Raw genomic sequence first — 71,023 nt, 5'->3', positions numbered from 1 at the left:
CTCAGCATTCCTCTCCTTTAGTGCCAACAATCTCCTATCACAAAAGCCTTAAATTAATCACACCTGTAAAATCCCTGTTACCATATAAGGTAATAATCACAGTCTCCAGGGATAACTTGGAGGGGAGTCTTTATTCAACCTACCACACTATAGAACAGGAAACACAGAATGCATGGACATCTCACTGCTTGAGAGGTCCAGAAGCAAAGCAAGGACATTTGCTCTTCCGCCTACCCAGGGGAGGCAGAGCTGCTGTAGATAGGAAACAAGGAATGGAAGATCAAACTTACAGTATGATGACTACAGTTAGTAATACTGTATTGCAAACTTGAAATTTGCTAAGAGAGTAGATCTTAAAGTAAAAACTAAAGGTAACTATGAGAAATATGAGTATGTTAATTAGCTTGATTATGATAATCAGTTCCATGATGTGTGTGTGTACATACACACACACAAACACACACACACACACACACACACACACACACATATATATATATATATATATATATATATATATATATATATATATATAAATATCACACTGTAATACTTATACAGTTTTTTTTTTCAATAAATCTTGAGGGGGCAGTGGACAAAGCAAAAATAAAAACAATTTAACATGTGTGCATAGGATTAGGTCATCAAGGAAGAAAAAATAAAACAGGGGCTGTGAGTAACTCAGTGATAGAGCACTTGCCTAGCATGTGTGAAACCTGGGTTTAATCCCCAGCACTGCAAAAAAACAAAAAAAAAAGTGAAGAAATGGGTCATGGTGACCAAAAGCCCCAGCCTTGGTTCCTACCAAGGCCTATATGCCTGTTCACCAGGTGCATGATACACTAAGTTTGTTGGGGTTTTTTTTTTTGCGGGGGTGGGGGGGAGGCGGGGGAGGCAGTTCTAGAGGATTGAACTCAGGGACACGCAACCACTGAGCCATATCCCCAGCCCAATTTTTTGTATTTTATTTATAGACAGGGTCTCACTGAGTTGCTTATTGCCTTGCAGTTGCTGAGGCTGACTTTGAACTCCAAATGCTCCAGCCTTAGCCTCCTGAGCCACTGGGATTATAGGTGTGCACCACCATGCCCGGCTGACACACTGATCTAACTCTGTATTTTTTATTAAAACAGCACCATGATATAGACCCCAGTCATTTTGTTACTAGAATCAAAAGTTTTGCTACATGCTGCTCAAAGAAAGTTAGAGAAGCAGAAGTTGATACAGGAAAACATGTTTATTCAAAGCCAGATTTGAGGAAGATAGAGATCTTTTCTGTCTCAAATCTCCAAGGAAAGGTGGGGAGGTCAGTGAGGGAACCGCATTTATTTATTTTTTGATTAATTTTATTAATTCTACTCCATTTGTGTACAATGAATTGAAGAACTTTCTGCTGTCATGTATAACTGATCAGTGGAGTAGAATTTTTCACTTCTCTGGTTGTATGTGAAAGAGAGTCACACCATTTGTGCAATCATGGTACTTAGGGTAATAATGTTCATTTCATTCCACCATCTTTCCTACCCCCATGCCTCCTCCCCGCTCCCTCATCCAAATTTCCTCCACTCATCCATGCACCCCCACCCATTATGAATTAGCATCTACTTATCAGAGAAAACATTTGGCCCCTGGTTTTTTGAGATTGGCATATTTCACTTAGCGTAACATTCTCCAACTCCATCCATTTACCTGCAAATGCCATAATTTTATTCTCTTTTAATGCTGAGTATTATGCCATTGTGTACATATACCACAGTTTTTTTTTATCCATTCATCTATTAAAAGGCATCTAGGTTGGTTCCACAGTTTAGTTATTGGAAATTCTGCTGCTATAATCGTTGATATGGCTGCGTCACTATAGTATATTTATTTTTAAGTCCTTTGGGAATAGAACGAGGAATGGGATAGCTGGGTCAAATGGTGGTTCCATTCCAAGTTTTCTAAGGAATCTCCATTCTGCTTTCCAGATTGGTTGCACCAATGTACAGTCTGACAAGCAATGTGTGAGTGTGCCTTTTCCCCCACATCCTCATCAACACTTACTGTTGCTTGTATTCTTGATAACTGCCATTCTGACTATAGTGAGATGAAATCTTCAAGTAGTTTTGATTTGCATTTCTCTAATTACTAGAGACATTGAACATTTTTTCATATATTTGTTGATCGATTCTATATCTTCCTCTGAGAAGTGTCTGTTCAGATCCTTAGACCATTTATTGATTAGATTTTTGTTATTTTGTTGTTAATTTTTTCTGAGTTCTTTACATATCCTGGATATTAGTGCCCTAACTGATGTGTGTGGTAAAAATTTGCTCCCCAAATGTAGGCTCTCTCTTCACCTCATTGTTTCTTTTGCTAAGAAGAAGTTTTTTAGTTTGAATCCACCCCATTATTAAAACTGAATCAGGAGGACATACACAATTTAAACAGATCGATTTCAAGCAAGGAAATAGAAGATGCCACCAAAAGCCTACCAATCAAGCAAAGTCTGGGACCAGATAGATTCTCAGCCAAGTTCTGTAAGACCTACAAATAAGAATTAACACCAATACTCCTCAAATTATTCCATGAAATAGAAAAGGAGAGGACCCTTCCAAACTCATTCTATGAGGCTAGTATCATTGTGATACCAAAACTAGACAGAGACACATCAAGGAAATAAAATTTCAGACCACTATCCCTGATGAACATAGATGCAAAAAGTCTCAATAAAATTTTGGCAAATCGCATACAAAAAAAATATTTTAAAAAATAGTGCACCGTGATCAAGCAGAGTTCATTCCAGGGATGCAAGTTTGGTTCAACGTATGGAAATCAATAAAGGTAATTCATCACATCAGTAGATTTAAAGATACAATCATATGATATAATTGATGCACAGAAAGCATTTGACAAAATACAGCACCCTTTCATGTTCAAAACACTAAAAAAACTAGGAATAGTAGGAACATACCTCAACATTTTAAAAGCTATCTATGCTAAGCCCCAGGCCAACATCATTCTAAATGAATAAAAATTGGAACAAGACAGGGCTGCCCTCTTTTACCACTTCTATTCAACATAGTCCATGAAACTGTAGCCAGAGCAATTAGAAAGATAAAAGAAATTAAAGGGATACTAATAGGAAAAGAAGAATTCAAGGGCTGGGGATGTGGCTCAAGTGGTAGCATGCTCGCCTGGCATGCGTGCGGCCCGGGTTCAATCCTTAGCACCACATACAAACAAAGATGTTGTGTCTGCCGATAACTGAAAAATAAATATTAAAAAATTCTCTCTCTCTCTCTCTCAAAAAAAAAACCTTTTAAAAGAAAAGAAAAGAAAAGAAGAACTCAAACAATCATTATTTGCCAACAACATGATTCTATACTTAAGGATCCAAAAAATTCCACCAGATAACTTCTAGAATTAATAAATGAATTCAGCAAAGTAGTAAGTTATAAAATCAATACCCATAAATCAAATGCATTTCTATACATCAGTGATGAATCCTCTGAAAGAGAAATTAGGAAAACTACCCATTCACAATAGCCTCAAAAAAAAATAATAACTGGGAATCAATTTAACAAAAGAGGTGAAAACTACAGAACACTAAAGAAAGAAATTGAAGAAGACCTTAGAAGATGGAAAGATCCTCCATGCTCTTGAATAGTCAGAATTAATATTGTCAAAATGGCCATACTACCCAAAGCACTATACAGAGTCAATGAGATTCCAATTAAAATCCCAATGTCATTTATTTTTAAAAAATATTTTTTAATTGTTGATATATCTTTATTTTTTATTTATTTATATGTGGTGCTGAGGATCAAACCCAGTGCCTCACACATGCGAGGCAAGTGCTCTGCCACTGAGCCATGATCCCAGCCCCCCAATGTTATTTCTTATAGAAATAAAAATAAAATAATCATGAAATTCATTTGGAAAAATAAAGAAACCCAGAATAGCCAAAGCAATCCTTAGCAAGAAGAGTGAAACAGGAGGCATTACAATACCAGAACTTAAACTATAGTACAAAGCTATAGTAACAAATGGCATGGTATTGGCACCAAAATAGACGTGTAGACCAATGGTACAGAATAGAAGACATAGAGACAAACCCACATAAATACAGTTATCTCATATTAAACAAAGGAGCCAAAAAACATACATTGGAGAAAAGATAACCTCCTCAACAAATGCTGCTGGGAAAAAATGGAAATCCATATGTAGCAAAATGAAATTAAACCCCATCTCTCACCTTGCACAAAACTCAACTCAAAGTGGATCAAGGACCTAGGAATTAGACTAGAGACCTTATGCCTATTAGAAGAAAAAGTAGGCCCAAATCTTCATTGTGTCAGATTAGGTCCTGACTTCCTTAACAAGACTCCTAAAGTGTAAGAAATAAAATCAAGAATCAATAAATGGGAACAGCATTTATGAGGGAAGAAAAGGAGATACAATGGGACAAAAGGCAAGAAATCCCTGTGCTGGGTAGAGGTTGCCTACTTCTAAGAGTGTCATGTCTTTTAGCCTCTGTTCCCTCTTCATCACATCAAAGGGAACCTCCTGGAACCCTTTTCCAAAGAGGAGAGGGTATTACAGAGGGCTCTATTTGTGTGTGTGTGTGTGTGTGTGTGTGTGTGTGTGTGTGTTGCTGGGGATTGAACCCAGGGCCTTGTACATGAAAGGCAAGCACTCTACCAACTGAGCTATAGCCCCAGCCTAAGGGCTCTATATAGAATTTAGAATAATATGTAAAAAAGAAAGGTTATTAAAGATTTGAGAAAAGAGGGCTGTGGCTGTGGCTCAGCGGTAGCGCACTTACCTGGCATGTGTGAGGTACTGGGTTTGATTCTCAGCACCACATATGAAAAAAATAAAGGCCTATAACAACTAAAAATATATTTTAAAAAATGATCTGGAAGAGATCAGGGGAAGAGGGAGGTTGGGAGGGAAGGAGGAAGAAATAGCCTTTTAAATCATATTCCTGAGGGAATTTGAGAAAATAATTCTGTTAAAAAAATGAACTGCTCTCTTATAATTTTACATTCAAGCTGACCCAAGCTGATGTCAACCATTCATTCAACTACCCCTCCACCATGACCCCTCTCTGACCCCCATGAAGTTTCTCCAGCTCTGAGGAGGTAGTTCTTCTTTTCTCTGCTTACAAAAAGGCAGCAAGATCTAGGGAGAGAATCCAGGCACCACCCCACCTCTTTCTAGTACTGTCTTTTTGTAAGCAGTGGCAGCAAGACCACTTGAATTCTAGCAATTTGGGTTAGAAAAGAGAGACAAGAAGGATTAAAACAAAGGTAACTTCATCTTGGCTGGAACATACCTGATTTGTCTTAAGATAATATCAAAGAGTTATATGCACCCCTTTTTAACACAGCTGGGGCGTTCTGGGAAACTGAGGCAGTGTGAAGACCCCCCTCCCAAACCCAGATTCTTGCAATCAAGTCAGAAAAGTTTTCAGAGTAACAAGAATGAGTTTATTGAAGGGATAGGAAAGGGAAAGAGGACACTCTCAAGGGAGAAAATGGGTCCTCTCAGAGAGGAGAGAGACAACTTGTCTCTCCTGCATTCCAATTTTATTTGGGGGGGTCTCAGGGAAGTTTCCAGAGTCCTGCACAAGTCCGCCTCTTGACTTTTGACTGACAAAGCAGGGTGACAACAGACTTTCAAGTACTTATTGCCATGACAATGCTAGGTTCTCTTGGTCCATGCTGAGCAGTTCTAATTAGATTTTTTCTTAATCATTTTTTACAGGTTTTGTGATTAGGAGGAATTATCCTTATCTTCCAGAATCTGGTCTGTGAAAAGGGTCACAAATCTTTCTCCCTTCAAAGTACCTTTCTGAGTTCCTCTTATCAATGTTATTTCCTGCCTGCATTTTTTTGTAGATAACAGGAAGTTTTGTGACATACCCTGTCCATGTAGGCTGGCAGGGCAGCAGATAAATTGCTTTTTTGGCAAAGAAAGCATGTGGGGTGAAGAAAGTATGTGAAGGTCAGCACAGTGGTTCCATTTTATAGAATTATTATCTTAATCTCACTTTCCCACCATCCTCATCTGTTTGTCCCCTAACACTGGAGCCAGAGTCTGGTTGTAAACCCCTACATAGGACTCTTAATGGTTCTATCTATCTATCTTCCTTCAGGAAAACCAATAGAGTTACTGAAAAGCAATCATGGATTATGAATCAAAGTGGCTGCAGTCAAGAGAAACTGAATCATAACAACTCAGCCTCAGTTACCTCATCTGTAAGATGAAGCCAATCATACCATCCTCTTAAATTCATTGTGAAGATTGTGATAGTGAATAAAAAGCAGAGCAGTGGGGGTTCTATCATTCTATCAAAGGCACGAGCTATCATTCAAAAATTAGCACTTGTGATTTTTGTCACTTCCATTTATGCCTTCTTTTCCCCCCACTTCAACAAATGCAGAAAATAAGTGCTCACTATGAGCCAAGCGTGACTTAAGGGGAAACAGTAGATGTATTACCCACTGTTTACCCCAGGGGTACAAATGCCCCAAACATACTGATTACCAATCCCAAAGAAGGAACTTGGAGGACTCAACAGAGAGGTTTTGGACATTAGATTATTCAAGGTCTCCTTGATGGCTGTAGGCTAGAGGGCCTACACACCTCCATGGGGTGCCACCCCACACCTCAAGCAAGAGTATATGGGATAGGTTGCATGCTTACTGAACAGATGGATTTCTTTAGATGTTTCTTTTCTTTTCTTTTCTTTTCTTTTTTTTTTTTGAGAGGGGGATATAGTGGGGAATAAACTCAGGGCCACTTGACCACTGAGTCACATCCCCAGCTCTATTTTGTGTATTATTTAGAGACAGGGTCTCACTGAGTTGCTTAGTACCTCTTCATTGCTGAAGCTCTTCAGATGTTTTACGAGTACACTGAGTACACTGTTTTACTTTATAACCAAAGTCACTCTGCTTTGTTCCTCACCTAAAGATTGGAGACCAGGGAAATAGGCAGCTCCCCAGTTCATTTCCTTCATTATCACATTCATTCATGTTTATTTTACTGCCCAGAGGAGGAGCCTTCTCAGGTAAGGACTAGTGTTTACTCAAACACCCACTCTCATAGAGGCCACAATCTTTGCAGAGAGCACAGGACACTGTTAAGGCCTCTCTGAAGGTTGTCAGACTGGAATCAGTAGGGAGGGCTTCCTGAAGGAAAAGGACACTTGAGCTGTAAAGAGAAGGATGAAAAGAAATTGACTTAGGCAAGAGAGGGAGGAAAGTTCTTGAGATAGAAGGAATAGTATGTTCAAAGGGCTTGGATGGAGTTTGGTATGGCCAGAACATCACAAAGAGGTAGTAAACAGCCTACCTCTACAGTGGAGATGTGTCTGACTTCTTCCATATGTTTAAACATGGGCACTGACTGTGTGCCCAGTGCTGTTCTTGACAAAAAGTAAGAGATTATAATGTCCTTGAGTAGCTGAGATTGCTGGGGAGAGCCTGGCCATTAACAAGATAAACAAAGTGCATTTTGTAGATAGGATTGTAGTTCTCTGAAGAAAAAATAATGCAGAGATGGGAGGATAAGTATTCAATATTCAATGGAGTAGGCAAGAAAGCCCTCACTGAGAAGGTGACATGCAAGTAAAAATTCTGCTTAATTAGGTAAGGGAATGAGCCATGGATATTTCTGAGAAAAAAAATGTGAATTTTCTTTTTTTACTTTTTTGGGTGAACCCTCATGCCTGCTAAGCATATGCTCTACCCTTGAGCTATACCTTCAGCCCAGTGCAGTGACTTTTAAAAAAGATACAGCATTATTTTAATAGCTGGAGTCAAGACTGGCTGCTAAATAGATTTCATCTCTAGAAACACTGAATGGTTGAATTGAGGCTTCTGGAGACATGGTACAGAGTAACCTTGAGGCAGCATTTGAATTTCAGAACAGATGGACTAGCAATATCTGCTGTGGGAAAAGAAGAAAGCAGGGAGTGGAGATCAAGATGCCACCAACTTGAGCTGGGGATATAGCTCACTGGTGGAGCCCCTGCCTAGTATGAGAGATGTCCTGGGTTTAATCCCCAGCACTGTTTTAAAAAATAATAAACCACCAACTTGGCAAGATGGCTCAAGAAAATAATGATGGATGGACTTGATCAAATTTCTCTGGAGAATGTTTAAATAAATTAAGGTTCCTAACAACCAGGATTTTAAAAACCATGTTCTTTTAAATTGTGAGATGATCATTACTTACAGAGATGACTGTAAGATCTGAATAACTAGACCATGAATGAGATGCTGAGAACTTTCTATGAGTAAAGTCCATGAGCTTTAATGCATGAACTTTAGTTTAAGTTTAATTGATCGACTGCTTAAGCTATTTGGATGCTTTTTATTGTGATAAAATACATAACAAAAATTTTAGGTATATAGTTAACGTGGCATTAAATACATTCACGTTATTGGATAACCATCATCACCATCCATTTCTAGAATATTTTCATCTTCTTAATCTGAAACTCTATACCCACTAAATATAACTCCCCATTCCATTCCCCCATCCTTTCTTTTTTTAACTGAAATTTCCAGTTTTGCATTTTTGGGGTGTGAGTATGTATGTATGTGCTTTGCTGAGAATTTAACTGCAGGCCTCATGCTGGCTAGACAAGCACTCTACTACTAAGCTGCCCTTAAAATTCACAGTTTTTAATCTTGCTGACAGAATATTTTTTGGGTAGGTTTCTACCCTTCACTTCATCCTGTTACAAACCTCATACAGGTCCCAGCTGTGTGTGTGAACTTGAGACCATTTTTGTGTTTCTACAGGGACCCATTCACTTCACTACCACTACCTAACCCTGTCAGAGCCAGGTCCAGGCCTCCCCAAGTTTCTGGCTGTGGGCTATGTGGACGACCAGCCCTTCATCCGGTATGACAGTCGCAGAGGGAAGGCTGAGCCTCAGGCCCCATGGATGGCACTAGTGGATTCCCAGTACTGGGAGACAGAAACCCAGAAACAGAGGGCCTGGGAGAAGGTGCAGCAGGTGGAGATGTGGACAGTGATGGGCTACCACAATCAGAGTGGCGGTATGTGGATAACCCTAGCTGCTCATGGGAATTCTCTGGATAGCTTTTTTTTTTTTAATGCCAATGCCCACCCCACCATTTGGAGGGCCCATAGGTGGCAGGCTTCTCCCTGGCTCTCTACTCTGGCCTTATGGCCTTCAATAACCAGGGCCTTTTGGCCTGCATATACAGGTATACACAGTGCTCAGCGCATGTTTGGCTGTGAGATCCAGGAAGATGGCAGGTCCAGCAGCTTCTGGCAATTTGGCTTCGATGGACAGGACCACCTGTCTCTGGACCTAGAGACACTGAGCTGGGTGTCAGCAGAGCCAGTGGCTGTGCGGACCAAGCGCTGGTGGGAGATGGAGCGCTGCTATGCAGAGTATGACAAGGCCTACCTGGAAAACCTCTGCCTCATCTCCCTGCACAGGTATCTGGAGCTGGGAAGCCAGAGCCTCACGCGGATAGGTAAGACCCAGTCAGCAGCAGCCATGCAAAGAGTGAGCCATATACTCCCATTCACAAGAGCTGTCCCATTTGACAGAGAAGCCTGGGAGAGAAGAAGGGATAAGCTGTGTCCTCTTGGAAGAGCTCACCAAGAGGACACAGTTTATCTCTCCCTCCAAAGGGAGGACCAATTAGCCAACAGTTTCCTCACATAAAACTGAACCTTGATCCCTTGCTCCAGGTGTGATAGAGTAAGGAATTCTGGGCTCTCTGCTGACCCACAGCATTGTCTTGAGCAATGAACACCCTGTCTGTAGGCATACCTAATCCAATTCAGTTCTGATACTGTCTACTTTGAAATAGTGCCAGATCACAGATTGAGGGCTCAGTCCCCAGGTCTACTTTCCCCACCCCTATTTTAAATGCCAGTCACAAATCCTATGTTGTTTTACTGTGCTTCTGACTGACCAACCAGCTATAAATTGAGTTTCTCACAACCCACTCCTTGGGTTTCATTAATTTGCTTTGGTGGTTCACAGAACTCAGGGAAACATTTATGTTTATGGGTTTATTATAAAGGATGTTACAAAGGGTACAGATAAAGATATGTTTAGAATGTGGAAAGAGAGAAGAGGTGTGGAGCTTCCATGCTGTCTCTGGGCCTGCCATTCTCCAGGAATCTCTATGTGTTCAGCAATGTGGAATCCCTCCAAACCCTATCCTTTAGGTTTGTATGGAGACTCCATTACATAGGCACTAATGATAATAGACTGGGTGGGGAAACCCCCTATGGCCTGCCTGCTGCAGCATTTTTCTGGCCTCTCTGTACAGCATTCTTCCCTCCAGGATATGGGGAAGGCCTCTTCTGGAATGAGGATGGTCTTATCTATTGGACAAAGATAGGTCAGAGAATTTCTTTATGGTCAGCTTCAATACAGATGGAGAAAGATTAGAGCTTCTATAACCAGCCATGGGGAAAAGAAATTCTAGCACACAATCCAGGATGGGACCATGCTAGGATATTGGACCTTGGGCTCCTACCCATGAGACATCTCATTACAATCGTGGCTAGAAGAGCTGGCCCTGGAGGCTGAGCACATGGAGAAATGCCCCAGTGGAGATGTCTTGGGAAGGGAGTTATGAGCCAGGACATGCTTTATTTCAGAATAGCATAGTAATAATGATGCCCACTTTCCAAAACTCCATAATATGGTATGTTACACAATGATTGTTAAATTCTCACTTAGCACAAGACATGGTCTACATCCTTTACCAAGATCATCTTATTTTTAACAACCCTGAAAAAAAAAAGAATGATTAATTCCCCAATTAAGCTTTGAGAAAATGAAGAGTTAAAGGGCCTCCCTCAGGTTACCAAGCTGGAAAGAAGTTATGCGGGGCTTCAAACTCCTCCCCATCCTAGTTTTAAGGTGAGGAAAGTATTATCATCCTTGCCTTCCTTTAACAACCACTTGTTAGGTACCTACTATGTGCTCGAAGTCAAAGAGTAGGTATATAAAATCTCTAGGGAAAAAAAAATCCTAGGATCTGTGAGTGGAAAAGTGGTGGGTATGGCCACATAGGACCCTACTCAGAGGTTGGGAATAGGAAATCACATCCCCTTTGGAAATTTTCAGGGCACTGCCCCTTTGGGATGATTAATAATGGGTCAGCTATGCCTACAAAGTTCCAACATGAGTGCCTCCCCTAGAGAGATCCTGTCCCTACCTTCTTCCTGTCCTCCACACTTGGAAGATCTCCATGGAGATAAAGCATGAGGAATGAATGAGCAGAGTAGGTGCTCACCAGCATTGTTCTCTCCTTTTCCTGCAGAGCCTCCCATGGTGCAGGTGACAAAGCACACCACCCAGGATGGAACCATGCTGAGATGCTGGGCCTTGGGCTTCTACCCACCAGACATCTCACTGAGTTGGTGGCTGGATAGGAAGGAGCTGGTCCTGGAGACTGAGCATGTGGAGACACGCCCCAGTGGGGATGGCACTTATCAGACATGGACATCAGTTCGGGTGCCATCTGGGAAGGAGGCCTGGTATACCTGCCACGTGCAACACCCTGGCCTGAAGCAGAGACTCACTGTGGCATGGGGTGAGGAGCTAACCTTGAGGAGGAGTCAAGATGGGGAAGAGGGGGGTGCCAGGACACCTGTAGACAACCCCATGGTCTTGGACTCTTTTCTCTGCCTTCCTTAGACTCATCCTCTATTGGCAATGGCAATGGCAATGGCATACTACTTGGTGGGATCATGGTCCTGGTCTTTGTTGGGCCGGTAGCTGTAATTGTGATACTGAAAAAGAAGTATCTTCAAGGTAAGTGAGGAAGAAACAAAGGTGTGAGAGTCCTCCTGGCTGATGCAGCCCTATAAGGAAAAATGAGACCATTTAGTCTGATCTTGGAAAGGGCCCAGAAAGAGAGGCAGAGGGCAAAGGTGGGAATTCAGGACTACTTTGCTTCCCCTCTCCCACCCCTGCCCACCACCCACCTCATCTGTTTTGTGTTCTTTTTTCCCCACACCAGAGAGAAGTTTTACAGGAAAGCTCCAGTTTATTTGTAGGCTGGGTGGGTTATATGTGGAAAGGAAGCCCCAATACATGGCTAAGATGCCTTAGAACCAAAGATGGTAGAGGCATTGGGACAGGCACTTCCTCTCTCTAGCCCTGGCCTCAGCCCCTGATCCCTCCCACTATCTTAGACCATCCCTGGCAGGAGCCAGCAATTCCAAGCATTGGTAGGGAGAAAACAATCTGTCATTTCCCTCCTTCCTCCCTGCAGGTGGAGAAGATAATCTTAACTCCCAAAGCCCAAGAAGGACAGAAGCTGCTCAGACTCTCTGCTGATTAAAATTCCCCATTACAAAATCAAGGAAGTATTTTGTAGGGGCATTTTGGGTCTCCTAGAGAAACCCTAAACTAACTGGCTGATAGCTGTGATCTGACCACAAAGAGTCCATCCTATCTTCTTATTTCTACCAGCCTCCTTATGCATGATATCTGCAACTGATATGGTTTTTCCATTCCTGAAGTCCTTCTAAAAAAATCTAATCATTTCAGGGCTCAGGATGTAGTTTAATTGTAGAACATTTGCCTAGCATATATAAGACTATGGGCTCCATCCCTCAGCACTGCAAAAAAATAATAGCAAACAAAAAATCTAAACATTTCCTGTTGGGGGCGGATAGAAGGGCAGTAATAACAGTTCCTCAGATCTGTTTCCCACTGACAATTTGCAGAATGATTTCATGTTATATATATATATATTACACTTGAGCCTCATGGGCATCCTGTGGATTTGGCTATATTATTCTTATCCCCACTTCCCTAACTTGGAAACTGAGGCTCCAATCAGTTAAGGGAAAACTGGAACAACAGTTAGGAGGAATTATAGGGACAATGTCTTGGCATCCATCTGTTAGTACTGAGAAGAAATTTATGAATATGTGCCTATTTTTAGAAATATGTTCTTGTATGTATACATGACCCCCTTTTGTAAAGAAAATAGAGTGGTCAAGGTGAGAGTGTCTTGTTTATGTGGAAAACTCAAAAGGACAGATGCCCAGGAGCCTATTATTTACCTGCAGGCAGCTGGAGGATGGGAAACAACACACAGTCCTATTTTATTTCCTGTCCTTTTGAATGGTTTGAGTTTTGACAGTGAACGCAAGTTACTTTCTACAATAAGGGAAATATCTGTTTTTGCTGTGTCAAATGGAAATGTTTAAGTGTGAAACTCAGGAAAGCCTCTCAGCCTCACCTACCAATAGGGCAAAACCCTCATGTCTCCTTTGATTATGCAACAATAGCTGGCTGTGAGAGCACACACCTGTCATTCCAGCTACTGGTAATGCCAACTACTCAGGAGGCTGAGATAGGAAGATCATAATTTCAAGTTCAGACTATATACCTTAGTGAGATCTTGTCTCAAAATAATTTTTAAGAAGGGCTGAGGATATAGCTCAGTGGTAGAGCACTTGCGTAGTGTGCACAAGGCCCTGGGTTCAATCTCAAGTTCCAAGAAAACAAAAATAGTTATCGTCTCATAGGCTATGTGATATGCAAGGGGCTGGTGAGTTGGAATGGAGAGGAAGCCAGGGACCCGGGCAAGTAAGTGTTCCACTGTTGTGGGGTTGTTGGATTTCAGTGAATAATGGACTCATGGAGGAGCCTCCTCTACCTCTTCATCATGTTCGTCCTCTAGCTAGGAGCCTACCGGATCCACAGGACCCATGACAGAGCCTTCTTACAGGAACTTCTGAAACTTCTGTGTTCTACTTCTCTGGGAAACCAAAGCCCGAGAATGTGAAAGACTTTGATACTACAAAAAATTTTCCAGCCTGTGCTGTGGCCTGCAGGGCCTCAACAGTGAGCTAGTAATTTAGATCTTATTGAAGGATGGCACTTAAATATCTGTCTCAGTGACACCAAGGTTTTCTATGTGTATTATCCAGCAAGGTTCTAAGCACTTTACTTTCATTAAGCTGTTTAATCCTCCTAACATGCGTATGTGGAAGAATAATCCTGTGCTGTGGGTGAAAAACCTGAGGTCCAGAGAGGGTGAGCCATAGGCAGAGCTGTAATGAGACCAGGCAGTCTGACTGCCATCTGTGTGATTCATCACTGCACCAAGTCTCAACGACAACTATGCTGTTCTGTAAATGTGCAGTTAAGTACAGATCTCCAATCCTTTACCTGCAATTCTAAAATGCAAAAACATCCAAAAGCCAAGGGTTTTTTCCTAATTTGGGCATCAAACCTGACCCGAACTGAAGTGAGATCATTTATACCCTTAATTTCTTCTAGTGTGCCTTTTTGCAATTCTCTACAGAAATGCTAGTACATTCAACATCTGCCAGATAGAATCCTTTCTAATATGCAAGGAATTGTAAATACATCTGACCCAAAGGTTTCAGTTAAGGGATTATGGACCTGTATTAATAAAGTTTTACAGTAATAAACATGTTTTATTTTCACTGATAAAAACAGAGTTCTCTTGGCTGGATGGTTGGAGTGGAGTCTAACTGAAAGGTGAGTCTGGGCATGAGTGCCTAGGTACACCCAACCCTTCTTCCCTGAGTAGAAGGGGTGGCGGAAACAGGTTGAAGGAAGCTGCTGGCTGTCCAGTCTTATTTCACATTGATACAGCTGTTTCACCTTTCTGTGCCTCTCTCCCAAGACTTTAGACTCCTCTGGATCCCCAGATCTACAGCTGATTTAATCTACCCAAAAACCCTACCCCCTCAAAGTTAGATCCTTTATGGGTAAGGATAGGACTTAGGCTGGTGTCTTACATGGTTTCTTTCAGTACAGGGGGTTTATAGAAGGTCAGGGAGCTTTTAGACTGAGGTGGGCCTGTCCCCCTAGGATTGGTTTACATAAGTGAGAGCCCTGGGAATAAGGACATGGAAGTTCCTATCTAGATCTGTACTTTTCTATGTCCTGGACCCTAAATGCCTCTAGTGCTGAGGGCTTATAGGACCTTCTCTTCCAATGAGGAAAAAGGGCAGAGAGGCCATGGGCTGTACAGTCCCATGATAGCCTCCAGAGGACAGCAGCAGACCTCAGGCTGTGTACCACTATAAGGATAAGGTCACTTCAGTCTTCCTAATGGCCTTATTGGCTACTTATTTTAAAAACTGCCTGAACACATCTACAACTATCCTGGATATTTATCAGCAACCCTTGCTTTGGTACCTCACTGCCTTTTTATGCTGACTTTCCCCACTTTGGTGGTCAGTGCAGGCCCCTCGGCTCACGTGGCCTTCTCACCTAGGCATGACACCTGCATGGAAGCCACAGGACCTTAAGGGCAGGAGGATGGTGGACAGAAGAGCTCTGACTAGAAGGAGAGTCAATAGCTACTGTAGTGGCCTCCTGGCCTAAAGGACTTTCTTCCACTTAATCTTCAGTCTTATCCTCCCACTTCTGGAGCATCCCTCATCCTAACTTCTTGTTCTCAAGAGTCCTCCAAGGCACCCCAGACAACATCTGCCAGATAGAATCCACCATTCCTGTGCTAAGGGAACTGCTGTCCTGAGCTTCAGGCAGTGTCTACTACTTAACTGGATTATGAGACCCTTGGCAACTGGACATGACTTTGACTATTTTTTTAATTGTATTTTACTTAGAGGTTAGTTCAGTGTTTTACCCATGGACCTATAAATACATTTTGGAATTTGAGGGATCCTAAAGCATCTCTATAAGCTTCTGATAACTTTGCACACTGATCCCCCACAACTTTTGCCCAATTATCATGCTGCCTCCCTCCCATAGATTTTGCAGCTTTTCTCTTTGTTTTAATCAGCTTTCCCTCACTGGGAAAATACTTGAGAAAGACAACCTAAAAGGAGGATTTGTTTGGGGCTTGTGGTTCCAGAGGTATCAGCCATAGTCACTTGGCCCCATTGTTTTGAGACCTATGGCATAGCAGAATATCACAGTGGAGGAAACCTCATGGCAGCCAGGAGGCAAAAAAGAGGAAAGGACTGGGGTCCTAATGCCCCCCGAGGTGCACACACCCAGTCACCTAACTTCTTTCCACTAGGCCTCACATCCTAAACTTCCACCACTTTCCAGCAACACCATAGACTGGCTACTACACTTTCAAAACATAGGTTTTTGAGGGACAGCCTCAAAAACCATAACATTATGTAAACATGTCCCTGCAGGGATGTTCTAAGACCCTAGCTTGAACATTAGCTTGCTGGGGGAACACCTGCTGCTCACCTGGTCACAGAACGTTCAAGGTACTCTGTGACTTTTGGTCAGGGCGTGGAAAGAAAGTGGAGAAAACTACTAGAGGACACTGCAGGACCCCCAAAATATATATAATTTTAGGAATGGGAGGTGAAGGGCAAGTGAGGAGGGCTCTGAGCACCTTTGGAAGCAGAGAAAAGGCCTGCAAATCTGGCAAGGTCATGATGAAAGCTTTGCAGTTTCTTCCCCCAGATCACAGACCCCTAAGAAACATAGCCTTCCCACCCAGTAGGGCACATTGATTTAAGTGTCCTGAGGGTACCACCACTGACCACTGCTGGTACTGCTTCCCTCCCTGTGCCCAGACTGGACTGGCCTTGGGATCTCACTGTAGGAAAACAGGGGTTCTCCCCAACTAGTGGAGTGCCAAGTTCTTGGACAGCCCTGAGATCTACCCCCTATTGGTACAAATCTCTCCTGCTAACCACTTGGAAGTTTAGTTTCAAAACAGCAACCGTTTGTGCCATCAGTATTCAGAGAAGTTTCTGGCTGCTCTGGTAGCTGGATGCTTTGTGATTATGTGAATGAATAATTGAATTTATTTTTTAAATTTTTTATTCTTTTTAGTTATATATGACAGTAGACTGTATAACTTCCCATTTCTATGGCTGTACATGATATGGAGTTACACTGGTTGTGTATTCATATATGAACATAGGAAAATGTCTGATTTATTCTATTGTCAATGACTTTATTCATTACTGTCTTAATGAATTTATTCATAAACAATAGTGAAGGCTAGACATTCAATGGATAATATCAAAATCCATATACACCAAATGGAAGCCTTTCTTATATCCCTACTGTTCCCTGACTTGGAACAAACACCTGTCCACCCTGTGGACTTCTGGAATTCTCCAAGTCAGTTTCTTGCTCTTCCAAGATTCTCATGTGGTCTTTCTGGATATCCCTACTGTGAGATTCTCCATTGTCCACAAGCACGTCTTCCATGGGGCCATCATGAACCTATCACCCAAGTCAGACAATGAAAGCAGGGCCTGGGCCAAGCAGAGAGACAAGCACAAAGGCCAGCAGAATTCCTAAGCTTGTCTTTTTTTTCTCCTCTTAACTTCTTAGAAAAGCTCCAAGACCATGGTGAAAATGGAAGAGTAACTGAGGATGCAGGCTGTCTCACCTGTGTCTTTTTATTCTCTTTGCTACTGTACCAGCCCAACACCAAATACAATTGGCCCTCAATAATCACAAGTTCCACATCCATGGATTCAACCCACCACAGATCTAATATTCAGGAGGGAAATGCATTGGTGCTGAATATGTACAGATTTTTTCTGGTCTTTAATCCCTAAACAATATAGTAAAACAATTATTTGCCTAACATTTATAATGTATTAGGTATTTACAGCAATGTAGAGTTGATTTAAATTATCTGAAAGCATATACTTAAGTTATATGCAAATGCTATGCCATTTCATATAGAGGACTTGAGCATCTAACAATTTTGGTATAAGTGAGTGGTCCTGGAACCAATTCCCCATGGATACAGAGGGATGACTGTAGTAAGATCCAGAACAGAGCTCCAGAGCCTCACCTCAAGGTAAACAGCTGGAGAGAAGGAAGTCAGCTTTCCAGCTGCCCACACTTAAGGTTGAACTCCCTAGCCAGGTCTCTTTCGATCCTCTTCCTCCACAATAATGGAACTACATATTACAGCCTGTGCATTTCCCACAGTTTGTCCCTAGTAATGTGCATAATTATCAACTGAAAATTGATCTACACCCTCTCTCTCCCTCTCTCTCTCTCTCTCTCTCTCTCTCTCACACACACACACACACACACACACACACACACACACACACACACACACACGACGGTGATTCTGAAACCAAACCAACCACTGACCAAGTCTGAGCATCAGGCACAAACACTTTCCAGCCTTCCTTTCTCTCCATGCCTCCAACTCCAGGTGCCCCAGGATCTAGTGGGGTAACTATACTACCAGAGTATCTTAAGTCTTCTCTTTGAAGGATGGACGCGCACACACACACACACAGAGTGACACTTATGTGAGAAGTGTGCCATCCCCACATATCTTGTCAACTTCTGTTTTCTAGCTGTTCTATCCATAGCCTGCCAAATAAGAAGTCCTCAAACCTAACACCTAAGGGAGTTTTAAGGGTCTTACCAAAGGGAAGCACATTAGAAAAACAACTAAGATGAGGAATGGACCTTTCTTCTAGGCAGTTCCCTAAACCCACAACTAAAGATATAGAAAAAACAGATAGCCAGTACCATTCTTTGGAAGAGAAACTAAACATCATCTTCATATCCTCCTCCTCATCCCAGCAACTAGGATAAAAGTCCTCCTATTTTTATTTTCTTCCAGCCCTCCTTCCTCTCAGTGCCTCCAACTCCATGCTGGGGATTGAACCTAGGGCCTTGTACATTCTAGGCAAGCACTTAACCACTGAGCTATATCCCAGCCCCTAGCCCTTCTCATTGTGAGCTGTCTTGCATTGAGCAAACATGACAAGAAAAGCTAATGCTTATATAGTACTAGCATGTGAAACTGTAAAAAGTTCTTTTCATATTAACTCATCTCACATTCACAACAACTTGGTAAATATATTCTTATTCCTATTTTAGGATGAGGCAACTACAAGAGAGAGTTGCCATAGGGCTGGGTGTGTAGCTCAATGGTAGAGTGCTGTCCTAGCATAAACAAAACCCTGGATTTGATTCCCAGCACTGCCGAGAGAGAGAGAGGAGGGAGAGAGAGACACATAGAAAGAGACATAAGCACATGCCCAAAGTCCCACAGCTAGGGAGCATCAAGGCAGACAGCTAAGGTTGCTCCCCAGTGTCTCAGAACCTTGGTAGAAAACATTAGGTGCTCAAAACATGATAGCCAAGATATATAAATAATATAGATGAGAGGAAGAAACAGAAATAAATGGGTGAGTTGATGTCTACATATTTAAATACTTAAAGGTCCCAAAGCATCTATGTAACCTCTCAGGGTTCAGATCCCAGTTCTGTCACCTATCTGATTTTGTGACTAACCATTTTGTTTCTCAGTTTCTGTATCTGTAAGATGGAGTAATAATATTATAAAGTTATGTAAGGATTATATGCCTTAATACCCATATGCAAAAGTGCCTAAAAGTTTTTTACACATAGCAAGGGCTATATGAATATGTAATTTAAAAATACATTTTATCATTGGAAATAAAGTTATATAGAGAGGTTTTTCTACTAGGAATAAAATGTGGTGGGTGACCTGAGCACTGTGGCACATGCATGTAATCCCCGTGGCTTGGGAGGCTAAGGTAGGAGGATCGTGAGTTCAAAGCCAGCCTCAGCAACTTAGTGAGCCCCTTAGCAAATCGGCAAGACTCTGTCTCTAATAAAATTTTAAAAAGAAAAAAAAAAAGGTCTGGGGATGTGGCTCAGTGGTTAAGCACTTCTGGGTTCAATCCCCAGAACCAAAAAAGAAAAAAAATGTGGTGGGTGAACTACCACTTTCAGCCAAGATGAACCAACAGATAAGATTTACTTTCCCACTTGAAAAGAACAAAAAACTTTTGGTTTTAAAGATATTTGGCATCAAGCAAGGAAAACTGATCTGAGACAGGAAACAAGGCAAGCTCTATAATTGCCTCAACTTAGTGCCTCAAATAAGTGCAGGAAGAGGAAACCCAGGCAGAATCAGGTAGGCCCCTGAGTTGAGATGTAGCTCAGATTTCAGGCTGACCAAGACAGCTGGAGTTCATAGGACAGGGTAACAGGAAAAGGCTGTAGGATTCAGGGAATCTGCAGAGGGCACTGAACTTTAGTCCTGAATGCATCTCACTGCTGTTTCTTTCCCAGTGCCTCTTGGATAGTGGGCACATGTGGCCCTAAGTGTGCCAGATGTACTTTAAGGGCCTGCTCCAAGAGCACCCTCAGCAGAGCTCCCAGCTGGGTTCAGGAGAAGGCTAACAGTCCTCCTGTGAATAGGACAGCTGCCTGATTGAAGAGATGGCAAGGTTGTGAGAGAATTGAAAAATAAGCCCCCCTTCGACCCTGGAAAATATCTCCCAAATTTGTGAGGGAATCTAAATGAAATCCCTCTTAAGCTGCCACTCAGATCTGGGCAGCGGGTGGGGGTCTTAGTTCTTTTTCTATAACAAAATAGTTGGTATGAGGTAATTTATAAAGAAAATATTTTGATTGGTTCATGGCTCTGGAGGCTGGAAAGTTCACAAGCACATGCCAGCATCTGCTCAGCATCTGGTGAGGAAGGCTTTCTTGCTGTATCATAAATGGTGGAAGCCATCACACAAACAAGGAGCAAGAAAGCCAAAGAAAGCTCACTTTTTTCCTATTGGTGCATTATAATTTAGAAAATAGTGGGATTCATTATGCCATATTCATATATACACATAATTTGCTCAGTCTCCCTCACCAGTACTTTCCTTTCCCTCCCCTTTTCCCTTGCCCTGATCTACTTGCTCTGCTGCTCCCAAGATAACCCATTAACCATTAATCAATGAATGGGGTTCATCTAGAGCCCTCATAGCCCAATCACCTCCCAAAATCTTCCCACAAATCAATATTGCTATATTGAGGACCATGTTTCCAATAAATGCACTTTTGGGGGGGACACATTTGAACCATAGGAGGTAGTAATTTCCAAGTGAAAGCAAGATGAAAAATGTATGCACTAAACTTTACAGATGCTCATTTGCCTAGGTATTCTTGAGAATGAATGTTTAAGTTCCATTTAGGCCCCTCTATCTTCTATTCTTATGCTTTCTCTATCCATCTTCTTCAAGTCCACCTTCTTGCTCTTTCCTTCAGTTATCCTTCTTCCTTCCTGAGCTCAGCACCTGTCTCTTCCCTCAGTCTTCTCCCTAACTCCTTCTCCCACTTCACTAACCTCACTCTTTTTGTGAAAAGCAGAAGTTGAATTAAGGTATAGGTGTAGAATTCTAATTTGTTTTTTTTTAATCCTGGCGACTGAACCCAGGTTACTTTACCACTGAGATACATTCCCAAAATCTTTTATTTTGAAACAGGGTCTTGCTAAGCTGTTTAGGGATTGCTAAATTGCCGAGGCTGGCCTCAAACTTGCAATCCTCCTACCTCAGGCTCCCAAATTGCTGAGATTATAGGCATGCTCCACCACACCTTGCTCAATTTCAATTCTTGTTGTTCAGGTATCCCCCCACTTCACCTCATGGCTACTTGGGCTCAATCCTGATCTCCAGGAAGGCTCCCAGATTACATAATAGAAATTAAAAATAAAACAACATGAATAGGTGTTCCATTTTAGGCAGGTCAAGCCTGAGTTTTAATTCCTTTCTCTCCAGATATAAGGCCCTCAGAACCACTAAAATGACATGTGGTGAGTTATATATTACCATAATTTCCTTATCACTCCACTCTATTCTAAGTGGGAGTCTCTGAAGCCAATTTGTTACAGAAAAAGAAGACAGCTAGGTCATGAGAATATAGAGGTAAGTCCTGAGGGCACTTTTCTACTTTATAGATGTCAATTAATCCTACTGCACAACAACCCATGAGGTGTGTGCTACAATCATCTTTTATTTGACACATAGGAAAACTACAGCACAGAGATGTTAAGAAATTAAGCCAAAGTCACGCATAGAGCAAGTGATAGAGTTAAGATCTGAACACAGCCTGGTACCAGCCTCAGGAAGAGTCTCCTTTAGGAGTCTATGTCTGGGCAGAGCTGAAGAATAATTAGCAATATCCAGGTAAAGTAGTGAGACAAGAGTCTTCTAGATGGGAGAATGTTATAGTTTGGATCTTAAATGCCCCCCACTGAAGTCCTCTGAATTGAAGGCTTATTCTCCAACCCATGATACCATAGGGAGGTGGTAAAATGTTTAGGAGGTAGGGCCTAGTGACAGGAATTTAGGCTCTTGGGAGCATGCCCATGAAGGGATATTGGGACCCCCCTTTCCTGCTTCTTTTTTGCCTCCCAGTCACCATAAGATGAGCAGCTTTGCTTTACTGACTACTCCCTGCCATGATGTTCTGCTTCAACAAAGTAGTGACACCAGAGTGGGCACTGTCAGTGATAAAGGAGAGGGACAAGTTCCCTGGTAGTCGATGATAGACATGGAGGTTTGCTACTCTGATCTTCCTTCAAAAATTTGCCATTCACATTCAGGGGACTGAGGTAAGCCATTGGGATCAGCTCAGGGATTGCAGGATTTCGAGTAGAGCCGATATTCTTCCCACGTAGCTCTCAGCCAAAGACTAAGATTTTTATACTTTTGAGTCCTTTTGTTCCAACAAAATCTCAGACAGAGCCTATTTTATAATGCAGATAAAGCTGTTCTGATTGAAGTAAGAGTGGAAGACCCAGGATTCAACTTCCTATGTTCACAGCACTCCAAGGTTATTCAAGGCAAAGCTGGGGAAATGATTGCGAGCCACTGAAGGAATTTTTTTAAAGACTCTGAAGTAGTCAGACTTTAAGGTGAATGGTTCTGCTGCCTACAGAATGGACTTACATGAGAAGACGTGACTTTAGGAAATTTTTTGTGCAGTCTGAAACTCATGAAGTCAAACCTAGAATGACGAGAAGAAAACTGTAGCTCAATTTTATTTAGAGATGGGGTCTCACTGAGTTGCTTAGCGCCTTGCTTTTGCTGAGGCTGGCTTTGAACTCACAGCCTCCAAAGCCATTGGGATTACAATGGTACCACCACACCCAGCTGCTTGGCTCAGGCCCAGAGATAGAGAGGAAGGGTTTCAGGGTGTGTTAAACAGTTCATTTGGGCAGGTAGCATTCTTTAACCCAAACAGTGATCAATTAGTGAGGGAAGCAATCAATCTAACTGGTCTAAATAGCATTTTACTGAAATCAAATGGAAAATTTCAGAAGACTTAGATGCCTAAGGGGGGGGGGTTTCAGGAATTTTATTTCTGTTTATGTGTTTACTGAATTAATATATGTTGGGTACAGAGCAGGCTGAACTGTGTTGTCTGCAGGACAGGCTGAACAGATGTAGGCTGCAAGATAGCCCACGCACTCAAACCCCCCTCTATGTGGTCTTTTATCAGCTGTTTGTGTCAAGTCCCGCTCAAGGCTGAACACTCAACCCCCCTTGGGCCAACAAGGCAGCTTGCAGACCCAGAGGCCCCATTAGATTTGGGCTATAAAAACTCCCTCCTGCCAGGCCCCCCTCTCTCTTGCTCTCTTTCTCTTGCTCTTTCTCTTTCTCTCTCTCTTGCTCTCTTTATCTTTCTTGCGCGCACTCTCTGTCTCTTGCTCTTGCTCTCTCCCTGTTCATCTCTTCTTTCTCTCTCTCTCCTTCCTTCCTTCTTTTCTCTTTGTTGCACTGCTGCAATAAAGATCTTTTGGTCACTCCAAGTGTTGTGGTCACTTTCCTTTCAATATATAAAATACATTTCTTACTGAGATAAGAAGTAAAGGGAAGTGAAAAAACAAAGGGAAAAATCTTGTAAAACTTTGGGTGAAGGATGATCCTTAAAGTGACAAACCATGTTTCAACTCATTTTTGTGTTTCTATTCTCTGGAGAGGTAAAAGTGGATGAATAAGTGGATGGACAGGTTCTGCTGATATGCTCGAGTTCGAGACCCCCAAAAGACCACCAGAGACCAAGATCGGTGTAAGCAGCAAAGAGGCATTTATTGTGAGCTAACTCAGTCCTCTGTACACACACCAACTTGTGACGCTGAGAGGCCCGGAGCCCAGGGTTTGCAGCAGTTTTATACACTCTTTGGGGAAGGCAGGGACTTCACATACATCACCGAATCTCTTAGCAAATCATCACACACCGCAGGAAAATCATAAAACAATTCTAAAACATGATTACCACATTCACTGGCGGGAACAAGTTGGGTAGGGGTGATTGGTTAGTACAAGAGGGAGATTCGTTTGAACTGATTGGTTTAACCCATGGGGGTGTACGTGCTGAACTACATAGTTTCCCAACATGTTATCAACCAACTACTGGGAGGGTCATCTGGCATCCCAGGTATTTTCCCTCTCTCATGCTGATTGGTGGTTGCTAGAGTGCTGCTATGGGTCCTCACCTAGCCTGACTGAGTCAGGGACACCTGGCCCGCAGATCTCTCCTATTATTTGCAGACAAACAACTCAGCAGTGTGGGTATGTGCCTAGGAGTGCTCTGTTGGTTTTTCCAAGGACAAGGGCCACCCCTCTTCCTTGGACAGGCTTTGCTCTGAATTAGAGGCTGGTTTCTCAAAAATGGAGTCACATCAGTTTCTCGATGTCAATGAGTAGGCCCTGGATGACTATTTAGGTTCCCTCCCAAAACCTTCCCACAGACTGTTTTTAAGTGTGTAGCCAAGTCCACAAACACTCTGATTCAGCATACATACTCAAGGATAAACATTTGTTTATGAGCATGCGCCCACTGATGTGACCTGCTGGCAATGTGCCTTCTCTGCTCTGCAATATAAAAAGGCCTATGAGGGCTAAATGGAACTTGTTGGGGGTGGGGGGTGAAATCTGGAACTGGAGGCTGCTTAAAGGCTGCAGGATCTGAGCCTCGCAGGACAAATGTGTATGATGTGTGAACAGATTACAAATGAATGGGATGGGACTGTAGCTCAATGGAAGAGTGTGTCTCCTGAATGCACCAGGCTCTGGGTTCAATCCCCAGTACTGGAAGAAAAAAAAGCATGGATAGTTGGGTAGACAGGTTCTGAATGAAGAAATAGATGAAAATGAATGGAAGAATTATGAATGCAAGGAGGTGAAAAGGTTTACAGAAGTCTGTGTAGGGTATGCTGAATTTGCTGTTTCCAAGCTGTGTATGGGCTGTGGAAATGGACACAGATGTCAAGGTCGCAAGAAAGGTCAATGTTAGAAGACCGAGGCTCCTCCGGTAGCAAGAAAAGAGGAGACGAGAAAAGTTGGAGGCGCAAGATCCTTCAGCATCACGGCCTACTCTGCCCATTTCGAGCCCCACCGCCTCATTTCTGCAGGCCCAGCCGGTTTCCTGCAGACCCCGTCCGCGAGCTTGGCCGCCTTTCACCCAAGTCCTCCCACAAAGTCCTCAGGCCTTCTTCCTAAAAGAGTCAAGTAACGTAAAAAGCCCCCCACTAGAGCTTGACCGTAGCGCACGCCACCCTTTGGGGTCGGTTTCCGTACACCACCTCTGGCGCGGCCTCTTGCTCTCGGTGTCTAGCAGGCTACAATGTACTTTACGTGGTCGGTGACTTAAGTGGATTCTGCGCCTCCGCCCGTTCCCACCAACCAGTCTTTCCAATCAGTTGTGGCTTGACGGACTGCAGGAATTCAGCCAAGGTCGTCTCCTGGATGCCACGGAGCTGCGGTCCTCGGACCATCTACCCCACCCCCTCTTAAGTGAGGCGGGGTTGGCTTACGTCATTTCCGGTTGCCTGGGTCGGAGTGAGGAGCTATGGTTGTGCAAATCCCGAGAGCCAGGAGACCGGATTTGAGACTTTACACTGAGATTTGAATGGAGCTGCGGTTTCCAGGCTTGTTTCGTCCCTGCTAATCTCTGCATGGTCGTGGACCTGTGGTTCTGATTGTGGACCTGAACTGCGCAGAGCCTGAGAAAGGAGATCAGGGTTAAGGAGGAAAACTAGGGTTGAGTCACAGCGTCAGATCACAAAGTAAATTAGAGGCAGGCTTACAGGCAAGTCCCTGCTCCTCAGCTTTCAATTGTTGCAGGGCTCAGCTCTATAAAATGGCTGGTTATGCCAATACTCCCAACACTATGCAGACACTTAAGGAAAAAGCGGAATGTGGCATCTGCCTACAACACTTCAATAATCCTATGTCCATCAGCTATGGGTACAACTTTCCGCCGACCGTGTGTGACCCAGCCGAGGGGCTTGAAAGATGAGGCAGATTAAGATGAGAAGAGGAGGAGGCAGTGGCGGGTGTTCGGTCGATGGGTCAACTCCATTCGGGAGGTCTTATATCAGGGGAATGCTTTTTGTTCCAAAACCGAGAGGATGATTGAACTCATTGTTGGTGACGATGGTACCAGGAATAGGGACAATGAGGACTATGTGTAAGACCAGGAGGAAGAAGAGGAAGTTTGGAACTATTACCTTAGGATTGGGACATGACCTGAGAATTGATGCCTATCCAGAAGAGATAACTAGAAGAATATGATGAAGACCACGAAGAGCTGTATCCTGTCACCCACTCGCTTTCCCTACTCCCTCCACCGCAGTTAACCTGTCCCGATGCCAAAAGAGCTTTACAGTCGCAGCTTTCTTCCTACCTTACAGCTGGCCAACATAGTCCATATAATTTGCCAAATGTGCCCCACTCTTTATGAACGAAGTAGGGGGAATGAGCTCCAAACACCAAGAAGCCTTGAAACTCTTCTATGAATTGGACAAAGAATCGATTTATGTGGTGTGCTGAGAATCAAGGAGCCACAAACAGTACAGCCTGGTGTCACTGGATGGAGTGGCTCAGGAGTAAAAGGTGAGAATAAGAAGACAATGGGGGAGGGGGGGTGGCAAGGAAAGAAGGGAACTTGTTAATAGTGGCATCCCTTCCCCACACTGCCAGGTACTTGAAAGTTGAACTTTTCTATATTTGGAGGGGAAGGGAGCACAATGAAGAGAGATGGGCATTGTGTGGAGAAAGGAGATAAAATCATGAAGGCTGGAGTTGGCTTCCTCAGAAGAAACTGAGCAAACATATGGCAGTCATCAGAAACCACTAATGTTGATACTTTCAGTTACCTAAGAGTAAGGGGTATGGGTAACAGATATTTAGTGTTTGATTTCCCTGTAATGTAAGTCTTGAACAAGTATAATTTGAATAACTTGACTAAGTCTCAAAGACCCTCACAGACAGGAATAAAAGACCACAGTACATAGTAGATGTTTGGAACCTTAGAGCACAAACAATGTCAAAACAAATGTTTAGTATTGATAGACAAAAATGCCAGGTGGGAATCTTGAACTAATAGGAGCAACTGGCCATGCCTCACTCCCAAAATCTGGAGTTGCTTCCCCACCTTCTATATAGTCCTTTTTCTTCTGAAGAAAGGCAGAAGACATAAACATCTTTGATAGATCACAGTGAATCTCATGTCCTGACCACTTTTCCTTTCCTGGCATTTTATCACAGTGGAAGGAGGAAGGCTTAGATAACATCTCTGCCACTTACTGTCTAATCTTGGGCAGGTCTCAACCTCTTTGAGCTTCTCTTTGCCCCTAGATTAGAGAACATGTATCTGAAAGTATTTTATAAATCAAATCACTAAACAGATATTTGCTTTTTTATTTAGCTTCTAATTTGCCTTCCTTTCCCTGGGTGCTAATATGGTTAATGTCTTGTCTGCTAGTCCTGATTTCCCTAAGCAATAGAGAATTGTCTTAATAGTCAGCAGGAGTACTATTTCCTTACCAAGTCTTGGTGAATTTGACCCCTACTGGTAGTATCCAAGGAAGAAGAGGTAGTCTGTAGGCCAATAAAATTCTTAACTAGCTATTTAGTAGCAATTGCTTACAGCTTAGTAGTGTTTTACAGTTTATAAAATGTATTTATTTCCTTATGTTTTCCTACAACAGTGGTTTTCAAACAGTGGTTTTTTGACCAGTTAGGGGATTTTATAATGAATGGGTCATGCCCAGCATTATTTTAAAATGAAATAAGAGAAAATAATGAAGCACATGGAGAATAGTAAAGGTAAGCACTCCTTTATGGAACTTTTATGTGTGTGTGTGTGTGTGTGTGTGTGTGTGTGTGTGTATGTGTGTGTGTGTATGTGTATGTGTGTGTGTGTGTGTGTGTTTATGCTTCATTTTAGAAAAATGGACTTATTCTAGGTTGCATTGAAAACAAACACAGAACACTGCCCTATAAGCATCATATATTAAATATTATGATCATCCTTATTTTACAAATTTAGCTACAAAATTCACTTCTACCTTTATCAAATCCTAGCACCATCACTTCCTCAGGGTAATAATTAAGTTTGCTCATGGAAGAAACTATGTCCTGTGCTTCTGGGTTTTACTACACTGAAGGAAAACTTCCATTCTTCTTCTAGAATTTTCTGGAGAAAATTTTGAAATTAAAATTTTAATGGAAAGCTAACTTAAGAAAAAATAAATTATTCCTTTACTGGGGAGACCAAATGATTCTTCAAACCAGAGAAATTCCTTATATAGCATATCAGTAAACATAAACAAACATCAAAACTAAAAGAAACAAATTAAGATAACCCCTTTCTTAAATAATAGGATATTGAAAAATAAATACTAGAGGTATAGCTCAGTGGTAGAGTGCTTGCCCAGCATGCACAAGACTCTGAATTCCATACCCAGAAAAAAAAAAATGTACAGTAAAAGTACACTTTTATTTCAAACACACCAGAATTTAAATGATGGTGGTGCCAAATACAGGAATCATACTTACCAGGTAAAAATTTCTATTGTATGTAAGATATATATATAAACTGATAGTAATTGACATGTTCTCTTTCATTAAATAGTTCATTGTTTGTCACTTCCTTTCATTGGTGATCACACAAATTATAATAGTATGATTTAGAATTTGACTTAACTCATAATAGTTAACATTATAAAGAAACTATTTTGGGGCGGCTCAGCCCAGCCCGGCTCAGCCGCCCTGGGAGCCAGCGCCGCCGCCGCCATGTCTTCCGGGGCCAGCGTGAGCGCCCTGCAGCGCCCGGTGGAGCAGCTCAAGCTGGAGGCCAGCGTGGAGAGGATCAAGGTCTCTCAGGCTGCGGCAGAGCTTCAGCAGTACTGCATGCAGAATGCCTGTAAGGATGCTCTGCTGGTTGGAGTTCCAGCCGGAAGCAACCCCTTCCGAGAGCCCAGATCCTGCATTTTACTCTGAAGACTTGGAAGAAGTTTGTTGAGAAATGCCTTCGAGCACAAAGTAATGAATGACTGACTCCAAGTCTCAAGAAAACACTTTTCTTTAGCCAAATGACTGAGATATTTCAGACCTTTCCAGTGTCCTGATCTTACAGCCAAAATTCTACAGAAATTTATGATTTTCTACTCAAATAAGGAAACTGAGTGAAGAAATAGAATTGTTTTAAGTAATAATGGTTTGGTTCTTCTGAAGAAGTGCTTTGTATTAAGATAAAAACCTTACCACCAAATATACCAAAATACACCTCTTTAATAAGTGAGTTACTGGTGTTGCTACACCTAGAATATCATGTATGTTTTATTAACTGGATGTTTACATTTTAGGAAGGAAAACACTTTTGTTTATTTAAAAAAAAATGGAGTATTTGTAATTTGTTGTTCCTAAGATTTTTATACTATAATAAAATTTGTTCTATCATAAATTTACAATTACTAAATGAAGACAAGAAAGTATAAAATTGTGGGGGAAGAATAGACTTTACTAATAGAATGATGCCTTAATTTTTTCTAAATAAGATTGTTTTATTTAACACAAGAGGTGTTGTTCAGAAAGATTCATGTTATGATATATATTAGGTTGTCCCATTTTATGTAAGAAGCAGATTTGATCTCTTTTTAAGTTCCTTTACTTTATAGTTGTGGTTGCACTTTTAAAAAGATACTACATTATTTCATGCCTTTAAAAAAATGTTTAAATTAGGACCTACATACAGAACATTGCAAATGATTGAAAACAAAGTAATGTGAAAATATTATGACCTAAAAGAATTCTTCATGTCACAAGGGTTTGACTTTGATGATGTGCCTTTGATTTAATTTGGGATACTTTTAGAAGGATACTTAGTATTTGTAATAATCTTTGAAGATCTTGGAAATAAATTCTGTTTAACTCATCATTTTCTATGACAAAAAAAAAAAGAACTATTTTTGTATGAAATGAAAGGTTAATAAAAAAGGTACTTGTTAGATGGTCTACTTAGTGTGTATACACTGTAACTAACAGCCAGGTGTGGCTATATAGAACTCTGTTTTGCTAGTTACTAATTCAGCACAGATTTTTTTTGTCTACTTTGGAAATAATCAAGCTTTTCAGTTTTAGGAGCATTGTGGAGAGAAGTTGTTATTAATAGACTTAAGAATGTCAAGTGATTTTCAGGAATAGGAGAAAAAGGCACTTCTCCCACACAATTGATATTAGCACTGCAGGGTATGGAGACAATAAAAGTTTATGAAATATTTATTGTTGTAATGTTTAAAAGAAAAAAATGATTAATTTTCCATAATGTAGGAAATAAGTTTGGAAAGAATTCCTCGGCTGCTAAGTCTACAAAGGAGTCAGAGTAAGAAAGTACTGAGTAAGGCCTATATGTAATCAATACGGAATATTGGTCGGATAGCCATGTATGTTCACTGTGGGCATTGTATCATTTATACAGCTATTTCTCTTGCATATGCAGTACAAATGTTTTGTTTTGAGGTCCATGTTCTTTTTTTTTTTTTTTTAGTACTGGGGATTGAACCCAGGGGCGTTTAACCACTGAGCCACATCCCCAGCCCTTTTTTGTATTTTATTTAGAGACAGGTTCTCACTGAGTTGCTAAGTGTCTCACTAAATTGCTGAGGCTGGCTTTGAACTCTTAATCTTCCTGCCTCAGCCTCCTAACCCACTGGGATTACAGGCATGCATCATCACGCCCTGCTGAGGTCCATGTTCTTTTAAAAATTTACTTTGTATAAGAAGAGGCTTTTTAGCTGTAAAAAGCTTACTTATTTACATCTTCCTTTTAGACTGTCCTGTAATGTAAAGCTCATCTTGACTCTGCAAGTTAGAATCAGGAGTATGAAAGGAAAATCATTTAAATTGAGTTTAAATTTAAATCATTTAAATTGAGTTCTGTAATCCCAGCTATTGGGGAAGCTGAAGCAGGAGAATCAAAAGTTCCAGGCCAACCTGGCCAACTTAGTTCTGCCCTGTCTCAAAAAAAAAAATAAATAAATAGAAAGTAAGATCATTTACATTTGACCATGGGCATGATTAGCTGGTCAATGAACAAAGATTTTCATTTCCTGAGGTGGAACTGGATGCCTTTATTGCTCTGCCACCCTGCTGCTGCCAATAAAATCATTCCTTACTCTGCAAGAGGGACCAGATGATTCCATCACAATACTCCTTGTTTTCTGTTTTCTCCTTTGAGGTAGCTAAAAAGGGCAGCCTCCCTAAAATCTTTTTGAGGCTTTTAATCAAGCATATATTCACGTTACAAAGCAGAAGACAGGGTTTAACTTCTTAATTTGATTTATCTGACACCATGCCAGACACTTTAAACAGGGGAGTGTTCTGCAAAGTGTAATTTTCAGCAACTGTAGGACTGAATAGTACTGGAATATTAACAGGAATCTTCAAAGACCATGAAAGTAGCTAGTTGCAGTGGCACATACCTATAATCCCAGCAGCTCTGGAGTCTAAAGCAGGAGGATTGCAAGTTCAAAGCCTTAGCAATTTAGGAAGGGAAGGGAGGGGAGGGGAGGGGAGGGGAGGAGATGTAGCTCAGTGGTTAAGCACCAGGTTCAATCTCTGGTACCAAAAAAAAAAAAGAAAAGCCCATGAATGAAAGCATAATATTAAATAGCTCTTTTAATTACAAAGAAGAAAATGAAGAAACTTATGATGTTTCACATTCCAAGTTCTACCACAACTGGGGATATAGCTCAGTTGGTAGAGTGTTTGCCTCACACGCACAAGGCCCTGGGTTCCATCCCCAACATCAAAAATAATAATATTCTCAAAACTATGGATGTGCTATTTTCACAAGCCTTATACTTGACCACTAAAGTACATTATTTTCAAAGCTGTATCAAATGAACTGATTTGGGGAAAAATTTATAGGAGTCTATGCTTATGGTCTACAGCAAGGCCATGTTTTAGATCTGGAATATTGTCAAAAACTGAAGAAACCTGGTGTTCAAGAAGTACTTCAGCAGTTATCACCACGTCTATCAATTATCTACTAGAAATCTTTCAACTTTGCTATCACCATGAACCATTGTAGAGGATAGTACATTCCATCCTAGTTTGCTTTAGAAGGTCTGAATATAATTCAGAGTTTTCTGTTATATACTGAAGTTCCTTGATCAAAGAGAACTATATTCATCCAAGCTTATGGACAGAAGAGCCCCAACCTGAAATAATAGTGAAAAAGAATGTGTACTTTTAAGATTTTAAACATTAAAACTTTTAGCAGTTCTAACAAACTGGAGTGTAAAATACATTGAACCTGAAATATCAATGGGCAAACACCAACATTATTTATTATAAAATATTTCAAGCAAAAATATAGCACATACAAGTATATATGAGCAAATGCTAAAAGTGTCTAATTTTCTTGGCCAAGGACCAAATTTGAGAACCAAATTCATGAATATTATTTCAAGGAAAAAAGTGAAATATTCAGAATTACTCTGGGTGATGTGTTCCTGAATTATAACCTACCTATGGTAGTTTGGAAGAGAATTGTGTTTCATTCCAGTGTTCAGTTCTCATTGGAAAAGTTTTAAGCGTTTGTAGAATTCAAAGAAGCTTTGATTAGAAATTTCCAGATGAATACTCTAGAGAAACTTGGTATAAAAGGTCTAAACAGATGAGATGTCTTTATTCCATTCCATTCATTATTCCACTTTGTCATTACATCTTAAAAGATTTTTTATTATTTTATTAATATAGATAATGTTAAAAGTAATTTGTATTTTGTTGCATCTTCGATATGACCCAGGAAAGAAAAGTTTAGGATTAACAGTGACATGGTTATCATATCACCTGATTAAATTTTTTCCTTCTAAAATTGGCATTGCTTTTTGATTTAGTCATGCTTAATTTAAAATTTTTATGAAAATTAGGGTTATAGTACAAAAACACTGAAAAAAAAACAGCATAACCATATGCACTTCTGTTTAATGAATGTCTTCCCTGTCAACTGATGTATTGCAAATCAGACTTTTTAAAAATTTATTTTGATACCAGGATTGGACCCAGGGACACTTAACCACTGAGCTACATCCTCAGTCCTTTTTATTTTGATTTTGAAATGGTCTCACTAAGTTGCTGAGGCTGGCCTTGAACTTGTGATCCTCCTGCTTTTAAGGCATGCATCACCAAACTCAGTCAGACAACTTGGTTCTCTCTACTCCTGTGACTATTCCAGACTGCATCTTCAGACAGATTTACTGCACATCTGAAATCTTCAACTGCAACTGCACTGTGACCTTAGCTCTTAAGTACACTTAATCATCAATTACTCCTGCTCTCTAGCTTTATGGAGCCCACTATTCCATGAACTCCATATGTTTTGTTTTGTTTTGTTTTGTTACTGGGGATTGAACCCAGGGGCACTTAACCAGTGAACCACATCCCAACCCCAAAACCCCGCATTTTAATTTTTTTTTTATACCAGCGATTGAACCTGGGTGTATTTAACCACTGAGCCATATCCCTGGCCCTTTTTACTCTGAGACAGGGTTTCACTAAGTTGCTTAGAGCCATGCTAAACTTCTGAGGCTGGCTTTGAACTTGCAATCTTCCTGCCCTGGCTTCCTGAGCCGCTGGATTACAGGCAACACCCCACCCAGCTATGAGGATTTTTCCATATCAGCATTATTAATGTATTGAGTAACATCATTATTGGGGTAGGGGAGTATAAAATACTTAACAGTATCCCTGGACTCTGTCCAGTAGATGCAAGTAAGCACCCTACCACCATTGTGAAAACCATAAAAGTCTCCAGACACTGCAAACTGTCCCCCTGTGGGGTCATTGAAAAATTATCCCCAGTGGAGAACTTCTAAACTAGATTTAAAATGTGATCATACCCAGTGCATGGCCAGGTGTTCAAATGTGTTCAGTAGAATGACAATCTGACCTAGCTGATACCTTATTAACAATAGATTTAGCATCAGTGGATTAATAAGTGTAATGCACTCTTCTTCCAGTTCTTGGAATGGATGTGGCAAAGTCAGCAAACTTTTTTTAAATGTTAGAGCTGTTCATGTCACTTCCATTTGAGAAAACGAAAACCGACAGATAAAGCAGTATACAAAAATTAAGATCTAGAAACTAAGTTATAAAAGGTAATTGCTTCAGATACTCCTCAATTTCAGTAGGACTATAGGGCATTCTTTAGTTCTTTTTTGTTGTTTAAATATTATGCAGAACCAATAAGACCATAGCCTCCCTGCTTTTGTCATAGTGGGACTGAAACATACATCAGCCCTAAAGCTCTTCCTTAAAACCTAAGGCTCTGGAAGGGCAGCAGAATAGAATAGACAATATGATTGATGTATGTACATTCCATGTATGTATTATATGTCAAAATACATTCTGCTGTCATGTATGACTAAAAAAAAATAAAAATAAATCGTATGGTTAAAAAAAAAAAAAACCTAATGCTCCTCTGTTATACCTCCTGAAATCCCTATAGTTTGGGTGTATTTATTTTTTTGTTTTGTTTTGTTTTTGTCACTGGTGGGGAACAAACCTAGGACCTTGTTCATGATAGGCAAGCACTTTGCCATTGAGGTCTATCCCCAGCCTTGCCCCACTTCTTTTTTGACTAGATCTCAGTTGGCCCAAATTGGCCTTAAACTCCTAGGCTTAAATGACACTCCTGCTTCAGCTTCCTGGGAAACTGGGATTATAGGCATGCATAATTATGCCTGGTTTAAGCATTGACTCTAAGCTGTTTCCCACCCCCAAGCATTGATCCCTTCCTTAAAATTTTTCCCATAACAGTGGAATTATTATTTATTGGCTGGTAAAATGAGGTTACAAAGCAGGAGGATCACAAATTCAAGGCTAGCCTGGGCAAAAAATAAAATTTAAGAAAAAAGACAGTGGTAGGGTAGAGCAGGGTGGCTCAGTGGTAAAGTGGTACCTGGGTCCAATCTCCAGTACCAAAAAAAAAAAAAAAAAAAGAAACTTTCTCCAGTGATCCAAGTGTTCTATATCTATGCTGTACAGTATAGTAGGTACCACTAGCTACTGGCTATATATGATTATTGAACTAGTGAAAATCAGGAATTGAACTTACTTTTTTTTTTTTTTTTTGGTATAGGAATTGAACTCAGGGTACTTGGACAGGGTCTCAATGTTGCTTAGCGTCTCACCACTGCTGAGGCTGGCTTTGAACTCAGGATTCTCCTGTCTAAACCTCCCAAGTCTCTGGGATTATAGGCATGTACCATGGTGTCCTGCTAGGAATTGGATTTTTAATTGTATTTAATTTTGAGTAGCCACATGATGCTAGTAGCTATCAAATCTTACTAAATAGTACAGTTCTATGCCAACAAGGTAGGTTGGACTCTGGTTCTTCTTAGGACCCTCAGTAATTGAGCTCCTGGGTATGGAGAAATTAGCTCACCTCTACATTGAGAAGTGCAGGAGATGTAACAAGGTTTGTTATTGGTGGATATGCAAAGAAGGAATAAAATGGGCCTTAAAACCTGTATTCCCATTCCAAAGAAGGTAAAAAAAGAAAATGGATGTCTTAGGGATTTGAATTAGAAATAGACCTAAAAAACAAGGAGGCTCACCCCTAGAATGCTATCTCCCCTGCTGAGTTTCATACTTAGGCCTTCCCATCCTTTCCTTCATCTTAGAGGACTGGGATCCAAATGGGGGATTCAAGTAGCATAGAAAAAGATTCCTAGAGATCACATGCCCCTATTTTTTTCTGCCATTTTCTTCCTCTCTCCCTCCCCTACATCGAAGGATAAATTTCTCAGCAGATCCTGGCTGTTTAACCTAAGTGTGAGCAAAGAAGACTGGGTATAAGGACTTTTCAGCCCTATACTCTTATAGTAGGCTAGACAGCCTCAACGTTCCATTTTGGCATACACTCTGCACCCTTGTTCAATAAGAAATTCTAAGTCTGGGGAAGAAAGCTGAGGAAAAGAATCCTGGGTCATCTTTTGTTTCTCTACCACCTAATGCTGCTTTTTAAAATCCTTTTGCAAAAAAACCCACAAATTTGCCTTTTCCCCACATTTCTCATAGTCTTGTTTAGACTATACCTACCTGACTGGACTAGCCCCATTTTTCCAGCTTCAGATTATACATCTGCTATGGTACCTCAGCTAATCCCATAGTTTATCTCCTAAGGAAGATCCAATAGAATGCCTTAGGATCTGCTTTCTCAGAGGCTGTTAGACCTCATATTTCTAAAATATGTAATACTGAGAAAAACCAAAGTTGTGTTTTTCCTGTACTTACAACAACTAACACTGAATATATCTATGATCTCTGGTCACAAAACTGGGGATTTCTCCCACCAGCAACCACTTAATTCAGCAGCAGATTCTCCAGTAGGCACCAGCTAGTTAGTGTCTCCAATTCAATTCTGATACTAACTACCTGGAAATAATGCCAGATCCCACAGGTTGAAGCTAAGTCCCAAAAGACCTTCCCAACTTCAGACACCAATCACCAAGTACCAAGTAAGTCATCATCTATACTTCTGACAGGCTACAAATGAGGGTCCCATAAGCCCTTCCTTATGTTCAATTAATTTGCTAAAGTTGCTCATAGAACTCAAGGAAATATATTTATGGGTTTATTATAAAGGATATTACATGGGATGTAAATGAACAGTCAAATAGAGGAAATGCATAGAGTAAGGTATGTGTGAAGGGGTAAGGACCTGTCATGTCCTCTCCTCATTTAGGCTTTTCTACCCTTTTCTTCATTTTATTTTTTTAAATATTTTTATTTTGTTTATTCATTTTTATGTGGTACTGAGAATCAAATCCAGTGCCTCACATGTATGAGGCAAGCGCTCTGCCACTAAGCCACAACCCCAGTCCCTTTCCTTCATTTGAGAGAAATGGAATCCAAACTTCATCAGGGCCACCTTCTAGAATCTCTATGTGTTTGGATATCCAAAATTCAGTCAGTCCTTTCGGGTCTTAATGAAAGTTTCATTACACAGATATGATAGATTAAATCATTGGCCACAGGTTTATTAACTCAACCTTCAGCCCCTCTTCCTTGTGGGATGGGAGGGGAACACTAGACAACTGAAAATTCCAACCAATCACAAGGTTGTTTTCTCTGGCAACTAGTCACCATCCTAAAGCTATCTGGGGGCACCCCAGTCATCAGTCATCTCTAGCATACAAAAGACACTCATCACCCTGGAGATTCCAAGGATTTTAGGACCTCTATGTCAGGAAATATGGACAATACCACATTTCACAATACATATTTCACAATATCACAGATATTACCAAGAGACAGACAATAGCATCTGATCTCTTCACAAGATCTGTTCTAGGAACTGATCTGATGCCACATCTCACCTCTCATTAGGAGGTATGGAATAGCACCTATATAATTTGTACTCCCATGTTTCCTTGTCTTCAGCCTTTCTGTGTTTAATTCTTTGGGACTCAAACATTAGTTTTTTATAGAAAGAGATCAATTCTAGATACTGCAGTAAAGTTGGTATAATAGGGATGAGAGAGATGGATTCAAAGAGATGTTCAACCCCTTAATTATAATGCTTTTAGTAAGTACTCAGTCTCTACCTTAGTGCAGGTGAGTAGGACTCCTGAAGCCTTCCCAAAGATCCTCTTATCCTCAGCTCTTGGCTGGACTTGCTTCTTGCCTTGATTACTACAGTAGGTTTTGTTTTTGTTGTTGTTGTTTTAGTACTGGGGAATGAACCTGGGGCTCTTTAACACTGAGCTACATGCCAACACTATTTTTTATTTTGAGACAGGGTCTTGCTTGTTGAGGCTGGCAATCCTGCCTTAGCTCCTGAGTTGTTGGGATTATAGGCATGCACCACCATGCCCAGTTCTCCTGCAGTAGCTTCATAACTCTGTTTATTTCTAGTCTTATTCCTCCAATCTAGCCTTCACTTTAACAACATGGTAAAATCAAGTCTAGGCCAGGGAAGGACAAGACCAGAACACTAAAGAGAGTGCCCAAAGCTTCAGGACAAAATCCAAAGTCCTTAGGAACAAATGCCTTCCTGATCTCTACCTAATCTCTCAAAGTCAAAAATCTGGACCCTTAGTGATTCCTCTGCTTGGAATGCTCTGCCTTTAACTACTTGCCCTTTACTTTGTAAGGGCTGGCTATCAAGATTAAAATCTTCCAGAACCCAAACCCCAAATAGGGTGCTGAAAATGCAACACAGGAGCAGAAACAAACCAGTCCTGATCTCATTGTACTCAGAGCCCAGAGGAACTCAACTGTGCAGAGCAGAGGCCAGTGACACTATAATCACAGTTATAAAAGCATGTAAGTAGGAAACCTGATCTAGACCTGAGGTTCACAGAGGGTTTCCCAGAAGAGGCAACCTGAACTGAAACTCCAAGAAAGCTTAGATTTAACTAAGAGGAGGAGGGTGGGATATGGTAGGCCTTCCAGAATAATGTATATAAAAAGTATGAGAGAGAACTGATAAAATGGAGGAATAGGGCAGGTCCAGCATGGCCACAAAACAGTACAAGTTGCCAGAATCAGTCATACTGATTCTGCAGTATGACAGTAAAGATTTTGGTCATTATCTTAAAATACATGGGAAAGTCACCTGCCCTGGTCTTTAGGTAACTCCAATGGAAATGAAAGGATGAGAGCTAGGTAGTGAGCAAGTAGCAGCTTAGCAGCTGCTCTACCTATCCTATCTCCAATACCCAAAGCTACAAGTGAAGTGGTGTGCAGGGTTAGGAAGACTCACCTCTCAGCTCACAATTGTCCTCCCTCAAAGGGAGGTGAAGGAGCTGGAGGAAAACTCTGAAAGGAAAGCCTGAATCCTTTAGATTGTCTGGAAAGTCCGTATCTTTCTCCCTCTCCTCCAGCTAACATTGCCAACTCAATTCAGGTGGGCTACAGGACAAAACCTGCATTCCCCACTTGGCCTCACAGGAGGGGATGCAGCAACAAATGTGACTTACAAAGGGATGGGTACCAGAACAGAAGGCATCTGAGGTCTCACATGAGCAGAGAGGAAAGAGATCCAGACCTAGAGGGACCTGGGAGGACAAGGCCAAGACAGATAGGATTCCATGGGCCAGATGTGAGCCAAAGGAAAGCCAGCCACCTTGGGAACTTCCAGCTCCAGAAAGGGGACCTGAAGTCCTTGAGCTTACATGTTGAACTTGGAGAAAGAAGTTCATTTTGAACCCAGACTCTGAGTTGTACCTCAGTAACAACAATTCCAAGGGGCTCCCCAAATTTCAAGAAAAAGCAAGCAGAACTATTAATTGTATTATCCAGGTCCTTGGCCCCAACAAAGAATTAAGCAAGACACAGAAGTAACAGGCAAAGTGCAGATATATTGAAGGTAAACATGGAAATAGCATTCTGCAAGTTACAACTGAGAGGGCAGAGTAAGAGAGAGGCTCAAGGCCCCTGTGTCTGGGAATTAGTGTTTTATATGCTGAGCTCTGGGGCACTTTCTTCCTTATGACCTGATTGAAAACCTTACCCCATTTGTTCCCATTGGTTACCATATGCTACCTGATTAGAATAGTATTCAATTTTCCCCCATTGGTTACTTGAAAAAAACTTAATTAGAACACTGTCCGTATTACCTCCACTGACTATTTTAGAATATCCAACCTGGATAGAATTTATCATGGGCCTTGAGTCCTCAGTGGTGGGAGTTGTAAAGGTAATGGGACTTATGGTAGGTAAACAGGGACTTGATGACTCATTTCCCTGTCTTGTCCTCTAGTGGCTATTTCTTATACCCTGCCTCTGCCATTTTGGCATCCCTGAACTCCTACCCAACAAAATGAGGGTTCTCAAAATTTAAAAAAAAAAACTGGAATAATATAACTGCTCAAGGGGTGGAGGAACACAGTTCTTGAGGGCTGCTCATAAGCAGACAGGAAATCTCTTGGGAATAGCTCAGTCTACACAGGTTGGTGAGTGTGGTCCTTGACTTTTCTTTTTAGATTGAGTGCCCAGGGAGCCAGGGAAGTGTTAGTGTGATCTGGGTCCTGGGCAGCAAACTGGTTATGGGGTGGATGGAGACAGGGGCCTTCCACAACCACCAGAGAAAAAACACAGGGGTTGAGGTAGCATTAAGTATGGGAAAGTGAAAAGACAGCTATTTGGGAATGTCAAGGAGGCAGGTGATGTCCAAGTCTGGGCCCAAAGAGCACAGTCATCAAAACTGTGCAGGAGCACTGCCAGGACTGCGAAATAGGAGAGCCCAAAAGAGACTGACAGTAAAACAGGAAAGTTTGCAGCCAACCAGGAGAACAAGCAGTCTTCCTGGAGGGATCCTGGCATACTCTGCAAGCCTGGGCAGCCAGGCTTGAAGCTTTGCCAGGGTCATTGGCCTAACTTATGCTTTCCTGCCCCTAGGCACTCCAGTATGTGTTTTCTATGTGGAGTGTCCCCTACCTCCATCTCATTCTCAGTCCTCTGATACACCAGTGCAGAATATCTGCACTGGAACATTATTCCCCCCATATACACACAGGGCTGTCTCACATCTGCATGTCTTAAATGCCAATCTTCCCCCTATAATCCTGCCCTTGTTCCCTCCTCAGGAAACTGTGCAAAAGCAAAGAAAACCCATCCTCCCCCACCCCACCACTTTTGTTCATAACTGTATCCACAAGCCTTAAAACAGCCCAGTACCCAAAAGGTGCTCCCTAAATTCTGAAACACTGCCAGGCATTTTTGGGGATGTAGGTACTAATATTATTTCCAATTTTATTTCACAGATGAGAAACCAAAGTTAACTTTCCATCTTACAAAGAGAAAAGTAAATACTTATGTATAAATCCCACCCCTTTATTTTACATAGGTATCAGTGGTTGCAAACTTAACGATATATGCCACTCTTTAAAAAAATATTTGGAGCCAGGCACTGTGGTATGTTCCTGCAATCCCACCTGCTCCGGATGCTGAGGCAGAAGGATTGCGAATTCAAAGCCAGTCTCAGAAACTAAGCGAGGCTCTAAGCAACTGAACAAGACCCAATCTCAAAAAATAAAAAAGGGCTGGGGATGTGGCTCCGAGGTTAAGTGCCCAGGGTTCAATTCCCAGGACACTCCCCCGCGAGCCCCCGCCCTCGCCCCCCCCCCCAAAAAAATTGGGCGCAGCAGTCTGTTAAAGATACAGATGCGTGACAATGGGAGTCTACATTTTTAAGAAAGCTTGCTTGAGTGTAAGGCCAACTGGCAGCTAGATACGTATTCCACGCTTCCCTTCCAAGCACGGATGGACTCCCAACCCGCAGGCTTTTCTGTGGAGTGGCCAGACCCACAAAGGGCTTCGGATTAGTCCGGAAGTTAAACCCACCACTTGCTCTCCAGGCCTTTAGAGTCTACAAGGTCTCTCCGCATTCCGACCTAGGCCGGAACAGGGTGGCGGTCTAGTACCACATAGGCCAATTTTTAGTTCATACAGGGCTTTCTGCTCCGTAATCCTCTCCGGCCTTAATCCTGCATTGAATAGACGTGAACGCCTCAGCTAACACCCTCAGCATAAAGCTCAGGGCTTAAAGCTCTTGGGATAAGAGCCGCCACTCCCTCGCGCATGGAAATCTATTAAGCATGGTTTAAAACAAAAGTTTAAGTACCGTATTTTTCACTCTCCCTGTTTACAATGGCAAACTCAAACTCCCTCAGCTTTACCTTCAACGGAACCAAGCGGAAGGGGCGGAGCTCGAGCTACGCCACGTAGGAGCTGAGAAGTAGCTAGGATAGCCTTATGGGAATAGCCGTACACTTCCCCTTTTTTGCTTGTATATAGCGTTCTAATCATAGTTTTAGAAGCTTTTTAAATAGATAATGATGTTGTCTGTTTCAGAACTATTGGTAGAGCGCTATTTCGTGGCGGAAGACACCACGATGAGTGATTGAACCTCGTTCTTCCTACTACTGGACGTCGCCATCTTGAGTAGAACTGAACCATGGGGGCCGCCATTTTGCTGGACCGGGCGCGTATTTCCGGTTCCGGCGGGGGAAAGCGCTCTCTTTTCCTTTGCAGGGCTGCGGCGCGGTGGCCGCGGTGCTTGTCTCTCTGAGGTATCCCGTGCCATCCTCGTCGCTGCGGCGACATCTCCACCCGTCGCTGCCATGACTGAACAGATGACCCTTCGTGGTACCCTCAAGGGCCACAACGGATGGGTAACCCAGATCGCTACTACTCCGCAGTTCCCGGACATGATACTGTCCGCCTCTCGAGGTACAAGCTAAGGTGTTGGGCGAGACGGGTGATGGGGGTAGGGGTGTTGCGCTTGTCGTGGGACTGGGCGGGTGGCGTGCGAATTTGCAGGCCGAGTAAGCTCTGTCACCGACTGTGAGTTGGTGAGTACAAACCCGATCCTAGGCTTCAACCGAGACGAGCAATTTTACAGATCAGCACGAGTCATAGTCCGTCATTGCCAGGAATGGCTGAAGACTTTTTAAATCTCTGGCCCACTTCTCACTTGTGGTCAAATATTCCCAGGGACCACCTGGCTGGGCGGAGCGGTGATGACACCAACATGCCATCTGAATGCCATGTGCTGAAAAACAGAGGCTGTTTCTGAGCTGCCGCCCGGCCCTGGATTCAATGGGAATTGGGTAGACTCCAGAGGGGCCTTGTGACCCACATCTCCCAGCCTGCACTTTCGGCCCTCTCTCACTCTTGTACCTAATAGAGCTTAGAAAGGTCTTGGGCTTTACCTTAGCTGCCACAGAATGAAAAATCGCCCAAGGGCTAGGTTCATGTCTGACACTTATTAATTTTCAGACTTGTTGAATGAGCCGCATTTATAGCCGCATTTCCATAAAAGCATCCAGTCCTGTAGCATATGAAGAGACTTATCAGCTTTGATTTCTGTATTTCTGTCAGCCCTCATAAGTAATCACAGGAAGTCCCCAGTTACTCGTCCCACACCCAAGCTGCTGTCTTTCCACATTCAGAGAAGATGCAAAATAAATGTTTTATTATATCAATCTCAGGAAAAAGTATCCATAGTCTCTGACACATGAGTTAGGGTCTTGTGGCATGTCTAGTTTTAAAACTGCCTGTCTCTGTCTGCAATAGTGGGTCATTCAGTCCAGGATAGTAACTGCTCTCATAGCCTACAGTTCCCCTGGCCACATAAATGTTCTCAACTTTATTCTCTTTAACCCACCCACAACCCTGAGACGCCTTGTTATACATTAGCAAGTGGGCTGAGTAGGGTCCTCATGGATTTTTCTTCTCCTGTTTTACCTCCTTTTAGATAAGACCATCATTATGTGGAAGCTGACCAGAGATGAGACCAACTATGGTATCCCACAGCGTGCTCTGCGGGGTCACTCCCACTTTGTTAGTGATGTGGTCATCTCCTCAGATGGCCAGTTTGCCCTCTCAGGCTCCTGGGATGGAACCCTGCGCCTCTGGGATCTGACAACGCAAGTAGCTACTCTGGGGCCTTGGGGGAAATATGCACAGAAATGAATAGATGCCATCAGAATATGGTTTCCCAAGGGAAAATGGTCCATCTGGGAAGGATGAGGCTAAAATACCTACAGAAGATAGTTGCAGTTGTTTGGCCTCCTTCCTTGATTTAATTGAGTTAGCTACTTGAAGTTGCTGAGGACTGATCTAATTGAAAAGTTTTGCTGGGTACATTAGTTTGGAGTTGGCAACCATTTAAATATGTTTGAAAGGTGGTTAGGCACTTGACAGGTATAATGGAGGATCCTGGTGATGACAGATGACATTGTCACCCAATCCCCACAAGGAAATGAGGACATGTCCTGCAATTCTGAGTGGATTCTCTAGCATATATGCAGCCAAGAACTTGCTGTAATCCAAGCCACATCTAGGTTATGTGAATAACATAACCACTGGGTCAGGAACAAAGCAAGTAAAAAGATTTGGCTATGGAAGGAAAAAGTTTGCAAAGTCTGTCTAGAGAGTGACCAAGTTCTTCCTCCCAGGGGCACCACCACAAGACGATTTGTAGGCCATACTAAGGATGTGCTGAGTGTGGCCTTTTCTTCTGACAACCGGCAGATTGTCTCTGGATCCCGAGACAAAACCATAAAGTTATGGAATACTCTGGGTGTTTGCAAATACACTGTCCAGGTAAAGTGAGGGCAAAATCAGAGAGCACGTGTTCAAGACTCCTACCCTTACTCTTAACCTTTCTATCTGTGGTGATTTTAACTCCTGTCTGGAGTCTGTAAAGGTTCAGTTTCTGGGGATGTGAATGCAGTGCTGCCAACATTGATCCTACTGATGAGGGGTGGTATATAGCATTTCTTGGGACAGGACTGTTTCCTCTTATTTCTTTCCTTCCTCTGTAGGATGAGAGTCACTCGGAGTGGGTGTCTTGTGTCCGCTTCTCACCCAACAGCAGCAACCCTATTATTGTCTCCTGTGGCTGGGATAAGCTGGTCAAGGTGAGCTCCCAAACAGGGTGCAGGACCTTTACAGGCCAAAATATGCTTTGCCTCCCACATAGTCATAGGCTTTAACTTTGAACATTTTTGTAGATTATCTCAGTTGACTTTTTGTTCTTCTTGATATTTTTTCAGTACAGAACATTAATTTTTGACATTCGATCTGAAGTAGCTAATTATCTCACAGCATTTGCCACCTGTTTTGGTCCCAGTTGATCTTAATTCACTTTGTCCCATAGTCCTAATAGATGGGGTTGTGTGGCTTAGTGATAGAGTGCTTGCCTGGCATGTGTGAGGCACTGGGTTCAGTCCTCAGCATCACATTAAAAAATATTAATAAATAATACTCATACGTAAGTAATGTATAAACTCAGATTATGGTTTTCAAACTATTTTAATGCACTTGTGTCACTTTGTGAAATATTTGCAGAATTGAAAATTTGGAACTTAATGAGTTAAGTGACTGAGACAAGTTTGTGTTGGTTTGCATTTTCATTTTTATTACTGGTAGAATGATAAATGGCTGTTATGCCAAGGAATGCTTTTAAATAATGTCTCCTTACTCTGCCCAATCTTGAACTAGATTGTTCATCCATGAGCCCTTGTCTTTGTAGGTGTGGAATTTGGCTAATTGCAAGCTGAAGACGAACCACATTGGCCACACTGGCTATCTGAATACTGTGACTGTCTCTCCAGATGGATCCCTCTGTGCTTCTGGAGGCAAGGTATTTTGGGACTAGGCATCTTCTACTTGTTGAGGAAAGGTGTCTCAGAAAGAACACTTTGTCTTTGACATAAATTGACAGCTGAAAGATTAGCTAGGTTTTTCAATATATGTTCCTGAGGACAATATTTTCCAGAAATATACTGTTTGTCTCCTCAAACAGTACATGAGATTAAGTTGTCAGAGGCTCTTGATACAGTTGGTGAAGTGTCATTCAATAAAGGAAAGATTTAAAGAAATAATGAAATTTTGCCAGGCACAGTGGCATACACCTTGTAATCTCAGCACTTCAGGAGGCTAAGGCAGGAGGATCTCAACTTCAAAGCCATCCTCAGCAACTTAGTGAGATCCTGTCTCAAAAGGACTGGGGATGTGGTTCAGTGGTTAAGCATACTCCTGGGTTAAGTCCCTGGTGACAATAATAGTAATAATGGTATTTGAGCTTTCAGGAAGTCAGGGTCCTAGGGGAATTGAGTCTGACAAAATCTTGAGATGAAAGGGGCTGACATCTGGAAGAGGTCACATTGCCCTAACTCATCTTTCCTGTCTGCCCAGGATGGCCAAGCCATGCTGTGGGATCTCAACGAAGGCAAGCACCTTTATACACTAGATGGTGGGGACATCATCAATGCCCTGTGCTTCAGTCCCAACCGTTACTGGCTCTGTGCTGCTACAGGCCCCAGCATTAAGATCTGGGTGAGTATGGGCTACATTACATACTGAGTTCTTAGATGCACCGTCTCCACCTCCTTGCTTCCTCCCCAGCAATTCTGTGATTTACTGTGTGCCATTTTCAGATCAGAATTTTCTGACAGCAGGAAGACATTTGTTGCCTACCAAAAGGGATGACCATGTGTACCAGCTTTCTCAACTTCAGCATAATTGCTATTGTAGTCGAGATATTGGGGGAGGGCTGTTCTGAGCATTTTATCATGTTATCCTTTGTATTTACCCACTAGATAGTATTAGCAAAACAAAATGTCATGGATTAAAAAAAAAATGCAGTGGTGTAAGTGTTCTCTATACTCTGGTTTTGACGTGTTCCCCAGGACTTGGAGGGCAAGATCATTGTAGATGAACTGAAGCAAGAAGTTATCAGTACCAGCAGCAAGGCAGAGCCACCCCAGTGCACCTCTCTGGCCTGGTCCGCTGATGGCCAGGTAAGTGGGTCTGTCCTGGCTTTTGAAGAGGGAGCACATTCTGAGACTGTCTTTATTTCTGGGGGCACTATTCCATGGAACATTCTATCCAAAAAAGGGCAGCAGATGGGTGTGATCCAACCCCATCTGGGGACAGTCACTCCTGGAACAGTACCTTGGACGTAAAGTCCAAATTGCATTGCAGTGGGTGCACTACCAGTTCAGTGCCTCGTTACTCAGGACTTAAAAGGTGTACATTAGCTTCTGTCTAGAGAGGCTTCTGACAGAAGTTGAACTTCAGCTTCTCCTGCTTCAGTCTCCCCAGTTACTAGGATTATACACCTGGCTGGTTTTTTGCTCTAGGAGTACTTAATGGATTATCAGCACCTGTACTATGATAATTGAAAGAGGGGTTTAATGTGGTACTGAGGATCAAACCCAGGGCCTTGCACATGGTAGGCAAGCACTCTACCACACCACAGCCTTTCTTAAAGGAAAGGCTATCTTTGGGACTGTAGTTTGTGGCTAGACCTTGACCTGTCTGTTTTTTCCCCTTATAGACCCTGTTTGCTGGCTACACAGACAACCTTGTACGAGTATGGCAGGTGACCATTGGCACTCGCTAGAAATTTTATGAGCTTCACAAATAAAAAGAGTGGCTTTCTACAACTGACTTCAGTTCTTTTAGGAAGTATTTTTCTCTAATAAAGTGAAAAGAGCTACTTAACAGGTTAAAATAGATTTAGTTAATAGTAATGTAAAACTGGAAGCAGAATCATGAAACTTTTGAACCAAGTAAACATAACTATGGGAAAGAGGTATATCAGTTTTTAAGTTCCCTTGAGTATTGGGTTGGCATTAGATGTAACATATGGGATAGTACATAGGGTAGCTTCCCAAATATTCCCCCAATAAGGCTTACCTTAGGCCTAGAGAAACTTGAAAGGAACAGATTACTTAAAAACGGTTGCAGTTGATTTAGGAATACCAAGTTTCCTTATGCCTTCTCTCATTTCCTCCAAAGATATATTGAAGAAACTTTGAAATTTCAGATTATCGTATCTTCATTAATTTGGGTCCTTGGTTAAATTGGAGGAATGGGTTGTACTGGGGATTGAACTCAGAGGCACTGAACCACTGAGCCACATTCCCCAACTCTATTTTTGTATTTATTTAGAGACATACACGTTTTCTTAGTGCCTCACTGTTAGGCTGGCTTTGAATCCACGATCGTCCTATTACAGCCTCCCCAGCCACTGGGATTATAGGCATATGCCACTGTGCCTACAATTTTTTTTTAAACTAGGCAGCATCAGAAAGTTTTTAAACCCAGAGACATTATACCACTGACCTGCATCCCCAGTTTTTTAAGACAGGATCTTGAAATTTTGTACACTGGCCTTGAATAAGTAGTGAGGTGATATATGTATATAATATTTTTAGTTATTTTAGTTAAACCCCTATGCCTCATTCCTGCTAGGCAAGTGCTCTACCACTGAGCCACAACCCCAGTCTTGGATTAGGGTACCTCTAACCTCAAACTTAACTTGGTATGCTCATATATAACTTTGAATTAGTTTCCACAAAAATAGTCACTTGGATTTTGTGGAGATTCCCAGGGGAAGCTTTATTCTTCTATGGACCCTCAGTATGGTAGTACAAGGTAACAAATGATCTTTACATATAGATTTTGAATGCTGTGCCAATAAATGGGGGTGTTAGAATAGGGAATTTTTATCCCAATCTTTGCTGGAACAGGGAAGAAGCACTTAGCCAGTTTTACAACTTCTAAGAAATCACTTTTGATTTGTACCCTCATATCTACTCAAGAGACAGACTCCACAAAAGAAGCAAATAAACATTTTTATTTCTGCAACACAATCCACCTTCCCATTCCCCCCCAAGAACATGAATTGTCCTCAGCCATCAAAGCAGAGGACAAAAGCTGACAAGTGACAGAAGGCAAGGGGTTACTAGAAAAATAGATTATACCCAAGGCTCTCCTTCCCAGGGATCCAAACCCCTGTCCCTGTCCCCAGGCTCCCCATCAGACTTTGCCAAGTGGAAGGAAATAAAAAGTCATGAGGGAAGGCTGGAAACTGAGGAAAGCAACTCCATTGAACAAAGGGTTAAAGAAGCCTGGCAGTGAAAAGACACAGGGGTAGGGTGGGGTGAGCTTTGCTCCTAGATTCAGTGTTGGAAAAAGGGGAGAAAATAATTTATTGGGTGATGTAATGGTATGTAGTTTCAATCATGTTGACCATCCCAGATCTCTCACTGAAGCTAAATTCTGGCCGGTCTATGGAGGTAGAAATTGGGGATGGAAGGAAAGTTTTAGAATCCCTCCTATTTCCCCAGGAGAGTAGACATTTCTTTACCCAGCTCTACCCTTTTGCCCAGCCTGCCTTCCCAAAACAACTTCCAAATCCTTAGCTAAAAATTGCACCATAAGATGGAATTGGAATGGGGATGTTATGAGTCTTGCCCAAACCCTCTAGCCTCAGAACTGACAAGGTTTAAGAGTAGGGGTGGGGAAAAAGGTTAAGGGATGAAATTACAATCTCTTCTCATCCCCTACTCAAAAGTTAGACCCCAGGGCTGGGCTGAACTGGGCTAGGCAGACAGGAAGGGAAGACCAGGCAGGCAGGCAGCTGTTCTCATTATCAGGGACCCATGCAGACCTGTTGGACAGACAGTAGGTGAGAGTAGGCCGAGCTGGAGGCCAGGAAGGTTCTTTAGGCTCCTAGAGGGAGAAGCAGGGGCCTGGGGTCAAGGGGGAGCAGGAAGCAACGCAGTAACAAATGTGGGAGGAGCCTTTCAGCCCCCAAACTTACGGGCCATCATCCACCACCACCCGCCCCCCCAGTGCGGACCAGAGGGGCCCCTGCGGGTGGTAGGCTGATCAAGGGCAAAGCTTGATGCGGGTACCCTTGGATAGCACCCGAAAGAAAGGGAAGACACGCTCGCCCAGGAAGGCAGCTGAGAATGTATGCACGTGGGCTAGAGTCTCCGCATTGTAGAAGCCCAAGCGCCCAGCCTCATAGTCCAGGTATACGCCAAAGCGCCGTGGTTTCTCACTTGGACTCAGCAGTGTCTGCTCTGTTGAGCTCTGTGCCTGGTACCGTTTGCCATTGGTACCCACACACCACACTTCCCGCTGAAGCAGGGGCTGCTGGGGCAGATGGAGCCGGCGGCGGCGATGGTGATGGCGTGAGGAGCTGGCATCCCCGCTGCCCACAGAGGACCCCCCGGAGCCCACCTTTTCTTTATGATGGGTTGATTCACGGGCAGCGCCCACCGCCCAGCCCCGCCGCCCGCCCACCTCTACCTCCCAGTAGTGCCGGCCAGAGCGGAAGCCCTGGGCCCCCAGTACGCAGCAGTCAGCCGAGAAGCGCTTGGGATGGTCAGCAACCTCTTGCCGCCGTTCTGCCAGGCGGACCCCCCGGCGGTCAGGGGACAGCATCAGGGCTGGGTGAGCCGTGTCAGGATCCAGCGTCAGGTCCACTTGGGAGGGAGGACAAATACGCCAGGGCTGGAACACTATTCCCCATCAGAAGCCAACTCCAAAGGTTCAGTCTTTCCTGCTGTACCTTCCTTGTCCCCCAACTCCCATTGACCTCATCTAGCTCTCCTCAGCTCCTCCCCATACCAGTTTACAGGACAGGCTCAGGTTCCTATGAGTTCCACCCCTTTCTCCAATCTTGTTCCCAGGACACCTGATAGCCATTCCCCAGTCCCCTGACTGTTCTTGCCACCTCATCCATCCTGTCCCTACCCCCACCCCCACAACCTACCTGAGCTATGACAGAAGCTATTTACTAGGCTTGAATTTTCAGTGTGGTCTACCTATAGCCTGAGCCACCTTAGCCCCCCTGCACTACCCCCATGGCCCAACTTCCCTCAGAACCCAATCTCAGGTCTTTGAAGGGAAAGGCAAAGGAAGGTCATACAGGTGACCTCCCTACCTCTCGCAGCCTGACAGAACATCCGGCTCATTTTCCTCACGATGGCATCTGTCAGGAAGTCATGGCTATGGGGTTGGCACGGGTCAGGGGACCAGATCTCTGGGGGCTGCAGCTGTACCTCTTCACACCTGGAGGAAGGGGACCGGGCAGGGGGTGGGACCATGATATTCCCGGAGGGAAGAGTAGAAGCTGAGGGGAAGGAGAGGAGGGTCCAGGAGGCAGAAACTCAGGTCCTGGGGAAGGAAGGAGAGGAGAGGGATACCCAAGAGAGGCAGGGATGGGGAACCAGATATCACTGGGTCACAAAGGGTAAAATGGGAACACACCTATTGAAAGTCTCCTTGATGTCCTGGGAATAACAGAAACAAAAAGAGGGAGAGGGAGAAAGAGACAAAGAGAATGTCAGCTGCACAGAGACCATTGCTTTCTCCCAATCTCCAGCCAGAGAAAGGTCTGCACTTGAATAGGAAGGGAGAAGCAGGACCTCAAGGCCCTTAATAAACATGCATGTGTCATCATACATCCCTATGTCTGACTATATCTAACATCTCATCCAGCTGAAAGCCCAGTAACAGAATTTCATAATATGATTTGGTCACCTTTTTAAAAAATTCATTCCTCAACTCTCACTCATCCTCCTTCTAGATCTAATTCTTCCTTCTTTTCATTGGGTAGAACTGTTACACACACCACATTCAACATTGTCTCCAGCCTCAAAAACCAATTTTGGTGTTCAGGTTAAAAACTGTTGTGAGTTCTTCCGGAGAGAAGAGGTAGCTCTGGGCAGACGTAATGGTGAACACAGCCTAACAGGGCAAATAGGGAGCTGGGGAGGTGACAAGCAGGGTAGAAAGGAGCACAGTGCTCACCTGTAGTAGTCGCAGGCCCCCCTGCTGACTCCGCTCCTGGGCCTCAGCCAGCAGGCGGCTCAGCTGGGCAGCCTGTTCTGCAAGGCGGCTGGCCACTGTTCCGGCACGTTCCAACTGAGCTTCATGCATCTCTCGGAGGCGCCGCTCCAGCCCTGCCTGCTCTTCAGCCAGAAACCGTGTGAGCCGCCCAAACTCTGAAGCCACAGCAGCCAGCTCTGCCTTCATCTGGCTCTGGAATGATGCAAAGGGGATGGGTGATATCACTGAATGTATAGGAAAGTAAATCTCCTGTTTTCCAACTGCTGTCTCTCAATCCAAGGCAAAGGAGCCCTATATTCCTCAAATCCAAGAAGAATCACAGTTCCTTCTCCTTCCTACACATACTTCCTTGGCAACTGGTCCCAATGGCACTGCCTGGAAGGCTTCTCTCTACCTTGTCTACCTAACTTGACTTGCCCTTCAGTCTAAGCTTACATATTCTGAGCAGCTTTTTCTCCCTTCCAAATCTAATCAGCACCATCTCCATAAATATCACTGTTATCTTTCCATGGCATATACAGTATTGGAAATGCTGTTTAAAATAAAGTCAAGTATCCTTTAAAATTATTTTCCCCAGAGGCACCGTAAGCTCCCACCAGCAGGGATTATGTCCAATTCCTGTCTGTCTGCTATAGTGTCATCAGACTGTATGAACTAAAAAGTAGGTACCTGGTAAGAATTTTTTTGACATCAGTAAGTAAGATAATTCAGGAATCAAGACATCAACTTAGGGTCCTCACTATGTTGCTATTCAGTGACCTTAGAAAAGTTACCTAAGTGCTCTAGATCAATAATCAGCAAGCTTCTTCAGTAAAGATTGGTTAGTATTTTGCACTTCATGGGCCAAGAAGCAAAATCAATGATATTAGAAGGTACAGTTGTCCCAAGGCATTCAAGTGGAATTGGTTCTAGGATTCCCCAAGTTTCAGGGACCCTTACATAAAATAGTATTTGCATATAACCTACACATACACTCTCATAACCTTTAAACATCTCTAGATTATTTATATTACCTAATATAAATGCTATGCAAATAACTGTTCTACTATATTGTTTAGGGAAAAATGACAAAGGAAAAATATCATGCATGTTCAGTACAGATGTAATTTTTTCCCAAATATTTTTTCCTTTTTCCACATATTTTCAACTCAACGTTGGATATGGAATGCACAGATACAAAGGGCCAACTGTACTTAATATCCTACAACAACAACAACAAAAAAAAAAAACCCTGCTTAGTCCTACCCCATTTGCCTGTACTGGGACCATCCTGGGTGATAGGCATACTTTTCACCCATGACTATCAGTGGGAGCATTCTCTGGGTAAAAATAACTGGCTAGAGTAGGGAGGGGATACCAGCAAGCCAACTGGGTGAGGGAAGCAGCCATCAGTTTTACCTTCTGCTCCAAAGATACTCAGGTCCCGGCCCCCCATCCCAGAGATCCCCAAAGTTATCAATATGGACAGAGGCAAGGTGGATCTTTAACTCCCAGACTCAGATTCTGTATTTGCCAGCAGCAGAATCTCTAAAGTAGAGGCAGCGATGAGTACGGTTCTGGGAAGTGACAAGGCCCACACTCTGGCTGGGGAAGTTACATACTGGGAGGGAGGGAAAGAGGGACAGAAGATGTCCTTGCTTGGTTTTTGAATCTCACAATGCTAGACCATTCCAACAGGACTTGCTGCCCTCATAAAAACAGGCAGAGGGTCAGGAAGTAGCATGTAAGTGGAAAATATCAAAAAAGACTCTTTGGGGAAGGGTGAGCAATGATGAAAAAGGGCAAGAAACACTGGACAAGGAGATATATCAGTTCTGCAATGCTAATATTCAGTAATTCCTCCCTTCCCTTACATACCTTGGCCTTCTTCCGAGACAAGCCTCCCAGGACCACATCCCTCTCACCATCAGGGATGCTCTGTCTACTATCTACATCTATGCTAGGACTGAGACTTCTCTCATAGTTGCTGTGTGGGCTTTTTCCCCTTTTGCCCTCTATGTCATCCAGTGCTGAGTTAGGTTTCTTGGTAGAAAGCTTTGCTCTGTAGCCTTGAGCCAGGTGCCCAGCCTTACCAAGCCAGGTATTAGTTTTCACTCCATTTTAGAATCAAGAAAGAAACGTGTCCCCTCACAGCACCTCGTGCCCCCAACCCCCAATCACCTTACATCCCTGGGAAAATATTTACACCTCTCCCATATTTGGCTGTCCTATGTTCAGGGGATCTCCTTATCACCTGTGAGCATAAGCAGGCTTATCTTCCTTGCCCTGACCATAGAACCAGTCAGCCTACTCAAGGACATATACACACCTTTAGCTCTGTCACCCGCCTCTCCTCCTTGGCCTTCATCTTCTGCACAGCCTCCAGGTGCTTCCTAAGGGGCTCGACATGCCCCTGCAGTTTGGTCTGAGGGAATGGGAAAGAGAAGGTTAAAGGTGGGGGTTGTACTTCAGAGCTTGATATCCCCACCTCAGGTGTCAAGTAAATCCTTCCTCCTGTCTTCCCTCACATGATGATAAAGGCTCCAATCCTCCCCTGAATTCATGTACATTTTCTAAAGATGAGGTTCTATGATTACAGAGGTCTAAAACCAATAGTTGGGGTGGATAAGCCTTGAGCCTCTACCACATGGAAGTCTTTGCATGAGTATTCCTGACTTTGGTCCTTTCCACCTTATAAATGTTCTTCATCTTTGAATACTTTTCTGATGATTTTATACCCATGTTAAGAATCTTTTGGTGATCTCCCACCATTTCCAGTGATCTGACCCTACATTTCTATCCTCACTTCATCCTTTCTATAGTCTTTCATTTAGTTACATAAAAGTACTTGTCTTTTCCTATTTTCTTTCTTTCTTTCTTTTTGGTACAAGGGATTGACCCAGAAGTACTTAACTACTGAGCTACATCCCCAGCCCTTTTTATTTTGAGACAGGGTCTCCTAAGTTGCTTAGGGCCTTGATAAGTTGCTGAGGCTGGCTTTGAACTCACAAGCCTCCTACTTCAGCCTCCCAACCCCAGGCTGAGTATAATTTCTTGCTGTTCCCCCTGCCTGGGATTATCCTTCCCCACCTAGCCTAAAGCATTCTTACTTTAAAACCCAGCTCCCTAACCTGATTCTTCCTGCCCCCAACCTCCTCTGTGATCCCAAAGGACCTGGAGTAAAACCTTTATATTACTTCCCACAAGTGTGCCTCTCCACTAGATATTGCATGGTCCCCTCCCCACTTAATTTCTGTGCTTATGTTTTCTCTATTTTCTCTATCAGTCAATTACTTGCTAAATGGAAAGCAAAAATCCCTTCTTCCCTAAAGTTATTAACTTTCACAGCAATTAGGCACATTAACTTTTGTGTTCTAACAGTTTATAAGTGAGTATTTTCCTTCTCCTGCCCCCATCTCTTCCATATTGGGGATTGAACCCAGGGGTACTCTATAACTGAGCTAAAGAGTTCCTCTCCCACCTCTTTTCTTGAGACAGGTTCTCACAACCTGGTCTCCTGCTTCAGCCTCCTCAGTAGCTGGGATTACAGGTGTGCACACCATGCCTGGCTCTGAGTCTATCTTTAAAGGGCTGTTAGAGACACCAGAATGGGTGAGTAAGTCCAATCTATTAGCTCTTTACTTTTTTTTTTTTTTTTTAATGTCTTCTATTTCTGCCTTGCTCCCTCCTTTTCCTTAGGGGAAAATACTGGATAGAAAACCTTAAGCCTAGACACTAACCAGGACCTGAATGCACTTGGGTGATCTGAGGCAAGCCACAATTCTAGTTTCCTCAGCTTAAAAACGGGGATAGAATCTACCCCATGAATAGTGATGCTGAGAGCCATAGCCAAGCAGAAATGACGCATGGCATTGGGTTGAAAGGTGATCCTGCTGGGATTAGGGTGATTCCTGCTGCCTCAGGCGCCAGCTCCTTGAGTTCCTGTTGAGTTCTCGCAGGGTTCTGATGGAGGGAGTGTATTTTCCCAGAACGTACATGTAGAGTGCCGTGAGACTTCAGGAATACAGAGTTGCTGTTGGAATCTACAAGGCTTGTGTGGCGGCTCGGGTTATTTTGTGCCCAGACAGACTGCGGCAAGTATACTTAGCACAGTATCTGGCATGTGGCAAAGACCTACAATTGCTATCTAGTATTTGCTATCTTAAGTTGTCAGCTACCAGTAATATCCTAGTAATGACCCTTGCACTAAAAGGGTTATTGACCCAGATTACAAAAGGCAGTTGTTGCACAAGTGAAGAAAAAATTACAGTAACAATAAAATGGCAGTCCTTCTATAACATGAAAATAGTAAAAGCCACACAAAATTTTGCATTTTGATATTACCACTACCGACACACACATCCATAATGAGGATTAAACCTAGGAACATTCTACATACTGAGCTATGTCCCCCACCGTTTTCCTATTTTGATACAGTGTTTAAATACCAAAGCTGGCCTCTAATTTTTGATCCTTCTGCCTCAGCCTCCCAGTAGCTGAAATTACAGACATGACAACATCCAGCTTAATATTATTTTATATTTCTCCACTGTACAATCAGTATTTCCACTCCATTAATTTGGAATTCATATGCACCATTATGCCTGGCTCTGAGTCTATCTTTAAAGGGCTGTTAGAGATACCACAATGGGTAAGTCCAACCTATTTACTTCTTCCTTTTTTTTTTTTTAACATCTTCTATTTTTGCCTTGCTCCCTCCAATATTTTTCAATATTTTTCCTAAATCACTGACAAAAAAAATTCTTAAACACAAACCCAAATAGAGTACTATTTAAGAGAAAATTTCAAGGACATTTCAGCTTTTATGTTATCATTTGTTACTACTATCCGTTCAATAAATATTTCTACAAAACAACAGTGTGCCGAGTTAATGCACATGTACATATAAGAATAAACTACCCATCTATTAAAAAAAAAGTCTCTAAATCAGAAAAGGAATCACTTGAATTAGATTTACATAATAAAGCATGTATCTACATTTGCTGATTAGTTAATGTCATATTAAATGTGTTTATCTGGCTTCCAAAACTGTTGGGCCTGGTAAACCGATCAAGGAAAAGGATTATAATTTCTTTTAACTCCTCATCCACTTCAGAAACTAGTAAAAGAATTTTTAGCAGTAGCAGACATTCAACAGATGTGGTTAATATAAATTAACAAAGTGACCACACATTGTATTATGGGTTCACCTAATTAGGAGCTGAGAGGATATAAAAGAGAAGGACAGGCCTGAGTATGGTAGTACATGACTATAATCCCAGCTACTTGAAAGGCTGAGGTTAAACATAAAAAGGGCTAGCTGGGACTATAGCTCAGTGGTAGAGCACTTGCCTCGAATGTGTGAGGCACTGGTGTTCGATCCTCAGCACCACATAAAAAATAAATTGATACACGCCGGTAATCCCAGTGGAATGGGAGGCTGAGACAAGAGGATCCAAAATTCAAAGCCAGGACTGGGGATGTGGCTCAAGTGGTATCGCACTCGCCTCGCATGCATGCGGCCGGGGTTCGATCCTCAGAACCACATACAAACAAAGATGTTGTGTCCACTGATAACTAAAAAATAAAAAGTTCAAAGCCAGCCTCAGCAATGGTGAGGCGCTAAGCAACTCAGTGAGATCGTGTCTCTAAATAAAATATAAAATAGGACCGGGGATGTGGCTCAGAGGTTAAGTGCCCATGAGTTCAATCCCTAGTACCTAAGGGGCAGCAATTCCCTGCTAGGCTGAGCTTTCTAAAGCTATTCTCCTTATTAATTCAGAGTCTCTGTCTTGTTTTTTGATACTGCAGATTGAACCCAGGGATGATTTACCACCGAGCTATAACCCTAACTCTTTTTATTTTTTATTCTAAGGGTTCCAAGTTGCTTAAGACCTCAATAAATTGCTAAGGTTGGCCTCAAACTTGCAATCCTTCTGCCTCAGTCTCCTGGGATTACAAGTGTGTACCACTGTACCCTACCTGATTCAGAATCTCTAGTGGTAGAAGCTACTTTATTTATTTATTTATTTATTTATTTATTATTATTGCATTACTAGAAATTAAATCAAGTTGTCCTCTATCAAAGAGCTACATACTTAGTTTTTATTTTTTTTTAATTTTTAGACAGGATCTCACTAAATTACCAAGAGTAGCCTCCACCCTGCAATCCTTGTGCCTGGGATTATGATCATGGACCACCATGCCTTGCCCACTGTACTTTTGAAAACTTCCTCCAGTAACTCTAATAATCAGGCATGTTTGACAATCTTTGTGTGCAAGGAGATGAGGTCCTCCTTTAATGGCAGCATGCTGTGTTATTTATGGTTCCTGGAGATGAGGCAATGTAGGTTTGTCTTTTTTTTTTTTTTTTTCAGGTTTATCTTAGCTGTACCACTCTGAGTTACTACTCTAAAAGTGAGGATAATAACCCCTAAACAAAGTTACTGAAGAAATCAGGAGAAGGGGTAAAACACAGTCATAAAACAAACAAAAAAATTTCTGTGCAGACTACACAGAAGCTACCCTGCCTTCCTTTTGATCTCACTGCTTCAAATCCACCCAGACCATTACAAAGTAATGCTATTTGGCCTGGCACAGTGTTGCATGCCTATAATCCAACAACTTGGAAGGCTGAAACAGGAGGATCATAAGTTTGAAGTCAGCCTCAGCAACTTGCTAGAGTCCTAAGCAAGTTAGCAAGAATCCTGTTTCAAAAAATAAAAAGGGCTAGGGATATAGCTCAATGGTAAAGCAGCCCTTGGTTCAACCTCAGAGCCAAAAAAAAGAAAAGAAAAAAGTAGTGTTATTTGTGCTGGCTATCTCTCAGAAAAATCTTTTTTTTAACCTAAAAGTTAAATTGGAGGTAGGGAGCAAGACCTTAATCAAACTAAAATCAGACTACAAGAAGAAAGTTCACATGACAGAAAAGTCAAACTAAAAACAAACATACAAATGGTGGTGACACTGTTACAGGTATACCCCAGGGAGAGGGACAGCCATAACCAAGTCCACAATTTACACCTTTCTGACTGTTCCCCATATTGTAAAATGAAACTGGAAAATATATCAACTTATAGAATGGTTTTAAATGATAACCCATGAAAAGTGCCCAATTTATATAATAAGTGCCCAGTAAATATTAACTATTAATTCTGGAGAAATTAAAGTTCAAAGATACTCAGATACTTGAGCAAGATTTGATAGTAAAGCAGAGCTAGGACTTCTGCCTTAAAAGCCACTCTCTTTTCCAGTCAGTACAACAGACCTGTACAGAGTAGACCAAAGACCTTGAGGTGGGAACCAAGCCATACCACAGGGTGGTATGGAACCCATTAGGAGGCAAGTGCAGTTCATTTGGATATGATACTAGTATTTCTATATTCCTGTTTCATTCAAAGTCCTTTCTTGTTCTTTGAAATCCCCATTTCTTTCTACCCCAAGGGACTTAGTCAAAAACGGACTTAAGATTCACCCAAAAGAAAATGAGAGTGCTAGTACAGCCTTGGAGACCTGTCACTTGCACCCCTACACTTAGCAACAATGGAGGTGTGAAAAGCAGTGCTCTGCTTCCCAGAAGACAAAGCCCACTGATCTGACATCACTCACTTTGCCCTATTTACTTCCCAGGTCTGCTTCATTGTATCTGCTTTGTCTGTGTACAGGATTCTTCTCATTCAAACCCACCCTGGTGCCAATGCTTGGAGAAGGAAAATCAGTTCGCCAGAACATGAGGTACTCTGAGAAGTACAGATGTTTCCTTTTCCCAGTTCCTCTTAATAGTTCTCTAACCCCACTAAACTCCATCTGCACTTTTTACTTGTCTCACCTTGTATTCCTGTACCACCTCCTCCAATGGCACCACACTGTGCTGTTTGTGGCTCCTGGATTCTCGGCACACCACACAGATAGCTTCTTCATCCACCTCACAGAACAGCTTCAGAGCTTCTTGGTGTTTGGGACAGATGCCCTGCTCATTCACACGGCTCCCTCGACCAGGGGTTGGGTGCATCTGCCGAATCACCTGAACCATGTTGGCCAGCTGCAGGTTGGGGCGGAAGCTCCGCCGAGGAAAGCTCTTTCGGCACTGGGGACAGGTGAAGCACCTCCGAGGGGCTGGAGGTGGGGGCAGTGGGGTGACGGGGTCTAGCTCCTCTTCCTCGTCCTCCTCCAGCACTTCCTCCTCCTCATCCTCGTCCTCCCCCCTCAGGTCCTCCATGTCCCCCAAATAGTAGTGCAGGTCTTCCTCCTCGTCCTCCTCCTCCCACACGTAGTCCATGTTGTCCCAGTTGGACCCACCCATGCCACTGGTCCAGAACACACCCTCCTCTTCCTCCTCGACCTCCTCCTCCATTTCGCCCTCATAATCTTCTTCCCGCATGGGGGTGTCCCACCCGCCGCCGGCCCCCACAGCCTCCACTTCCTCCTCCTCTCCGTCCTCCTCCTCCTCCTCCCGGTCCAACTCATCCCTGTCCTCCTCATCCTCCCCACCCCACAACTGGGTTACACACACTCGGCAGAAGTTGTGCCCGCAGCCGATGGACACCGGGTCCGTGAAGTAATCGAGGCAGATGGCGCACACCGCCTCCTCCTGAAGGGTCTGCACAGGGTTGGGTGTCATGGCAACGGCAGCCATCTTAGTGTCCAGTCAGCCAGTGTAGATGTGCGGTGGGGGGGTCGGGGGGGGCGGGGGGGTCTTCCCTCTCAGACGCCCTGGCGACCCGGCCCCACCCCCAGTCCTGCCCCTTCACACCTTGCCTCAAGCGCTGCCAGAGAAATGTCCTCCCTACAACCCACCCCTCCAAAGAGTTCCCTACTCCCAGACGACAACCGTGTCTCTACGAGTGGAGGGGACAGAGCTGAGAATCACCGACAAGTCCCTCAGGTGGCCCTGAGTGCAAATCTGCCCCAACGCTCCCCCGGCCTCCTCATAAACCCCCGCCCCTCCTCACTTCCTGGCCCCGCCCCCTCACTTCCGGCCTCCCTACTGACACTTCCGGCGTCTGCGCACAACCCAAGCTCTCGAGTTCCCTCCCCGATCGTGCTACGCCCCCTTCCCCTCCCCCACCCGGGGACCCAAGGCAACAGGAAACGGCGAGGAGACGCTCTAGCAGACACTAGGGAACAGGGCGGGAAGCTAGGACGGTGGAGGCCCTCGTCTCTGTGATGCAGGGAAGCGGGGAACGCGGACAGAACAGAAGGACTGCCCACCTCCATCCCCCGCCACTGGAGAGAAACTACGGGGGACAGTGGGAGCGTTTGGCAGCTGTCTGCTCTCGGTGCTGTGACCGCATAGGCCAGGCGCCATCCTACCGACCGAGCAAGGACGACTGCAGCAAGGACTCCTACAGCCGATGGCGGAAAGAGAGGGGCCGACTCCGGTGAACGCCCCGAAGTACTTCCGGCCCTTCTAGGCAGACGACTTTGTTGTTTGACACTCTAGAGGGTCCTTCCTAGTCGGATCGGGAGGTGGAGCCTGAAGAAGTACTGTGGGAGTGGAGCCAGACACACTACCTTTCCTTTACTAATGTTGGCAATTTCCACGCCCATTTTAAAAACTGACCACCGGTCACAGTCACAATGTTTGGGTGAACTTCCCTACTAAGGAAGAGTGACAAATCATTACATCCGTGAAAAAAAAAAATCCTCTTCAGAATATATTATTAAATTTACAAAAACCAAAGTTACAAAGTGCAGAGTATACTACCATCTGTTAAAAACAAACAAACAACAACAACAAAAAAGGGTAGAGGGCGAATGTAAAATAAATTAATAGCTTTATATTCCTGCGCTTAATCAATAGTTCCTACCTCCGAGTTTTATGAGAATTAGTAAACCTCATGTATAAATTAGAACATTGCTTAGCACATGATAAGAACGATATAAGAGTTCGCTGCCCTTTATTATCATTCTTCTATGGAATACTACTAGTAGAGTTTCTCTAGAAGAAGTAGTATTCCACAGAAAGAATGAAAGCAGTAAAAAAAAAAAAAAAAAAAAAAAAAAACACTCTCCCATACATGTAGTTCTGTATCCTTTGAACTTTGAATCAAACCCATTTATTATCTTAAAGATATTTTTCCAAGTGTCATTGATTCATTCAACAAATACTTTTTTGAGCTGTGCACCGTTTGTGCACCGCTTGTGCACCGCTCCTGCTCCGCACCAGAACTACTTAGAGGTTTTCATTCGTGGAATCCCAATCTAAGAACAAGGGGACTTGGACTTATAGGACTGGTTTTACTTCAAAAAATCTTGTCCAGGGTATATTGGTAAAGGTGATGCCTGGTCCCCCGAACATCTATGCCGAATAGATTCTTTGTACGATAGAAATAATATTTGATGCTTCATTTAAATATTTTTTAAATGGCGGAAGAAACTACTGGACCATGATTCATGTACAGAATACCCAGCAGGTGTTGGACACAGAGATACCACGGTGGGGTATGTAAAACTTACTCTGTGAAAAACTTCAGGTGATCACCATGGTTCCTTAGGAGGTGGCCCGGGGCCTCTGAGGTCGTCTGTGTGAACGCGTCGAAACCACAAACCTTCGTGGTGAAACATTATATGCCAGGAATTGCAGGAGCTGCTATGACAGAGACGTCGGGTACAGGAACTGGACAGAACTTGGCCAGCTGCTACAGGGGCAGAAGCCCCTTGTTCTCTTAGAGTTCCAGGTTCGTGCGGCTTGTAGTCCCGCAAATCTACAGCTTCAGGAACATAATAATCAAGACGGGCTGCAGGAAGTTTCCGTAGTGTAGTGGTTATCACGTTCGCCTCACACGCGAAAGGTCCCCGGTTCGAAACCGGGCGGAAACAAACTTTTAAGTCTGGCTTTTGCCACTTCGGCGAGGTCTATATCTTGTCCAGAGACAAAGCTGTCATGTGGAGAGACCGATATGTCTTTCTTTAACGGTCCTTGTATATGAAGGAGACGGGCAATGAGACTGGACTGAAGCAAAACTGAACTCACAGCCTCAAACAAATCCGTGTCTCACACCTCACCTGCTTGGTTTCTTTTGTTTGTTTGTTTGTTTGTTTTAAATTTTTTGTTTGTACCAGGGTTTGAACCCAAGGACGCTTAACCACTGAGCCACATCCCCATCCCTTTTTATTTTTACTTATGAGACACAAAGTTGCTTATTCTCACTAAATTGCTGAGGCTGGCCTTAAACTTGAGACCCTCCTGCCTTAGCCTCCCGAGCTGCTGGGATCGTCTTTCTCTTCTCCTCAGATAGCCGGTCCTGCAACCTTTCTAGAGGAATCCGTAGGCTTTAGATTCCCCAGGATCCAATCTGTTGCACAATAGATTCTATGTAATCTTGTGCAGTTACTTCTCAAAACCTACATGTGCCTCTGCCAGTAGATCTCAGTCTCCTGGAACACAACACCGAGGTCCGTTGTCTGTGCCCGGCTAGCTCAGTCGGTAGAGCATGAGACTCTTAATCTCAGGGTCGTGGGTTCGAGCCCCACGTTGGGCGTAGAGTAATTTTGAAGGACGGTGAGAGAGGCTCCCTTGTTTCTAAGGCAATTTAGTGATACTTTCCTGAGCGATTGAGCCAGATGCCCCTTACTCTCCGGTAGCTGAAAGGAAGGCCCAAATTCTAGGAGAGTCCCCACCATAGCACCCTCTTCCCTAAGGGAATGTAATGAAGTTCTACCCCTGTGGGCTTTCCTCAGGAAAGGCTCTTTGAGTGATGAAATCCTCATCATCTTTTTGGATCAAGTCCATCTTTTGGAGATATTGCTCCATGCTTTCCTGCATCCACTTTACTTCCTTTATTTGTATTTTGAAACATTGTGGAGAGTAGGCTGTATTCTGCACTGAGCAGTTTTCAGGCTGTGCTTGAACCATTATTACTCCGTTTTGTAGTTTCTCATAAGCCACTCCATTTTGAGTTAAACTGCTGCAGTGGAATGACTGCACACCTTATTTGTACAAGTAAACACCACCTGGCACAATCATAAGGCATAAACTGATATACTAATTGTGCTAATAGAATGACTACCTGTGAAATTAATCAGATGTACTTGGATACATAAGCATATCAAACTCATATCAGAAAAACCAGGCCCATAAGTTTATTGAACACTAAAGAAAGCCACCCCTTCAACTGAGACCCATAAAAGGAGAAGACCCGAGAAAAGAGAACACAGTAGCAGCCTGAATCCATTACCTGATCATTTGTCATGAGCCTTGTCCAAGAAAATAGCCTTATTCAGGAAACTCCATATCTCTGACCTTGGGCTGTAGCTGAGTGTAGTTTTTCCTACCGGTGAGGCAAGTCCCACTCAAAGCTGACATCTCAAGCTGATACTGTGCCATCAATTGGGAACTTGGCCTAGAAAAAGTTCTTGTTCTTATAACTCTGCACCATGAACAAGTTCTTTGGGTGGTTTGTATTCTTATCTGACTACTTACAGTATATTCATATCTGCTCTCTGCCTTTGCTCTCTGTTCAGCCTTCTGAACCCCTGCGGATGTCTTAACCCTTTCTGTAAAACACATACATACACAAACATACATATGTATTTGTGTGAAGTGTGACACGTGACTTGAGTTCTACAGATAATAGAAATCAAGATTGCCCAGTTGTGATTACCAGGTAACCTACAAGTATTCAGTGAACTGCCATTGATGAAAGTGGTATAGCCAGTGAATTTATTGCTATTCAATAAATTCTGATGTTGTGGAAAGACACAAATGTGTTTGGTCTATGTTAATAATACAGCATTCTCACGACACATACTAACACGAATATCCTCCATCTATAAGTCACAATTTTTTTCCTTAACTTTGGTTGAAATTAATTTGTTTACATTGACTGCTTTTTCATCCTGCAAAGAGAGTCTGGTTTCTATTTTACCCCTGTCTAAGTCTCCCACACTAATACTCCAGACCACAAGAGAAGTCTAGTAAAGCTAGTTTATTAAACTTGCTAAGGAAAGAATAGCATCACCTTCAGTCTCAGAAGTCTTAGGAAGAGTTTGATATTGTTATGCTATGAGGGTAGTCTGGCAGGAATGGGTCAGGATTCATTAAATAGGCAGAGTTGCTAGTACAGTCCTACTGCCACAGAAGAGTGAGAAGCTGAAGCTTCAAACCTCTGTTCTTGTGTTCTGATTAAAGAAACTTTACAGTCACACACACACACACACAAATACAAGAGAATTTTATTAAGAGTGAAAGCAAAGTAAGGCTCAAGCAAAAAAATAACTTCAAGAGTGTGGTCCTCTTCAAGCAAAGGATGACCAAGGAAACAATGCTGCTTCCAAATTGATATTTACCAGAAGAACTGGATTCAGTCTTTGCCAATCAGATGTTTATTTCCTTTATCACATCTGGCGGGGGAGTTTTTGACCCATGTTGGTCCTCTCTGGAATTGTCAGGGTGGTCAATGTACTGGAGGGGGTGGGATTCATCTACAAGTCAATCCTGTGTTAATGTAGGTATTTGGGTCAGTGACTGGACAAATTTACCTTAGTGCACCTGCAATACTAAAGAAACTTTCATTCTGAAATACCTGTGACCAAAAATCCTGACTTTATAATGACCTCGGTGGACCTGCCAGGAGTTAACCCCATTGATCTTTCTTGACTTATTTTTTAATCAGTTCCCTTTGCTTCTACCTGTTTATTCTCAGGGTTAGTATACCTATTGTTGTTCTACAAGTTACTTCATTGTTCATTAAGGTCAGTTTCAAAGAAACCTCATGGCCCTGGTATGTTATTGGTTCACATTTCACTGCTCTTTACTAATTACTATCTAACAGGAGCACATACATGTGTATATATGTAGTTAATAATGAGTTAAAAGACAAAAAATTACAATGGAGTATCTATACTGTTGTCGACCTCTTTCAGGCTGCCTCTGGGCCAGTGGCATGTATGTACATGTACGTGCTAGTGTTAGATAGTAATGTAGTCTCAGTTTGGAATATCCAGGTACACACCAGCTGGTGGTGTTAGAGAAGAGTTTGAACTGTGTATGGGTGTAATAAACAATTGAAATGTTATTTTCCAGAATTACTTAAAATCTTCTCTATGTCCTTCAGTATAGTTATGTTGTTTATTTGTAATACAATAAGGTGTATTTGTTATTATTTGTTTTCCACATTATTTCCCCCCTACATCCTAGTTGGTTTTATTTATTTCTGTTTTGGGGCATTTTCTAAAGGACAGTGTATTACAGAAAAGTCTACTTAAAAGAAGTATAAAAGAAGTATAACTTCATTCACATCCACATATTCATTCCCATCCACCAATCTCATTTGTTTGAAGTATATTCTTCTAATATTTCTCTTGAAGACATGAGTGAATAAATGTGTGCTTCCTCATTCCCCCTTCTTTATTATACGAAAGTTGACACAGTATAGATACTCCATTGTACTTTTTTGTCTTTTTATTTAAAAATACAAAATAAATTGTCTGTTATCAACTGAAACTAGTAATGGTTATAATGATTTTCTTAAACATCAGCCAGTCTTTCCATTATTTTCTTCAACTGACTTCTCTGAAACTATGAACGAAATTATGAATTGAATTTCCCGTCCAATTCATTGCAATGGTAAAGCACTATTTTAGAGTCAAAACATGCCACTCTATTTCTTCTGCCACAAATGCTTGCAGATTGTGGTTTTCAATGTCATTTCTTACCACCTTTACTGGGACTGGAAAACAGTCATAAAAGATTCTGGCATTTTCATTAAGGGGAAGTCAAAGTAGACCGGTTTCTTTTCCCTGACCCTGAACAAGCCTAGTACATGCAGGTCAGAACTTTTTGCTACAATTCCTTCTTTCTCTCCTCTTCACCTCTTTCACTGCTGCCTCTGGGGCCAGGTTGGATTTGAGATGACCCACTAGGTAAGTAACCCATGCCACTCTCAGCACAAAGGGGGCAAGCTTTCAACAATTCAGAGGAACTTACAAATACATGAGACCCTGGTGAAACCTTCGGTCTCTATCTTGGTAGTGCTGATGGCTGCTGAGGTAAATAAATCACTCTCTGATTTACATTTTAGTGAAATTCTTTCAGGGATGGTGTAAAGGAGGAGTGGGACTGCTCAGAGAGAGAAACTGTAAGAACACAGCCATGTGTTCAGACAGGGGGCTGGAACCTAGCAGCAACCAGAGGTACAAGTGAGTGAAGGGATGATACCATAGATTGTACCAGCTGCAAGATGAGGGGACTCCCAGATTTTTTTTTTAATCTAAGTGGTTTTATAATAGAGATCAGAGAATGAATATGGAGGAGAGGGACAAGGGTAGAGAAAAAATTGATGAGTTCAATATCGAACAGGTTGCTGGGGATGTGGCTCAAGCGGTAGCGCGCTCGCCTGGCATGCGTGCGGCCCGGGTTCGATCCTCAGCACCACATACAAAGATGTTGTGTCCGCCAAAAACTGAAAAATAAACATTAAAAAGAGATAACGTGCGACATCTAAGGGACACCCACGGATCTGAAACTTGGGAACATGATCACTGCTGCAGCCACAGATTAGGAGATATAATTGAGTCATACTTTGACGGCTTCTGGTAATCTAGAAGAGGAGTTGGGATAGGAGGGAGTCCAAATGTGCCAAAAGGAGGGAGAGATCATCTGAGTCAAATTCAGCACATGGTCTAATAAAAGAAGATTTTACAAGTACATAGATTGGGCCACCTAGGGACCCATGGTGCCTTTGACCAGAGAAGCCAGACTGGGAACTGGATGGGCTCCCACTCTACACCTTGGTGGAGAGGGGATCTGGTTCCCAAGGTATTCCAGAATCAGCTTGGATATAGAAAATCATTTGAACAAAAGATAATGTTCCTAAACTTGGATTCACACAGACCTATACTTTACATACATTAAGCCTCATCCCACTCTGTATATTGAATGCGAGGATTGACGAGTTCTATTTTATTTTTCAGCCATAAAGAGAGATTGAACCTAGGGCCTCGCACATGTTAGGTAAACTCTCGCTCATTACTAATTACTATCTAACAGTAGCACATACATGTATATACGTGTATATTGATTGCTTTTTCATCCTGCAAATAGGGTCTGGAGCCATATCTCCAGCCTTTGGATTTTATTTTTATAAAATACTTAAGAATGTCATTAGGTTTTCGAAATTTAATAAAAATTACAACTTCATTTAAATAACATTGACTTAAAATTGGATAATCTTTAATTTCAATTTCCCTTTATTTTTAATACTTTAATTTTTTTTTTTTTTTTTAGCTGTAGATGAACACAATATTTTTAGGGCCTCATGCATGCAAGGCAAGCACAACCCTATATTGGAGTTACAGCCCAGGCCCCATTTTTAATACTTTTGCATATTAGAAGAAATAAACTTTTTGAAAGCATATATACAAATAATTTATTTTTACTTTATATTCACATTAATTCACATTTTGACGAATCATTAAAATGTCATATACTTTGCATTTTTCATTTAAAAAAACTCTATCGATCTTTACTGTCAATAAAGTACAAATTATGTGAATATTTTAACCCATCTGTTCTCTTCCTTGGAACAAAAACTACCAACAGGGAGAATTATCCAGTTTTAGTAACATTTACTTTTTCAGCCACATTTACCTTTCCCGCTGCAAGGTTAGTCAGTTTCATTTTTCTCCTTTTTATTATTTATTTATTTAAAAAATTATTGGATATAGCTAACTTCTCTACCTGCTGACGGGTTGCTCTGTAGTTTGGTAAATACCATTTGACCTGACTAAGTGGGATTTGAGAACCTGGGCGGTAACTCTAAATACACCTTATAAACTTAACGGATGTGCCCCTCCCAGCCGCCAGTTTCCGTAGTGTAGTGGTTATCACATTCGCCTAACACGCGAAAGGTCCCCGGTTCGAAACCGGGCGGAAACAGCTCTTCTTTCTTCTTACCTGGCTGACGCAAATTTTTATTTTTTTATTTATTGTTGTTCTGATTGGTAAACTCTTTTATTCATTCGTCGTTGGAATGTATCCATACTTCATTACAGTTTTATCTATGCTCCTGTCTTTCAATTCATTACGAGTTTAATATAGGTCTAGCTCTGTGAGTGCAAAGAGGGTGGTCTAACGTCATTCCAGTTTACGATCCGAGTCCTAGAGGATCAAATATAGCCAGCCTCCCAGGAATGCCATGTAACGACAATGAAATATGAAGAAGCGCAAGAAATAAGAGTTTGGAAATGTATGTGGGAAGTTCAAGCTGGTGGAAAGTGTTTACAGGGAGGACAATAGTGGTAGTAGTAACTACAACGTCCTCCACGCATCCCGTTTCCCTCTGTGGAACCTAACAATCTATGAGATGAGTAATATTACTGCTTCCGCTTACACGGGCAACGAAAGGGTTAATCGGTCACGAAAGGTGAGGAGCCTAGAGGACCGAGAAGACGGAACTCAGGGAGAGAGAAAGGGAAAAGAAGCAGGGTACAGAGAGAAATTCAAGTGAAACATCCAGAAAGTAGCGCACGTTGGCCACAGACTGCTAGTGGTCGGGTGGAAAGAGGAACAGTAGCGAGTTCCAAAAAGAGCCCCGTGTGTAAAAACTAGCCGCAGCTGCACCGCACTGGTGGCGATCGCGACAACCACCGCCTCCAAAACCGCCGTAAAGGAGCCTGAGGTCTGTCTTTCTTTTCTTATCTTGTCTTATCTTATTTATTTTTTGAGGTACATGCCCCCACTCCAGGCTCTGGGCAGCCAGTGTGACTTCGGGGCACCCTCTCCAAAGTGACCTCCTTAGCTCATCGCAGAACCCCGGGAGGCCAGGACCATAATTCAGTCTTCTGTCACTCTTACCCAAGTGGATTTTGATCACTGTCTCAGTCAACACAATGCAGTTCTCATTGGTTTTCCTTCTTAGTGTAACCCAAAGTAACACAATTAACACCAACTGACTAGCTAGGCTGAGCAACATGGTGTACTGGAAGCAGCCTCTTTTGAATCATATTTCATTTGGATACACTTAAATGCTAACTTTTTATTATAGCTTCAAAGCTTTCCTAGACTTATCTTGTTTTAATTAACTGACTCAGTTAATTCTTTTTCACTGCTTGTCAGTGCAAGCCATCTCATACTGGCCTCTTTGCCTTTTTAGCATTGCCCTGACAGACTGAAAGCCACACATACTCAGTGCCTTTGTAATTTAGGTTGTTTTGTTACTCTTTGTTTTGCCCTTTGAGTGTTCCAGAAAGCCACACATACTCAGTGTCTTTGTAATTTTTTCTTACCTATAAAGGGGAATGTTTAGGGAGGTTTTTTTTTTTTTCTAAAGTAATGACTAACAGAGCCAGGGCAAGGTTTGTAGCTCAGTGGTAGAGCTCTTACCTAACATGTATGAGGCACTGGGGTTGATCCTCAGCACCACATAAAATAGCACAATAAATAAAATGAAGTATTGTATCTATGTACAACTAAAACTTAAAAACAAACAAACAAAAAACAGTAACAGAGCCAAACCTAGGTGGCAGGGCAGTGCATAGAGATGAAAATTCCTGGCTTCCCCACTTGCAAGTACCTAGGGAAATAGTTCAAACACTTGAATTCACATTTAATTGCAGCTTTGCTGGATCTCTATGGGTTTTAATCAATTTATTTATTTTTGAGGCAGGGGTCTCACTATGTTGCCCAGGCTCATAGTGTTTCTCTTACCTCAGTGTGTGTTTGCTTGCCTTTAAAAACAAAACAAACAAACACAAACTTTCAACATTATTCCCTACAAAATTGTCTATCTAGATTGATAACCTCTCATTCGAAAGTAATCATATTTCCTTTTGCTTTGTTGCTAAAACTTTCTTAGAAAATTTAGAATGGTATAGTGAAACCCCAAGTATGTATCACCCAGTTTCCTTCTTTCCTTTTTTTTCGAATATTTATCTTTTAGCTTTAAGTGGACACAATATCTTTATTTTATATTTATGTGATGCTGAGGATCAAACCCAGTGCCTCATGCATACTAGGCGAGCTCTCTACCACTGAGCCACAACCCCAGCCCTGCACCCAGTTTTAACAAATTTTACATTTCCACCATTCCTCTTTTATCTCTACGTCCCTTGACCTCTCACCACCCTCTAACCTATCTTGATCTTCTCTTTGTAATCCACATAGATCTTGTGAACTAAACTTTTATTGTCACTTCATTGACCATTGTCCTTTGACTCTGGTTGTTTTGTTACTCTGCAGCCCTTTGAGGTTTAGAAAAGAATATTAATAACTACCAATTCCATAAATGAACAGTCCTTGTCCCTGTCCTTGGTTCTGGGAATATATTGATAAATTGCATCCTTGCGATAAACCTGTGTTATGCCACTGTTAAAAGGAAATTTCATTTAGTTATTCATTTACAATGCAGTGAAAAAGGTCTCTGACCTCCTCAAGTTCACTTTTTGATAGGCTATAAACAACTAAACATATAGAAATAATCTCAGAGTGATAGGACTGCAAGAAATTTAATGAATGTGATCTGATAGAGTAAACAAAGGATAGAGAGAGGATCCAAGAAAGACAAATCAGAAGAGGCGACAATGAACTAAATCAGGAAAACAAAGAGTCAATCTTCCAAAGATCTTGGAGAAAAAGCCTTCATGAGAGGAAACAAGGGGTTCAAAGGCCCTAAGGAAGAAGCATTTCAGAAGGTTTGAAAGCAGAGGGAAGAACAGGGGGGTCAGGAGGGTAAGAAGCCATACTTCCTTGAATCTATATTCTGATCATTCTACCCATGCCATTTACTGTTTTTGCTTTGCAAATGTATAAAAAAAATGAGTGAAGGACATTAGATCTGCAGTTTTA

The 71,023-nt window shown here is 42.5% G+C and overlaps 3 protein-coding genes, 1 long non-coding RNA gene, 5 other non-coding genes and 1 pseudogene across 9 annotated transcripts in view; 8 read left to right on the top strand and 2 right to left on the bottom strand.

The window, feature by feature from the left end:
* The window catches only part of LOC101958159 (H-2 class I histocompatibility antigen, Q10 alpha chain), a 21,817-nt gene extending 7,360 nt beyond the window's left edge, over positions 1-14,457 (top strand). Inside the window, exons 3-7 of the mRNA XM_005340885.5 lie at positions 8,802-9,062; positions 9,234-9,509; positions 11,322-11,594; positions 11,699-11,815; positions 12,279-14,457. Coding sequence (XP_005340942.2) covers positions 8,802-9,062; positions 9,234-9,509; positions 11,322-11,594; positions 11,699-11,815; positions 12,279-12,343 — 992 coding nt within the window. The 3' untranslated portion in view covers positions 12,344-14,457. The remainder of the gene's footprint in view (positions 1-8,801; positions 9,063-9,233; positions 9,510-11,321; positions 11,595-11,698; positions 11,816-12,278) is intronic.
* Positions 14,458-23,864: 9,407 nt separating this feature from the next.
* LOC144377856 (uncharacterized) lies at positions 23,865-41,786 on the bottom strand. The gene is made up of 2 exons (XR_013439059.1): positions 41,720-41,786; positions 23,865-25,799 (listed from the first exon to the last, which is right to left on the bottom strand). It is a non-coding gene; the product is annotated as an uncharacterized LOC144377856 (long non-coding RNA).
* On the top strand, positions 28,719-30,361 carry LOC144377853 (guanine nucleotide-binding protein G(I)/G(S)/G(O) subunit gamma-10 pseudogene; annotated as a pseudogene).
* A 317-nt stretch (positions 41,787-42,103) lies between the features above and the next one.
* Rack1 (receptor for activated C kinase 1) lies at positions 42,104-47,058 on the top strand. The gene is made up of 8 exons (XM_005340884.4): positions 42,104-42,327; positions 43,355-43,526; positions 44,058-44,205; positions 44,427-44,522; positions 45,137-45,247; positions 45,802-45,942; positions 46,296-46,406; positions 46,946-47,058. Exons 1-8 carry the CDS (start codon positions 42,219-42,221, stop codon positions 47,009-47,011), a joined length of 954 nt encoding a protein of 317 aa, XP_005340941.1. The 5' UTR covers positions 42,104-42,218; the 3' UTR covers positions 47,012-47,058.
* On the top strand, positions 42,609-42,677 carry LOC120885991 (small nucleolar RNA SNORD95). Its single transcript, XR_005728775.1, has one exon. It is a non-coding gene; the product is annotated as a small nucleolar RNA SNORD95 (small nucleolar RNA).
* LOC120885975 (small nucleolar RNA SNORD96 family) lies at positions 43,815-43,893 on the top strand. Its single transcript, XR_005728761.1, has one exon. It is a non-coding gene; the product is annotated as a small nucleolar RNA SNORD96 family (small nucleolar RNA).
* A 1,174-nt stretch (positions 47,059-48,232) lies between the features above and the next one.
* Trim41 (tripartite motif containing 41) lies at positions 48,233-60,181 on the bottom strand. Its single transcript, XM_078050259.1, is given in 9 exon segments — positions 48,233-48,684; positions 49,067-49,080; positions 49,082-49,128; positions 49,714-49,889; positions 50,351-50,478; positions 50,677-50,699; positions 51,220-51,450; positions 53,567-53,662; positions 59,066-60,181. Coding segments are annotated over 9 exon segments (1,602 nt in total). The 5' UTR covers positions 59,873-60,181; the 3' UTR covers positions 48,233-48,604.
* A 1,804-nt stretch (positions 60,182-61,985) lies between these two features.
* Positions 61,986-62,058, top strand: Trnav-cac (transfer RNA valine (anticodon CAC)). Its single transcript has one exon. It is a non-coding gene; the product is annotated as a tRNA-Val (tRNA).
* Positions 62,059-62,647: 589 nt separating this feature from the next.
* Trnak-cuu (transfer RNA lysine (anticodon CUU)) lies at positions 62,648-62,720 on the top strand. The gene has a single exon. It is a non-coding gene; the product is annotated as a tRNA-Lys (tRNA).
* Positions 62,721-68,043: 5,323 nt separating this feature from the next.
* Trnav-aac (transfer RNA valine (anticodon AAC)) lies at positions 68,044-68,116 on the top strand. Its single transcript has one exon. It is a non-coding gene; the product is annotated as a tRNA-Val (tRNA).
* Positions 68,117-71,023: the final 2,907 nt, after the last annotated feature.

The sequence above is a fragment of the Ictidomys tridecemlineatus genome, chromosome 1 (genome assembly GCF_052094955.1).
Source record: "Ictidomys tridecemlineatus isolate mIctTri1 chromosome 1, mIctTri1.hap1, whole genome shotgun sequence".
Classification (NCBI taxonomy): Eukaryota; Metazoa; Chordata; class Mammalia; order Rodentia; family Sciuridae; genus Ictidomys; species Ictidomys tridecemlineatus.
Note: the sequence above shows the minus strand (reverse complement) of the source record. Positions and strands in the feature narration are given on the sequence as shown.

Coding starts and splice junctions, on each gene's coding strand:
- Rack1 (XM_005340884.4), top strand. CDS start 42,219: ATGACTGAACAGATGACCCTTCGTGGTACCCTCAAGGGCCACAACGGA. Junction 42,328..43,354: donor GATACTGTCCGCCTCTCGAG/GTACAAGCTAAG, acceptor ACCTCCTTTTAG/ATAAGACCATCATTATGTGG. Junction 44,206..44,426: donor TTTGCAAATACACTGTCCAG/GTAAAGTGAGGG, acceptor CTTCCTCTGTAG/GATGAGAGTCACTCGGAGTG.